Source organism: Cydia splendana, chromosome 26 (assembly GCF_910591565.1).
Source record: "Cydia splendana chromosome 26, ilCydSple1.2, whole genome shotgun sequence".
Classification (NCBI taxonomy): domain Eukaryota; kingdom Metazoa; phylum Arthropoda; class Insecta; order Lepidoptera; family Tortricidae; genus Cydia; species Cydia splendana.
The window spans coordinates 5,356,560-5,416,914 of NC_085985.1; the positions used below are offsets into that span (position 1 = coordinate 5,356,560).

A 60,355-nucleotide genomic window follows, 5' to 3' on the forward strand; every position below is an offset into this window, starting at 1 on the left:
ATAACGGCAGAGCCATCATGAGTCGTGAAATCTTTAGTGTCATGTCCGCGCTATCTAATGAGTAATGAAGCTACAATTCTGCCATAATTACGTTCGACTTCACACGTCTGAAACCATTCAATTGTGTTATTTGTGTTGTACCTTTGTATAATTTAGCTACATTGTGGTATATATTTATTTTGTTACAGAAAGAGATTACTAAATCTCAAACACCTTCAAGTTTGACCAAGCGTCCATGTACACCCACAGACACTACTGAGGGACCAAGTTCATCGAAACGCGTGCATCTTAGCTCTACAAAAACGTCTGAAACTGTTAATAATACACAATCACCAAGCAGTTCAACGTTTTCATCCCCACGTAAAAGAAAACTAAAAAATAGTTTGAAAAAAGCCGAACAAAAAATAAAGAGCCATGAAAAAAAAATTAAGCGACTCCAGGCGCAGAATCGCCGTCTTAAAAAAAAGATTAATACCCTAGCAGATGTCTTAACACCGTTAAGAGACAAATATGCATTAAGTAACGAAAGTATAACTAGTCTTGAAAATACTAATATCGAGGTAAGTTCCGTCATCCGCTTTTCATAATAGGTTATAATATATTATGACTGGTTTTCTGTGCCGTTATTTTAATTTCTAAAAAGATTCAACTAAGCATGCTTTTTGATACTTTACGTAGTTTACGTGATAATACCACATTACATAATCTTGTAGTAGGTAATCTATCGTAGCTATTATAGCTACCCTCAAGATTAATTCAGGTTTTATTGCAGGTCCAGGAATTAATAATGCGCCAAACGTGTAATGCCGACTCAGGCAGCATATCCACAAAACAATACTCACCAGCACTTCGAAGCTTCGCGTTAACGCTTCATTTTTATTCGCCCAGAGCGTATGAGTATGTCAGAAACACGTTCAGTTGCAGCTTGCCTCATCCTCGTACTCTAAAAAAATGGTACTCTAACATAGGTGGAGAACCAGGCTTTACACAGGAATCTTTCACTGCTCTAAAAATGAAAGCTGATTCCACTAGCGAGCCCATTTTAGCAACTTTAGTAATAGATGAAATGAGCATTCGACGACGAGTAGAATGGGATGGGGAGAAGCTCCATGGCTATGTGGATATGGGCACAGGGCTGGATGGCGATCACTTAAGTGAAGCTAAAGAAGCTCTTGTTTTTCTAGTAACTGCTATAAATGCCAATTTTAAGGTTCCTGTAGCTTACTTTCTCGTAGATGGAGTTACAGGGCTACAGCGTGCAGAACTGGTCAAACAATGCTTAGAAATGACTCATGAGGCTGGCATTAAAGTTGTCGCCCTAACCTTTGATGGATGTGCAGCAAATGTTTCTATGGCTGCAAATCTCGGATGTTGTTTTCAAAATAACGATATTAAATTTGAACATCCTGTCACTAAAGAAGGCGTAGTTGCGGTTTTGGACCCTTGCCACATGGTGAAACTACTGAGAAATGCCTTTGAGTCATATCAAACATTTATTGACGATGATGGGAAAACAATACAGTGGCGGTTTCTTGCGCAACTCAACGACTTGCAATATAAGGAAGGCTTTCACTTGGCTAACAAATTAAAAGACCGACATATAAATTTTAAAAATGAGAAAATGAAAGTTAAGCTCGCCACGCAATTGTTCAGCCAGAGCGTTTCTGAGGCAATGCAATACTGCAGAAGTGAATTAAAACTAAAATCTTTCGAGGGCAGTGAGGCGACGGAAAAATTTATCCTGATTATAAACAACCTCTTTGATATTTTTAATTCGAGAAACCTACACTTTTATGGCTATAAAAAAGCGTTGAATGAAAATAATGCGAGTGAAATATTTCAGTTTTTGCGACAGGCCACACTATATTTGTCTAAATTAAAAATGGAAAACGGAACTTTACTCATCAAAAGCTTAAGGAAAACCGGATTTCTGGGATTTTTAGGCTGTATAGAGGCATTAAAATACCTGTATTCCTCCCTGATAGAGACAAAAATTTTAATATGTCTGCCGTTTTATAAACTAAGTCAGGACCACTTAGAGCTTTTATTTTGCAATATCAGGGCACAAGGAGGAAGCAATAACAATCCAACTGCGCGACAATTCGTATCGGCCTATAAAAAAATACTTGTACACGTCCAATTAAAAGACTCAGACAGAGGCAACTGCTGTGCCTTGGAACAACTATCGATCTTAAATTGTTCCTCCGCAATACAGCGTATTAACAAAAGCACGGCCAAAGACGTTGATGTGGATGAGGAAACCAACGAAGAACCAGAAGAGGAGTTAGGAGATTTCTCGGATTTCAGCCAACACGCCATTGCGCACATAGCGGGATTTATAGTCAGGAGTTTGACTAAAAAAATACACTGCGGCACTTGTGTTCAGGCGCTCACAGCAAGTGAAAGGGTGCCTGATCATAACTTTACCGCGTTCAAAACCAAAGGTGGCTTAATTTTCGCTGCGCAGGACGTCATAACAATATGTCGCGTTTCGGAAACGATTTTGAGACGAGATCACTACGATTACTTTTTCAAACAAGCGAGTGTGTTTAAAAAAGAAGTAGTGGTGAGTAAAATACTGAGACATATGGTTGGTATGAAAATATTCAACAGTATTGACTACCACCAAATAGGACAATTCCCGGCAGCGAACCATATAACGGACTTGATAAAAGCAATAATTGTTAAGTATGTGAATATACGGGTACACCATATATTAAAATTAAAAGTCAAATTATCGAAGAGACAATTATTGAACAAATACGTTTTGTTCCAAGGACAATAAAATCAAATAAAGTAAATCTATCCTGGATGTGTGTTGTGCTGTGTTAATTTACATAATTGGGTATTAGACTATATTTAAAAAAACAAATTATTTTACACTATGCATGAAATAAAGCTCCAGAAGATTAATAGAATAACGTAGACAGTAGTTATTTATAGACACCATTTCTATTTTACAACCCGTATAAAACTATAAAGAGTAGGTAATTTGATTGTGAAGTTACGTGCTAGTATTTTATATAAATTCTATAGTAGCAAAATCGTTTTGACATTTCGAAAAAAGAAACTGATTTGACTAGTAGTCAAATACCCTATTGTGACTGGGCGAGAATACTTACAAGGCACTACCTAACTTACTAGATATGTAAACAGTTTTAGGTATAAATCATAACTATAGTCTAACAAACCAATTTTTCGAGTGGAAAAAAATACTTTTACTCATCCCTGTCTTGGGGTGACATTATTGGGATAAAGAAAAAGACAGGTTGATTCTCTTTGTCTATTTTTTAGTGACACACTCCCTGGATAAACATATATTTTAATGTAAATTGTTATATTTGAATCCAAAGACTTTTAACCAACATATATTACATAATTTTATTAATTTTGTCAGTAGAAAAAGTTGTTTTTTTTTTAATTTTATAGGCAGCTGCAAAGGGTCTATCTCCCAAATCTACCACAGTAATATTAAATTTCACGTATTTTTATTTAAATGAGAAATTGCTTTATGAGACTATAAAATTCACCTTTTTCTAAAGCCTAGAAAATTGTTCATTTAAGAATAATAAGGCCTGTTTAAAATCAATATTATATTAGTTGTTTATTTATTGGTTTCGTTTATACCTTACTTTAAATAATTACGAAGTGTTGCATAATCCTAAGTGTAGAATGTTAAGCAAGGAGTACTATTAAATTTATTAACTGACAACCTGTAGTATTTTATTACTTTTGCTTTTACACTTGAGTAACTAGGCACTGACTCCTAAAGGTCCAGACGGGACGATAAAATTATCAATTTGATCAGAAATTAAATAAACATACATCTCATCTAGCATCCACACGTACAAAACTTAATTAAATTTTTTTTTTCGTTACGAACTCAAAATTTAACAATTTTATTAATTTCCACTAAAATTAAAATTAAACTAAATACCTACAAACTATTCTAAAATAAAATAAAACTAAACTAATTTAATTATCAGGCTCACAAAATTAATAAAAATTGTTCCTAACCACGCAAACTAGCGTCAAATATTGTAATTTTGCAACCCCCCTTCCTGATTTGATAGGTAACAATGTTACAATCAAATCAAGTGGGATCGAAGAGCCTGTGTCCTTGTATGCTTTTACACTACACAATTAATTTGACAATTTAATCACGTTGTCCCATCTAGACTGGCCTTAAATGCTGCTACAAGTAAATATATTGTTAAAGATGAATACTTAATACATATTGCATATTTGCGATTCCAAAATAACAACAATACCGAATTAATAGACTTTAAAAAACTACCTATGATGTTATCTATTTGAGCTTAAGATATAGGTATTTAATGTTCACATTAACAACCTAGTTGCTCAATAAATAAGAAACAAATTTCTAGTTAAATACTTATTTATCTTATTGTTTGTACTATATATTATTTTTCATAAAATCACGATTATCACTACCTATATTATAATCATACATAAAATATAATCTAAATGCGTTAAAACATACGGTAATGAAATATCAATACCTAATCGAACACACGTGCAAATATCGATAAAACACTCGGATCACACTGTCCCCTCCCTATATCGATTGTGTGCGTGTGTAGGAAAAGTTCTCAACGGCTAGCTACTCGCAGGCGTGTAAAGATCTCGAACACACCAGTGTAACGTGACCGTGAGATCCATAATAAACTATGCATAACTAGACCTTACTTATACTGGTTTCTTTAGCCCTTTTCTCGCCTCTAATAAGTAAGTGATTTTAATCATTTAATATAGCGCCATCTGGTGTTAAGTAGTTGTATTAGGTGAATGTCGAACGAGCTTTTGTGCGATGAATGAGATAATTAAAGAGTCGTATGTATTATAACTTTCACATAATATTTTAGACCGTCGCTCATGTCATCTACAGTTGATATTCGTTCGAGAAATGTCAAGCGGTAATAGCCTATTGGTATGACGAGTTGCTACAAATCAAAGCATTTTTGTTATTGTGTTGATGTATTTTAACGTAGCTATGAATGTGTGAGTTTAGCGACACTGGTTTTCATACTAAAAAGCAGTCATTTCACATCCACTAGTTTATTAATTCGTGTTTGTACCACATGAATAACAAATAATCTCGCCTTTAGATGGTTTAGCCCTGCATCTCTTAAAATCATGTGCAGTGCCACCGCATTTATAACAAGTAGGAACCGTGGCAGAGTTCTGTGCATGTGTGGATTGCGTGGACGAGCGTTGGACGTTCCTAACAGCGTTACTTTGTTGCCCACTCGATTTCGCTTGCGCTGGCGACCTACTAAATGTTTGTGAACGCTTGCTACTACTAACATCTACTGCGTTCACCTGCTTGGACTTGGCTTTATATGCGAAATCACTACTAAGTGTGTGAGCCGAACCAGACTTGTTGGGCTCAACAAAATACCGCGTACGCTGTGATGCCTGCTCTAATTTCCTACAACAATCCTTCAGCTCGGCTATAGAATCAACCTTTACTAATGCCAGTTGTTGTGAGAAGCTAGGCCTAATGTTATTCATCAAAATCTGCAACTTTTCCTCCTCCGGCAATGGATTCTTCAAGCGACCAAAAAGACAAGACATAATTGCAAAATAAATGTGCACTGGCTCTTCTAAACCCTGTGTTCTTGCAAGAATCTCACACCTTAGGCGAAAATCAAAGTTTGCAGGCTCAAACTCATCTAATAAAATGGTTTTTAAGTCATTCCAAGAAGAAACTTGTTCCTTTATACCTCTGTACCAAAGCAAACCCTGATCAACAAACAATTGAGCTGCCGAGTTAAACAAAACCACATCTGACACACCATAAGCCAACTTGAGTTCATCGACACGCTCTAGGAAAGACCTCGGATCTGTGTTACCATTAAACTTGACCCCCCATTTAGCCACATTTTTGTCTCCGGAGCAGTGAACTTGCAGCTCCCTAGTAGGGACTGCCTGTGAAACCTGAGTCACTGCTGCCACACTGTCGCTAGAGCTGCTGCCTGCCTGCCCTATACTGTCCAACTGTGCTAACAAAGCGTCAAGCCTATTTGTGAATTGAATCTTCTGAGCCAACTTCCCCGGATCTTCATCCACCTGAACCCGCAGAAGCCTGAAGTACAAATGACTACCCAGAGCCTTCGACCTGTTCCCGGAGTATCTATCCTTCGACTGAACAAACTTAGCTACTAAGGATGACAAATCATTTAATTTATCAGAAATAACTTTCAATTCTGACTCCGGGTTCAAATCTGTATCCAAAATCTCATCTGGCCGACACTCACCTACCAAATTCCTCAACTGTTTCCTAAGACCCTCAACTGTTGAGTGTGGTGTCTCTGACCTGATCTTTACTTCATAAATCAATTCATCGCGCAGCAAAGAGTGAAATTGCACAGAAGTGGCCATTGTATAATAAGTTTAACTCAAAAAATAAACAAATATGATGGCAAAAGATTTACAAATCCAACTCACACTATTGTAGTCTGACAATTATATTAAACAATGTTATATCAATGTGTTTTACTATGTTTTACCTTTTATCTGTGTATGTATATTTCCTTGTCTTTATTGAACTAAATTTTCTGACCCAAAATATAACAGTGAATGCAAAACCAAAATTGTTCACAATTTAAAAAAATCGTTCAAAAATCAAGTAAAAGTGTCTGTTCATAAATGTCAAAATTTCACAATTCGTTTTTTTTTTTATACTTTCTAATAAAATATAACAATTTTTTTTGAATTAGTTTATTTGTGTGTAAAAATAACCTGTCCTATATATGTTTACTGTTATTAAAAAACTTTCGAGTCAAAATGTCTGAACTTATTTATACAAAGCTTCTCAATTTTTAAAGCAATTTCTGCACGAGCTTAAAAGCTTTCCGAACTTCGCCTTAACAAAGTGTCAACTCAATTCAATTGCAATACTCATAAAAGCTCAGCTACAATAAAATAGTGCATGAGTACTAAATTATGCACTAGAATTACACATTATTTTTTTTAATACTCAGAAAATATGTAAAATAACTTAAGTTACAGCCTCTTAAGTCTAAATCTCATGCATTAAAAGTAGCCAAATGGTACTTAAAGTTTGACACTTTACTTCCTGACAAAACGTCAGCACAATGTAACTAACTGAAAATTCGAGCACTTACTTCTAAGTTTTTACAAAATATACTGAATATCGTGCAATAATTTAGGCAAAACTCAAAGTGAAACAGCTAAAGCCTATACTTAACGTTGTCAGAGCGTACACAAGCAAAGCACAAGCTCAAAATTTCACCTAAACGTAAGTACTACTAAAACTTTTTTTTATCTATATGTGATGGCAGTGATACAAACTGATTTATGATGCAAATAGGGCTTTAAGACGGAATCTGTGGGCGCCAAATTGTCACGTAAATATTCCTAGCCCGGCTGTGGGCTTTCCCTGAGGAAACTCACGGACAATTAAAGTTACTAAATTAAATAAAAACTAAATCTTACCAAAAGCTCAAGCAGGTGCTAAACCTATTTCCATCAACTATTCAGGGCAATAAAGGACATGAATGAAAGTTAGTTTTTGTGACACATCATTTATTACTAATTCGAACACGGGCAGTTACTCTACATGTAAATCATTAAGCTAGCATAAGCACCTTATTTTAATAATGTCAGACGACAGAGCTGGGTCGTGCCAGAAATGGTTCTAAATGATTTACAAGCAGACCTATCTAAATTTGTTAGTCCCTAAATTATCATTTGCCATCACATATGATTCTACTAAATTCTTTAACTTTAAATTTGGAAATGCTTCTAGGACGGAAAGAAAGCGTACACCAACCTCATAACACTGTTCCACCAGTTCAAGCCCGACGTGTGATCCTCCGCTGTGCCGGAGCTGATTTGCTGCAGCGGGAATCTGACCCGACACCGCAGAGCAACACCAAAGGACTAAGGTCTCAGTTTGAAGGTGACGTCACCTCCATCCAGCAGAAGAGCGAAATTCTTATGGCGAACTGCTCACCAGACACAGTTGAAGTTTTAGGAATATGGACAGACTTCCATACTCTGATATGCGAAACGATTTCACATACGTAGTAACATAAAAACGAAAAACCCCAATCAGCTGAAAGAAACAATTCAAGATTAATAACTAGAAGCATGTGCTCTGCTAACCTAAGAGACATTATATGATCTAAGTTTCTCACCAGCTGGAAATTCCTAGAGTGGACTCATCTCACAGCTCTGATATTCCCTCCCACCAACATTGTTTTACCAGCAGACTGGAAACAAAGCGAAATGGTCAAACAAAGGTTCAACAAGGAGTTGCACCCGAGGACATCTATATATTATCATATTCTACTTACTGTTTGTGGCAAAATAACAACAGCATGAGCTCCCTAGCTCATGAATGCAGCGGCTACTGCATAACCAAGCCTCTGATCGATGCTACCAGAGCATGATGTACTTCGCTTCACAGTTCTATGTATAAAAGATGCCCATCCAGGGCGAAAACCAGCCAGGAAATGATCTCAAACCATTCTGTCCCTGGGATGACACAATCAAAATAACAGTAACTAATGAAATTCATGGAATAATTTTATATGCAAGTATAACCCAAAGAAATAAATCATATTCAATTATTTGAATATATTTCAACCTATTTTGTATTTATAAATTAAGTTTTTGATTTAAATATTTATTAATATTATTCCATAAATTTAGGATTTAATTTGAAGTAGCAACACCATCAGCTTCAATTTGTTTCCTATTGGCAGAGTGCCTGTCATGTATATTGTTGCTACATCAAAGACTTCCTTGCCATAGAACAAAACTACACTATATTCGAGACAATCCTAAAAACGTTAAACTGAGCTAACCATACAAAGTGCCGTGTCACACAGCGCTCAGCCGTATTATGCGCCACATGTGTTCGATTACACGTCTATTGGTTTCATAATAGTTCACTCGTTCTCCCTTATAATAAGTCAGCGCAATAAAAGCTGCTTTAGCGGTAAACATGTTCAGCGATAAGCTGTATTATGCGCCCCATGTGTTCCATTATACGTCTATTGGCTTTATAATAGTTCATTCGTGCTCCTCAAAAAGTCAGAATAATAAAAGCTGCTTAGCGGTAAACATGTTCAGCGATAAGCTGTATTATGCGCCACGTGTGTTCCATTATACGTCTATTGGCTTCATAATAGTTCATTCGTGCTTCCTTAAAAAGTCAGCGTAATAAAAGCTGCTTAGCGGTAAACACGTTCAGCGATAAGCTGTATTATGCGCCACATGTGTTCCATTATACGTCTATTGGCTTCATATTAGTTCACTCGTGCTCCCTTAAAAGTCAGTGTAATAAAAGCTGCTTAGCGGTAAACATGTTAAGCGACAAGCTGTATTATGTGCCACATGTGTTCCATTATACGTCTATTAGCTTCATAATAGTTCACTTGTGCTCCCTTAATAAGTCAACGTAATAAAAGTCCACAATTACCTCCTTATACAGCACATGGCGTAATTTTATCCACTAAACAGACCTTATAACGGTTAAAGCATTTGATAACCCTTAAAGCTGTATAGGGTCGTAGCAAATATACCTTTATATCACTCTTTGCGTATTAATGGTAGTTTTCAGAGCCGTAATGCAGCTTTTAATCAGCCCTAAGCTATATAAATATCACTGAGATCTATTATACAGCTGTAGGACCACGAGTGTGCTCTTATAAGTGTCTTAATACGCACAGAGCGTTAGATAGAACTAAAAGTGAGTAGTTATAGAGCTATCTGTGCTACTTGGGTTATGGCGGCTGGCGCTTACGTCGCATAGCGCCGCAATAATATTGGAGCGGCGTTAATAATAGCGTAAGCGCCAACCGCCATAAGGTACCTTTACCCGTGGGACGTAACATATTGCTAAATATGTCGAGAACTACTCGAGCTATCAATTGGAAATTTGGAATAGTTATGAACAACGCTAATCCAGACACATTGAGTGTTATTTTTCTTGGTCAATGTGGATAAGGATGACTCACGTTGGACCGGGCCCGGAGCTTCTGACGCATCGTTTTCTATGGAAAGCATCACGTAATTAAGCTTTCGTGAGACATATTTTAAACTTAGGCCAAGCGCGCACCACGACTTTTTGTCGCGCGATAATTTAGTCGCAGAAATGTAACGTATGTGTTTATATGGCAGTGCGCGCATATGCGACAAAAATATCGCAGCGATTTTAAAATTTGTCACATTTTTCCGCGACTGCTCGCGACGCGATTGTCGCAAAGTGAATTGCAGCATACTGAGTTGTATGGCCCCGCGCGCACTGCGATAATAAAATCGCACCCCGGACCTCAGTCGGCATTTCGCTCTCCAAGCGTCAACATATCGGAACCTGCTTCTCCAATGGAATCAGAAGATGAGACGCTAGATGTTGACCGTTTAATTATAGAAATAGAAGGAGATCACCTTTGTGGTATAAATACTCAAAGTCACACAGCGATTGCATATTGTTTCACGACAAGCGACTGGTACGAAATCCATGTCGAGAATGAACAAATCGTCGACTTTTCATCGCAGTGCGCGCAGTGAATTTTCTGCGATAAATTACAGCGCGATTCTAAAATCGTGTCGCAAAAATTAAAATCGTGGTGCGCGCTTGGCCTTACAGCTTGGCAAAAAAGAGTAGTAATTAAAAAGTGGCAACACTGTAGTGTCGTCCCTTTCAAACCAATTTATATAAGAAAACGTGACGACACTACAGTGTTGCCACTTTTTAATTTCTACTCTTTTTTGCCAAGCTGTATATCTAAAATTTACACAACTACTTTTAGGCTTAGCCACGGCTTTAGCTTAGTTAGTCGTTAGAGCACACCACCTTATTTGATCAGACGATTTAATCAAATTGGCGAAAAATTGTCCCGTCTGCACTGGCCTTAAGGGCCATAATGAACGCTTTGGTGCTTATGCTCTGGTTTCCTAGGATAGCGGTGCCGTCATATAGCGACCGTCTCCATACAAATACTACGACATCCATATTTAGCCGTATTATTTAGTATGGAGACGGCCGCTATATGACGGCACCGCTATCCTAGGAAAACCGATCTTTAGAGGATATAACCAAACGGAGACGCCATGTCTATAATTTTCGGTACAAAATAGTCTGCCGTTTTTTGCGGGGGAGGGGCACATCAAATGTATACGTAACGTTAAAATAGCCATGTCAGATAAACGTCAGTCCATACATGTGGTTGACCATTGGCCGCCTATTTTCGACAGAGGGGAACGCCTGTTAATGACCACTCCGGCTTTGGTGTGTGATGCGCTGTATACGCGCTGGCAACATACGGTAGTACTATTAATTATTCTGTGCTGGCAACATTTATACAATACTATCGGTAGTTCCCTACAAAGACGAATGGAATTTTTACGGCCTACGCAGAAGTAATAATATAAGCAGTTATACCAGTTGTATATAAGCCTTCGCAGAATAGTTATTTGTACAACAAGAGATCAAAGTTTGATATTTCTTCGAGTGCTTATTTTGAGTCCCGTGCAAGCGAAAGATTCTATAATAGATTCACGAGCGTAGCGAGTAAATCTAATTTAGAAACTTGAGCGTAGTAAGGGAATCAAAAGCGCACGAGATGTAAATAACTTTGATCTCGTGTAGTACACACAATTTTTCACCCTAAGCAGTGAGAACATACCTAGAGGGACAGAGATAATAGAACCCAAGTATATCGAACTTGTATTGGACCCCGCATGTTGAAATGACATTTGACTATAAAGGTCACTTGAATGTCATTTTGTCTCACTCAGTGAGCAAAATAGCATTTAGCTCACTGTTTTTAAGAAGCAAAGTACCCTTGTTCGAGCTGCTGAGGTGAAAAATTTATTATCGCTATTGTGATTTGCACTGACGCAGACGAACACCGGAACAACCCGGACGCCATTAAATTGCTCTGATCCTGATTGTGTTTCGGTTTCGTTATAGAGGTTATAGTACTTTAGTACCAAAATATTTTAATTGGTTGTAAAATAATTATTTCGTCGATATAATCATGAAGATGATCCGTGTTAAAACGGGTAAGGTAATTAATGTAGCAAACATACCACAATTAAAGAATCCGGGATGTGATTACGAGAATATTAGAGCAAAGTTTTACGCGAAAGCATCCGCACAGCATGCAGCGAAGGAAGACAAGCCAATAACAGTCTTCGGAACTGTGCAGCTGTATGAAAAGTGCCATCCGGAACAAGATTTGATCTTCTTCATCCATGTATTCCATAAATATGGTAATATAAGAAAGGCTTTGATGGAAGTTGATGCCACTGCCTCTCCAATTATCAGAAATAAATGCGATTTGTATGGCATCACTGATACAATCGGTACCGCAGAAGATATGACGCTATCCAGGATTATCCGAGCATTCCCCGTGCATACTGCTAAAGTGATATTGAAAGAACAGTTCCAGGGGATTTTGCCATATTCATCCTTTTTCCAACAAGACCTCCCGTTGGTAATGCAGCACAACATATTCCCCGGCTTACTTCCCCGTTTCAATTTCCCTGAGTTGAGAGAAGTAACAGAAGTTTTAAACATGGAAATATGTGTCAAACTCGCACGTCCCGCAGAAAAACAGGACTTCATGAAGAAGAGTGTTGGTGATTTTATTAAATATTCGAGGAAACACGTAGAAGCCTATTTGTATAGCAGATTAGAAGATGAACAGTCGAAGATGAAGATATTGATTGAGGCGGGGATTGTAGAAGTCAAAGCAAATGAGTTGGAACTCACGGCTGCAACTGTTGCCCTTGTGAATAAACTTGAATATATAAATGCTGTCTATTCTTTAAAATATTCAGAAGCTCTGGATAAGCTGAAAGGTAAATAAAGATGTTTTGCAGGGGCAGTGGCGGATTTGCCTTAAGGCCCAGTAGGCCCGGGCCTAAGGCAGCATATGTGGGGCAGCAGCAAGGGCAGTCTATATGATGAGTGCTGAGAAAGGGGTGGCTAGTAGTTACTACATACAGGGCACGGGGCCTAGGGCGGCCAACACTGCAAATCCGCCACTGTGCAGGGGTTGCCTCATGCCGGGGTTAATCCACTTTTTAGTGTCACTTACTTGTTGCCATGGTTATTGTCTTCTGAGCCATTAAAACCTAATTTTATCTTTATTAAATGTAAGTAAATGTGTGATGCTGATGCTTTTTAAGAATTCGAAAATGTCAATATTTCTTTATTTCCAAGTACTGCTTTATTTTATAAGAGATTAATAAAGGTTCCTAATTATTGTAGTTATTGAGTACCTATTTAATTAACATGTTTCTTGATTATAATTAAATAAAAAAATCCGACATTCTTGACTCTTATAGTTAAGGACCAAGCGCGTTGGAGGAGCAGCTTTTTGGGTTCTTGTGACTCTTAACATAGGTATAAAGATTTATTATTGTATAATGCTAAGTTCATATATAGGTATCGCTATAGGTAAAGAAACCTTTGTCAAAAATTGTGTCTTCTTTTGCTACTAAAGTGTTTGGATAATTGGATATATTATACATTCCATTAAAACTGAAATTTGTTTTAAATATATATTAAGATTGTATGATTTGCAAACACATTAATTTAATTATTCATTCACTAAACTTATTTTTTTTATTACTTTGACCAATGCTGCCCATCCCATTTATATTTTAATTGTGATAGTGAAGTACCATCGCCCACACTGTTAACTGTACATCGGTGGACCTTATGCCTTATGTAATAAGGTCCACCGATTTACAGTTAGGAGTGTTGCTGTTTGTACCCATGATCAATAAGATTAAGCATAACTAGCAAGATTAATATGAAATAGCCTAGCTAGTCTAGCCTTTACATCGGGGCCTGTTTACCTACACATATAGTGTTTAGGTATTGCATGTTCATAATATTTGCTACTTGCATTTAGTGGTAAATGTATGAACTCGCACTAAAAGCTATTTAATGTGTAAACAGTATGACGTACGAAGGCCAGTTATACTTATGCCACAGCCACACCAAGAAAATTTCAGTTTGTCAGTACATTTACTGCTATCTTTCGACACAGATGATTAACACTTTTAGAACGCCATTTGACGATGGGCCGTATGGCCAAGGGTATAGTGCCATCTTTTCCAGCGACGGCGCCATACCTTTTGCCTACTCTCGAGTAGTTGGCGATACTTTTTGACATGTAACACATATCAGTGTAAAAATAAGGATCAAAGTCAAAGGCGTTCTAAAAGTGTTAATCATCGGTGTCGAAGGATGGCAGTAAATGTACTAATGGTCTAAGAGCTAGCCACGGAAATAGGTATGCAATTTATAGAGCAACGAAATCCCTCTAGTTAGTATGCCATACTATCGTTATTAATTAATCCGGGCGCCTGGCAGCTGTTTAGCGGTAGGTGCGGGAGTGGTTGGGCAACAAAGGGGTTGTAAAATCAATCGAAGGTGTGCAATTTATAGAGCTCTGATTTTGGTGTGATATAATAGCTAAATATGTATTTAATTCAAATATAACAATGCCAGGCGTTTTAATTGCGGGAAAAGTAGTGCCAGGTGACGTACAAGATTCGCGAAAAAGTACCAAAATAGGTTTGCAATTTATAGAGAAACGAAATCTTTCTAGTTAGTGTGCAATACTATCATTATTAATTAATCCGGGCGCCTGGCAGCTGTTTAGCGGTGGGTGTGGGAGTGGTTGGGCAACAAAGGGGTTGTAAAATGAATCGAAGATGTGCAATTTATAGAGCTCTGATTTTGGTGTGATATAATAGCTAAATATGTATTTAATTCAAATATAACAATGCCAGGCGATTTAATTGGGGGAAAACTAGTGCCAGGTGACGTACAAGATTCGCGAAAAAGTACCAAAATAGGTTTGCAAATTATAGAGCGACGAAATATTTCTAGTTAGTGTGCCATACCATCATTATTAATTAATCCGGGCGCCTGGCAGCTGTTCAGCGGTGGTTGTGACAGTGGTTGGGCAACAAAGGGGTTGTAAAATCAATTGAAGGTGTGCAAGTTACAGAGCTCTGTGTTTGGTGTGATATTATAGCAAATTATATATTTAATTCAAATATAACAATGCCAGGCGTTTTGTTTGGGGGAAAAGTAATGCCATGTCCAAGATGTGCGAAAAAGTGCCAAGTCATCTCATTTACTGTGTCAAATTGTATCGTGTTTCGATACTTAGGTGGGGTTGGGCTGATTTGAAAACGTGACTCTATTACCATGTATGGCACACTAACTAGAGGGATTTCGTCGCTCTATAAATTGCATACCTATTTCCGTGGCTAGCTCTCCCTCTATAACTACATAATTTACTTTGACAATATTCCTCTGCTCTGGTCTAAATTCTCTTTGGCTACACGTACCCATATTGAACTTTAATAATTTCTTCTGTATTTGCATTTTATATACTACTGTACACTACTACATACATTAGGGGTTTTAGCTTTTTAAATTTTCACCAATGGTTTATTCTTAATTTCATTCTAATAAATATTTTTTATGAATTCTCGTCTTTTACATATCAGTGTGTGGCACAGAATGTCTATGTTGTTAAAAGAATAGTCATAGTAATCCGTAAGTTTTATATAGTTTGTCAAAAGACTGTCTCATTTCAAACATAGACAGAGATAATCATACTATCTTTGTCTTACACTAGTACTAGCAGCCAAAAGAAAAGGATGATTATAGTTTTTTGTTCTTGTTTACTGACAAATTGGTTTGACTAACTATATGATATGATATGATTTATTTATCTCACAATATACAATGACACTTAAAATTACACATGGTAAATTTTTAGGAATTTATATTGTGATTGTCAGTTTTTGTACATTATGAATAATGGAGTACGAAAAATAACACTGACAATCAAAATTTCATTCAAAATTATTAAATTACAATCGTATGTCAGCAGTTTCACAATAAATAAATTAAATACAATTATTTAAAAAATAAATTCACCAGGAATGGGTCGTTATTAAGCTATAAGTAAAATATGTTAACAAAATTGAGCACTTATGTCATAGAAATTAAGGTCACCATGACAGGGTCGTCATTATATGTACTAAAAATGAAAATAAATTACAACAACAAACCTTACAATTCAGATGTCAACAAAGTACTTAAATAAATCTAATTAGTGATTTCATAAAACTCTTTTATAGAATACAGTGGATTATCCAATAAAAAGTTTCTCAAACGACTCTTAAATTTTTTGTCAGAGGCCTCGTCTCTCAAGTCTTGGGGTAGTCGCTCATAGTAAGTAGGGCCGATGACACGCGGGTTTTTTCCTGCAAGTGCCATGCGACGTGGGACAGTTCTAAGGCGCCCTGTTGAGCGAATCACCTTACCAGAGACGTTTACTTTAGAAAATGACGACAAGTTATTTCTGACATACATCAAAACTTCAAACATATGTAGTGAGTAGTGCGTCATTATTCGGTAGTCTACGAAAATACCTCTACACGAATGTCTTGTTTTAACACCAGCCATGGCGCGCAGGGCACGCTTTTGTAGTATTAAGACTCGATTCGCATCCGTCGAGTTCCCCCACATTATAGAACCGTAAGACATTCGCGAATGAAATATGGCAAAGTAAACCGATTTTAATGCAATTTGCGATATAAGAGGTTTCAATTTTCGTAGAACATAGACGGCACTACTCAGCTTATCACACAATTTGTCGACATGGCACTTCCAGTTCAGGTTCGCGTCTATCATGAAACCAAGAAACCTGCACTCGGTACATAGCGGCATCGGGACGTCAGATATGCATGGTGGTGGTGGTAGTATAGTTGCCCTATATCACAATAGACGGCGCTTTCTAAGTTTCCTATCGGCTACTTCGCGCTAAGATTTTTCCAAAGCTCAATATAGAATTTCAAAACATAGAGTTAGACCAAGAAAAGACTGCAGCGATTTTGATAGCCCACGCAGTGCGCGTGTTATTTTAAACGTCAAACTTCTAATGAAATTATAACACATGCACTGCGTGGGCTATCAAAATCGCTGCAGACTTTTCTTGGTCTAACTCTATCAGGGGAGGCCTCAATTTCCTACAATTATATAGGTGGTGTGCTGACGTGCCCAAAATGCGCTCGAGTATTTAGCATTAAGATAGGCTACACTCTAATAACACGAGTTAAAAATTGCCTACTCCAGAGAACACAGTCGCTGTGGCCGAAATCGGTCAGGAGAGCATCATCATCATCAGGGGAAATGTTCGATAAAACCGCTTATTAGGATGTATAACTAGATTTATTGTTTAGATTTTTAAATAGTAAACAGCGGGTAGTCCAGCAAGGAGGCGTGCCCGCTGACTCTACAGTAATACTCCGCCAGCGCGATGTAGGAGAGCGTGAGCGCGCCCACCCCGGCCGCCAGCGCGGGCGCGCGGCCCCACAGGACTCCGCCCGCCACCAGCAGGCCCAGGTACGTCATGTATCTGGGGAAAAGTTGTTCTTTTTTATAACTTAGCGCTGTAAAAGATCATGGCCCCGACGGAAGACCAGCGCTAGCCTAACCAGGCTAGCACCTGCTGAGTCGGGACCATTTCGTGACCATTATGTTATTGTGTTACTTGTTATTTTATTTTTTTGTCACGAATAAACGCTCTCTATTCTCTATTCTATTCAATACACTGATTTTATCTTTCACGATGATTAAACATAATTAAATTGCACAGCGGCACAACGCCGTCCTCGAAACGTCGGAGGTAAATCTTAAAACTTAAGTACGTTGTGCAATTTAATAAAGTTGTTCAATGTTGGGTAATAGAGGGTATTACTGCAGTGTTCTGCCGTCAGAGTGCAGCACTAAAGGTTTCGTCACAAGGGCGCGTTTTCCGGGCGTGGCGTGAGCGCGGCGTGAGCGTTTTATATGTAAAAGCAGCGCGCCCCGCTCACGCGCCGCCCGCAAAACGCGCCTGTGTGACGGAGCCTTAAGCTAGCTAGTAAACCATAGAGTAACTTATAGGGACCGTGCACGTTGGAGGGACTGCCATCTTGTGGCCTGAATCGGAAACATATGTGCACATGTACATTGCCAAAGCAAGTGCTACCATCTACCGTTCTCGTCTGTACGTTTCCTTGTGCATAGTAGGTTCTGCCATCTTGTGGGCTACATCGGAAGCATAAACGACAACATTTACGCCTCGCGCCAAAAATCTGACGATCTCCTATCCTATAGTTCATGCACGGGGCCTATACATACTGTGCCTTAAACTGTTCTTTGGCAAGTTTTCACAGACAATAAAATATGACATTGATACGCGGTAAACCCCCAAATTGTGATGGAAAGTGGTAGTGGCGCCCCCTACGCAGAGTTTCGTTAATATTCCCTATTAGGAAAAAACATAATTTCTTCAGTTGGCGCAGCCTTATAGCGGCCTCTAACGTCAGAGTGGAGCGGACAGACGTGATGTCAAAATAATTAAACTTTCGTGCAATAGATGGCGCTGGGTATTGGAAGAAAGCGAATTTGTATAGACAAAGTGAGTTAGACCAAGATAAGTTTGCAACGATTTCGATAGAACACGTAGTGCAAGTGTTATTTCATAGAAGTTTGACGTTTAAAATAAAAATAACACTTGCACTGCGTGTGCTATAAAAATCGTTGCAGACTTATTTTGGTCTAAAGCCTGACAACAGTTTATTTAACCCTGAGATAGGGTCGCTGCAAACAGCTTACGTATGGCAATAATGTGCGTACGTCATGTATAGTCGGGGTAGTGGGCATTGGCTTCATGTTGATACTCGTATAATGTCAAAACATTGCTTACAGAGAATTCGGTTCTTTCAATTTACCTATTCGTCAAAATCTGATTCTAAATATTCAATATTTAAATATTCTTCGTTTTCTAACTCTGACGAAGTCTCATTTTCATCAGATGTTGTGTCGCTTTCAGGACCACCAACCTCGATTATAAAACGTTCAGTCTCCAATTCGATTATAGGATTTTTATCGTCGATCTACATAAACCTTAAATGAAATATGTGACGTCCCACGGTCAAAGGTACCTTATGGCGGGTATGGAGTTATGCATACCCCAGTAATCTACAATAAATAAGCTATCGACAACACAAAAGATCAACCTTCTAGGTTGCGTAGTTACAGAGATATGATTTTTTGAAAATAATGTTGTGAAATGAGCAACTTTACGATAGAGAAGTTTTAAGTTTAGCCGCCTAAAAAACTATGTTCCTGAAGTAAGTTACATAGTTGAGTACAAATAATAATACCTTATATATCTGAGATTAAAAAAATATTGCGACTTGTTCTGTAATGGAAATAGAAACTTTTGATATCGACTGATTTATGTGTATACTAACCAATCTCTTGAAAATAAAGGTTTATTTCATTTTCACGATTGATTGCAATGAGCTCTCAAGATTTAAATTTTATCTATTAGAAATCAACACTGACAGACAGTTTAAGCAAAAAACAATACCGATTTAGAGGTGAAAATGTATTTTCTGACTTTTTCATATAAAATCACAAAATTGAATATTTTTACTTTTAATGTGACACACAATCAATTTTTCTGAGCACATATGAAAGAAATTCTGTCATTCAAATGAAATAAATCCTAAAACCCCAACTAAATACTATATTTAACCCCTTATGCCACTTTAAACTTACATAACAATAACAGTATTTGCTCCATACATTTATGAAAAGGTACCTTATGGAAATAAATCTAATAATACATCACTACAAAATATCAATCATATTACACTTTATCTTTTATGAATAGAAAATATTAATTTACATTAAACTGCCCCAAATTTAATTAGTTCTTCGTCATACTAATCTTAAAAAGACCAATAATTTGTATGTAATGAAAAGGTACCTTGTGATTAAGTTACATGATGAGGCATGATGATGATGGAACAGTTAGGATAAACTAATAATATTTTGGGGTTAAGATGGTATAAATCGTCTATTTCTTATCAATAATATATTTCGGTTGCTATTGAAGATAAGCGGCATTGAGGTTCAATGACCTCAGATATTCCATAAGGTAATGCGTCGGGTTTTGGCATTTGGCAGCAAACCAATGGCTGATTTACTGCATGCGACCAAACCAAATGAAGATTATTCTAGTTAAGAAAGACTTGATGAGAGTAACTTTGGTATAATAGCAGGCTACTTGGATTTGTGATGTCGGTCTATGTACGGTTATAATATTTGCGAGGCGCCCCAACCAGAACTGAAATTATCAAATTAGTTTTGCAGAATGCTAATACAGTTCTCTACCAAACTTCTTTTCCCGTATTGACTAGTTTTTTTGGGAATTTTCAATCTTTTTTTCCATAAGGTACCTTTTCTACTAAACTCTGAGACGACATTACTAGGCTTATAACTAACTTATAACAAAAATAAAAACAGGTAAACAAACGTTACGCATTAAGGTTTCAGATCACATAATAAAAAAAAATTGAGCATTTTTTCACCTCTTTACAAAACATTTCATATCTCCGAAACTAGAAACCCTCATAAGGTACCTTTTCCCGTGGAACGTCACATATTAAAGTTAAAACCAAACAACTAACCAGTTCAATAAAACCGCACTATAAAATGTCAATACCGGTCATGTCAACAACCAACTTTAAAACATTGTTTATTGGAATGCTATGTAATCCTTCGTCTTTTTTAAGCTGTAAGTATTTGATTGCATTCACTACAATTTTTTTCGCATCTTTGGTAATTTTTTTTTGGCATTTTTGTAATAAAACCGTTTATATTTGAATATATTCGTAGATATTTTCCGTTTGTTTACATCGGTGACATTCGATGACATCCTACGTTCGTTGTCAAAGAGTACTTGTTGCCAGTAAAAGAAATTAGTACCATTGAAAATCCGCAAAATGGCGAGGGTCAAATAAACTGTTGTCAGGCTTTAACTCTAATAGTCGCCTTGTTATATTTTGTCCATGGTTGAAATGGAAGATTTTGAAGTTATTTATTAATGTTATTATGTAAAGATTGTTAGATTAAGATGGGAAAATACATATTTTTATACCGAATACCGACATATATGGCAAATAAAAAATATGGTAATTAAAAACCTAATGAGATTTATTGATATACATAATTTGATTTAATACTGGTACTACTGGTAGGTAGTATAAATGACTGCTTTCAGATAAATGTATATGAATACATATACCAATATTGAAAGGGTTTCTTAGTGTGCAGTATCCATCAATATACTACGATGCAAATAATTAAATATCCCACCACCAATAATAAATAACTGATTTACCAACACAGTTCATCCGTTATCAAGAAGTTTCACATCTTCATTTATTCTGAAAATAAAAACGAAATATGCAAACAATTCAAAATAAATCACAAACTTATTTCTTCAGTCAGGTAAATTAAAAATTAAAATAGCAGACAACAATTAAATGTTTAATACGGATCAGTTAATTTTGCCCTTAGTTAAACTAAACTGGTGGATATTGCCCACAGTCATGCTAACCTGGTGGGTCAATGTTGCCCATAGTCAAGCTAAACTGGTGGGTCAATATTGCCCATAGTCAAGCTAATCAGAAGGGTCCATTTTTCGTAAAGTCAAGCTAAACTGGTGGGTCAATGTTGCCCATAGTCATGCTAACCTGGTGGGTAAAGGTTGCCCATAGTCAAGCTGATCAGAAGGGTCCATTTTTCGTAAAGTTTAGCTAAACTGGTGGGTCAATATTGCCCATAGTCAAGCTATCCTGGTGGGTCTATTTTGCCCATAATAATGATAACCTGCAGGGTCAATATTACCCATACTTAAGCTAATTAAGTGAGTAAATTTTGCCCATAGTCGAGCTTACCTGGTGCGTCAATGCAAATTTGGCAAATTCTAACTAACCTGGTGGGTCAATTTTGCCCATAGTTAAGCAAATCTGGTGGGTCAATTTCACCCATAGTTAAGCACACCTGGTGGGTCAATTTATCCCATAGTAACTAATACGGTGGGTCAATTTCGCCCGTACTCTCACCTGGTGGTGGTCATCTGGTCCAGCTCCTCGTCCTCGCGGTCGCGGACGCACATGTCGCCCTTCTTCGAGTACCCTTTTGCGCACTTCCGACACATGTCCGGACTGTCGCCGTAGCAGCCCTGGGGAACAACGGGAAAATATTATGGCGTCCGTTATAAACGTCTGTTATCTGCGTCTGTCTGTTTGTATGTATGTATGTTCGCGATAAACTCACAAACTGCTGGACGGATTTTCATGCGGTATTCTAGGTGAATACCGCATGAAAATCCGTTCATAGAGTGATTCTTGAGGAAGGTTTAGGGGTATTGTGTAGCCCGTGCGAAGCCGGGGCGGGTCGCTAGTCCCTACTAATATTATAAATGTGAAAGTAAATCTCTCTGTCTGTCGCCTCTTCACGTTTAAACCGCTGGACCGATTTAGATCGAATTTGTCATGGAGATAGTTTGAGGCCCGACGAAGAATATAGGATAGTTTTATTAATCATCATCATCCTCCGACACAGACAAAATCACAGGCAGAAGCTAGTTTATAATAAGAACTTGAAAATCATTTGTGTTCCTCGTGCTTATAGTGTAGTAAATAAAGGTAGTGGACCCCGCAGTAATTCCTCAGCCAGAAAAAACTTTACAGTATGATAAAGTATCAATAAATAAAAAGTATTGTATAAATTTCCAAAGAATAATAATAATAGAATTAAAGTAAATACCTAAAGTCTTAAATCGTTAATATCTTTTTACGGAAAAATGCTCCGTTCAAACTTTCTTCACCAGACATATTCATGAAACGTATTGCAACAATATATGAAATATCAAAAAAATATCCCAGCAGAAGTACCAGTATTAATAAAATAAAATTTTTTGGCGTGTCTTGGACCGGAAAATTGCTCAGTCAAATTTTTTCACTGGAATGCCATTTTATTGCCGTTTTATACCTACAAAATGAAAATCTAAAAATTTTCCACTCTCAGTTTTTAATAGTTCTATAATACATACATTTCGATACGCATTTTTTTTGGATTTTTTTACCCACTGCGCCAAATTATATTCTAAGATCATATAAGAAGAAAAAAATGACAGAGCAATTTTCCGATGAAAATGAGCGTCAAAAAAAGGAAGTATCATAAAAAAATATTCTCATGTTTGACAAAACTTTTAGATTTTTTTCTAGTATCACATACTGATACAAATAACCGAACAGGATAGTCTTATGTATCTTTCAGTAGGAGTAGCAGCAAAAGAGCTATTATTGTCTGTCCTTGTCACAGTCTCACATTTTATTTGTTCCCCCCGTAAATTTAGTATATATATATTATGGTGGGCAACTAATAAATTCGACCAATCACAGTGTCGCATTCTCGCATTGCGTATGTTTTGGCACGCGTATACCACTTCTATAGGATCCTACCTTCTACCTTCTATGCTTAATAATGACATCTAAATAGGTACCTTGCACGCGCGGTCGCACGCCATACATTTGTATGAGCCCATGGAGTTGAGACAGAACTCGCTCCTGGCGCAGATGTCGATGTCGTTGCACTCGTTGATGTCGTGGCAGCCGACGTCCGGCTCGAAGGTGAAGCCAGGCCTGTGAAGAATAGCTATTTGTTTTACAAGGGGACAAAGTTGTTGTTTAACCGCTCATGCTAATATTTATACCCGAGCAAGCGAAAGATTTAGAAAATTTTACCACAAGCGTAGCGAGAGGTTCGAAAAATGGAACCTCGAGCGTCGCGAGAGTTTCAAGGCACGAGAGTTAAACAAAATTTGCCCCCGAGTGAAACACAAAAATTTTCACCACACCAACCCGAAGAAAATATGAACTGTAAAATATCAAACAAAAACAAACCAAATCCAAATGAATTTTATTTAATATTTATCATTCAAAATCATCATTTAAAAGTCAATTCTACCAGCAAACATAAGAAAACAACTCAAAATTTGATTAATTTGCCTCACATGTGAATAAAATGTAACTTTGCTATCAGTTTTTGAAGTGCAAAGTAAGCCTTTCCGAGCTGGTGTGGTGAAAAATAAGTTTCTAGTCAACAATTCATTTTTAGGGTTATTACTATACTCTGTATCTTTAGGTACTTAAATAAAAGTAAAACAAAAATGTGTATGTATATTTTCGGGTAGTTATAACATTTATTGATTAACCAACCAAATACAAAACCACCTGCATCGGTCACTGAACGACCTGGGGCCCGTTTCTCAAAAGCTTGTAACTCGTAATACAAGCGGATGTCACTTTTTGACAGCTTTTGTTAGAAAGGGACTTCCACTTGTACTACAAGTTACAAGCTTTTGAGAAAGGGGCCCCTGGCCCCTATTTCACCAACGTGACAGGTGCGACAATTCGACAAGTCTCATAGTTGCTGACGTCACAGGCATCCATGGGCTACGGTTATCGCTTACCATCGGGCGGGCCGTATTCCTGTTTGTCACCATCATAGTATTATTTAAAAAAACTTTATTATATTGGCAAAAAACAGGTATTTCTCTTGCGATGTTTATGATGATAATGATGACAATTGTCACAAGATTTCAAAGATTTATCGGTAATTCTTGACAGCAAATGAGTTCTGTGTCGGAATTTCGTGACAATTGTCGTATTTCTTGTGACAATTGTCATTAGCTTCGCAAAATAAATACTTATTAACTGGCGATATAGTGGAGTTTTTTTTTTTAATTAACATGTTGGTGGCAAACAACCACACCGCCCGTCTGATGGTAAGCGGTTACCGTAGCCTATGGAGGCTTCAGGTTTGTATTAACCGCTGCCTCCACCGCATTCTCGGTATATACTGGCCCGAGAAAATTTCTAATGCCAACCTGTGGAGATGCTGCAATGAGACCCCGATCGACCAGCAGATCAAGCGCCGGAAATGGAGTTGGATTGGGCATACACTCCGAAGGGATCCTGACCACATATCAAGGCAAGCCCTCGACTGGAATCCCCAAGGAAAGAGGAAACGTTGCCGCCCAAAACAGACCTGGCGCCGGACTATTGTTGCAGAGGCGAAGGCTATCGGGAAGACTTGGAGCGAACTCAAGCACGAAGCTCAAGACCGATCCAGATGGCGGCGCACTGTGGACGCCCTCTGCCCCACCTAGGGGACATAGGACAATAAGTAAGTCAAGTAAGTCATGGAGGCCTGTGACGTCAGTAACAGTGATGTCGACAATTGTCGCACCTGTCACGGTTGGTGAAATAGCTAGGGCCCTGACTTTAACCTACAGTATTTGATCATGTAATGTTTTCTTCTACCATCTACTGGCTTAAGAAGCCATTTGAGGGTAGATTTTGTCTTTTTTAAATACCTAAAGATATAGAATATAAGACTCCACTGTCCGTCTGTCTGTCACCAGGCTGTATCTCAATACCTAAGGATATAGAATATAAGACTCCACTGTCCGTCCGTCTGTCACCAGGCTGTATCTCATGAACCGTGATAGCTAGACAGTTAAAATCTTCACGGATGATGTATTTCTGTTGCCGCTTTATAGTTAGTATTAATTTTTTATCAACAAAAGCTAACTATAAAGAGAGTTCCGGACTTTTTAGTATTTGTTGATAACAACCCGGAACCCTCGGTGGGCGAGTCCGACTCGCACTTGTCCGGTTTTTGATACAAGCTTCTCAGAAATGAAAGAAAAAGCTTTTGATCCGGATTTAATCTGAAGAAGAGAACGGGACGACACTACAGTGTTGCCACTTTATAATTTCTACTCTTTTTTGCCAGGCTGAATAGCGGAAAGGGATAGTGCCATATATTAGAAAGGGACAGCATGATTCGACCCTGAACCGCTGTCAAACTTCGTTTTTGTAGGAAGTTTCCTTTCTGTACGGTAGTAGTATTAATTATTCTGTGTCTGTAACTGCGGACGTCAGAAGACGTCTTTGACGGTCAAGGGGTATGGCTTATGCTCTGGTTTCCTAGGATAGCGGTGCCGTCATATAGCGGCCGTCTCCATACAAATACTACACCATCCATATTTAGCCGTATTATTTAGTATGGAGACGGCCGCTATATGACGGCACCGCTATCCTAGGAATACCGATCTTTACCGGCAAGCTACGCAGTCCAGTGGCGCCCCGCCGCGGCAGCCACCCGAGCACGAGTAGTGGCAACGCTTGCATTCCGGTCCGGAGTCTTCCGTAGCCTTGTAAAAGCCTGTAAAACACGATTATGATACTATTCTCGCCAGTGACAGGCCACCAATAAGATAATTACTTGAATTTTGACAACCTTAATTAGCGGAAAGGGATATAGTGCCTTATATTAGAAATGGACAGCATGATTCGTCCCTGAATCGTTGTCAAGCGGACCCCAGGCTCAAATGAGCCGTGGCAAAAAAGCCGGGATAACACGAGGAAAAAGACATACCAGTGACACAGCTTCCTGGCACAGGTCGCCCTTGTGCCCCGCGTCGCAGTGGCAGGTCCCGTTGCCGAGCCTGGTGCCGCCCCCGCGCCCCCAACACTCACCAGTGACACAGTCCTGGCACAGCTCGCCCTTGTGCCCCGCGTCGCAGTGGCAGGTCCCGTTGCCGAGCCTGGTGCCGCCCCCGCGCCCCCAACACTCACCAGTGACACAGTCCTGGCACAGCTCGCCCTTGTGCCCCGCGTCGCAGTGGCAGGTCCCGTTGCCGAGCCTGGTGCCGCCCCCGCGCCCCCAACACTCACCAGTGACACAGTCCTGGCACAGCTCGCCCTTGTGCCCCGCGTCGCAGTGGCAGGTCCCGTTGCCGAGCCTGGTGCCGCCCCCGCGCCCCCAACACTCACCAGTGACACAGTCCTGGCACAGCTCGCCCTTGTGCCCCGCGTCGCAGTGGCAGGTCCCGTTGCCGAGCCTGGTGCCGCCCCCGCGCCCCCAACACTCACCAGTGACACAGTCCTGGCACAGCTCGCCCTTGTGCCCCGCGTCGCAGTGGCAGGTCCCGTTGCCGAGCCTGGTGCCGCCCCCGCGCCCCCAACACTCACCAGTGACACAGTCCTGGCACAGCTCGCCCTTGTGCCCCGCGTCGCAGTGGCAGGTCCCGTTGCCGAGCCTGGTGCCGCCCCCGCGCCCCCAACACTCACCAGTGACACAGTCCTGGCACAGCTCGCCCTTGTGCCCCGCGTCGCAGTGGCAGGTCCCGTTGCCGAGCCTGGTGCCGCCCCCGCGCCCCCAACACTCACCAGTGACACAGTCCTGGCACATCTCGCCCTTGTGTCCCGCGTCGCAGTGGCAGGTCCCGTTGCCGAGCCTGGTGCCGCCCCCGCGCCCCCAACACTCACCAGTGACACAGTCCTGGCACAGCTCGCCCTTGTGCCCCGCGTCGCAGTGGCAGGTCCCGTTGCCGAGCCTGGTGCCGCCCCCGCGCCCCCAACACTCACCAGTGACACAGTCCTGGCACAGCTCGCCCTTGTGCCCCGCGTCGCAGTGGCAGGTCCCGTTGCCGAGCCTGGTGCCGCCCCCGCGCCCCCAACACTCACCAGTGACACAGTCCTGGCACAGCTCGCCCTTGTGCCCCGCGTCGCAGTGGCAGGTCCCGTTGCCGAGCCTGGTGCCGCCCCCGCGCCCCCAACACTCACCAGTGACACAGTCCTGGCACAGCTCGCCCTTGTGCCCCGCGTCGCAGTGGCAGGTCCCGTTGCCGAGCCTGGTGCCGCCCCCGCGCCCCCAACACTCACCAGTGACACAGTCCTGGCACAGCTCGCCCTTGTGCCCCGCGTCGCAGTGGCAGGTCCCGTTGCCGAGCCTGGTGCCGCCCCCGCGCCCCCAACACTCACCAGTGACACAGTCCTGGCACAGCTCGCCCTTGTGCCCCGCGTCGCAGTGGCAGGTCCCGTTGCCGAGCCTGGTGCCGCCCCCGCGCCCCCAACACTCACCAGTGACACAGTCCTGGCACAGCTCGCCCTTGTGCCCCGCGTCGCAGTGGCAGGTCCCGTTGCCGAGCCTGGTGCCGCCCCCGCGCCCCCAACACTCACCAGTGACACAGTCCTGGCACAGCTCGCCCTTGTGCCCCGCGTCGCAGTGGCAGGTCCCGTTGCCGAGCCTGGTGCCGCCCCCGCGCCCCCAACACTCACCAGTGACACAGTCCTGGCACAGCTCGCCCTTGTGCCCCGCGTCGCAGTGGCAGGTCCCGTTGCCGAGCCTGGTGCCGCCCCCGCGCCCCCAACACTCACCAGTGACACAGTCCTGGCACAGCTCGCCCTTGTGCCCCGCGTCGCAGTGGCAGGTCCCGTTGCCGAGCCTGGTGCCGCCCCCGCGCCCCCTACACTCACCAGTGACACAGTCCTGGCACAGCTCGCCCTTGTGCCCCGCGTCGCAGTGGCAGGTCCCGTTGCCGAGCCTGGTGCCGCCCCCGCGCCCCCAACACTCACCAGTGACACAGTCCTGGCACAGCTCGCCCTTGTGCCCCGCGTCGCAGTGGCAGGTCCCGTTGCCGAGCCTGGTGCCGCCCCCGCGCCCCCAACACTCACCAGTGACACAGTCCTGGCACAGCTCGCCCTTGTGCCCCGCGTCGCAGTGGCAGGTCCCGTTGCCGAGCCTGGTGCCGCCCCCGCGCCCCCTACACTCACCAGTGACACAGTCCTGGCACAGCTCGCCCTTGTGCCCCGCGTCGCAGTGGCAGGTCCCGTTGCCGAGCCTGGTGCCGCCCCCGCGCCCCCAACACTCACCAGTGACACACTCCTGGCACAGCTCGCCCTTGTGCCCCGCGTCGCAGTGGCAGGTCCCGTTGCCGAGCCTGGTGCCGCCCCCGCGCCCCCAACACTCACCAGTGACACACTCCTGGCACAGCTCGCCCTTGTGCCCCGCGTCGCAGTGGCAGGTCCCGTTGCCGAGCCTGGTGCCGCCCCCGCGCCCCCAACACTCACCAGTGACACACTCCTGGCACAGCTCGCCCTTGTGCCCCGCGTCGCAGTGGCAGGTCCCGTTGCCGAGCCTGGTGCCGCCCCCGCGCCCCCAACACTCACCAGTGACACACTCCTGGCACAGCTCGCCCTTGTGCCCCGCGTCGCAGTGGCAGGTCCCGTTGCCGAGCCTGGTGCCGCCCCCGCGCCCCCAACACTCACCAGTGACACACTCCTGGCACAGCTCGCCCTTGTGCCCCGCGTCGCAGTGGCAGGTCCCGTTGCCGAGCCTGGTGCCGCCGCCGCGGCAGCGCCCGCGCCCCCCGCACACCGCGCCGCCCAAGTCGCGAGGGCACGGCTGGCAGGAGCGCCCGTACGCGTGCTTCGGGCAGCATACCTGGTTGGAAATAGAGATGCGCAAAACGCTTCACTGAGGTGAAATTGTTATTTTCACCACACCATCTCGGAAAGGCTTACTTTGCACTTCAAAAACTGATAGCAAAGTTGCATTTTATTCACATGTGAGGCAAACAAGTTATTTTTATGTATAATTCCAAAATTGAACCACGAGCGTAGCGAGTGGTTCGAACAATGGAATCTTGAGCGTTGCGAGGGTTTCAAAGAACGAGGGTTAAACAAAACTTGCGCCCGAGTGAAACACAAAAATTATCACCACACCAACCCGAAGCAAATATTAAATGTAAAATATCAAACAAAATCAAATTCAAATGAATGTTTTTAAATATATATATGATATCATCCAAAATCATCATTTTAAAATCAATTCTACCAGCAAATATAAGAAAACAACTCAAAATGCGAATGTGAATAACATGTGAATAAAATGCAACTTTGCTATCAGTTATTGAAGTGTAAAGTAAGCCTTTCCGAGCTGGTGTGGTGAAAAGATTGATTCATATCTTTCGAAAGATATATATCACTCATTTCGCTCAGTGGATCTGTAGACTATATTGTTCACGAGTGAGTAGAGAGAGATGTCAATCAATCAGATACACACAGCCATAAGTGCAACCAAGATGGCGAATCACACGACATGATCCCGCCATGTTTTCCCGACACCCTCCGAATTCTTCCGAACTAGACATGTGCGCCGCGCCGCGGCGCCGTCGCCGCCGACGTTTTTTCCACGCCGCCGCCGCCGATAAATTTGACCGGCGTATAATCGGCATGGATAATTTTGATACATATCGTGTCTTATTGCATGTTGCGTAGTGAGTAGATAGTATCAGAGGGATAATTTAAATATCCTTATGCTTTTTCGCTTATTATTTTCTAGTGAAACAAATTAGCATCTTATTTGTCGTTGTGGTGCTAACCGTGATAACGATTAAGCGTTAATTTAAACAAGATCTAGTTTCTGGATCACGTCACAGGTTAATTATTTGATATATTTTTATCGCACAGCTTTTTTATAAACACATTTGGTTTTATATTAATAGTCTCTTGATTGTCAATTTAATCAGTGAACTAAATACAAGAAAACAGCAGGTTTGGCCTGAAATTATTTATTTCAGACCAAATGCGATCCATATTTTGATAGTAAGACAAACCTGCTATTTTCTTCTTAGAATCTCCTGCCAGCTGTCACCTCGATTATATTTGTATATTTTATTATTTTTCGTGTGATGCTGGTGGTGACACGCATAAGGGTCATCATATGATTTGATTTATTTATCACAATATACAATTATACTTAAAATTACACAAGATCAATTTCTTACACCCTTATTCATAAACGCGCTACAAACCTCAATGATGACATTTTTATTCTAGTTAATATACATTTCTGATAAACTTCAGTTCAGTCAGACAAATGTAAAGTAGTTCATCACTATTTCGTAACAAATCATAGGTGAGGCGACAGCGGCTGGGAAAAGTAAATATAGATTTTCTTTTTAGCTTACGACTTATTATTGTGTTTTATTTATATTACGCTTACAAAATCATTATACTGCCTAAAATGTAGCGTTTTAAAGTGTCCTTTTTATGTTAATATTTAAACATACCGGTGGTAACCGTTAGGTTGGTAAGAAATGGTTGCCAAGTGACATGATGGGATATATTTTCGGCAATAATTTAGAAAACACACATAATATATTTTGGATATAGTCTGTTCGGAAAGAGAAGAGTCGTGGAATGTATTGGGCCCCATACATTCCACGACTCTTCTCTTTCCGCACAGACTCTAGCCTAGTAAATACTCAAAATGCTTTAATGTAGAGTTTCTACAGCCGTGTTCTGAGGCAGTGTCAAAAATTATGCCACGCCGATTTCACGCCGATCACGCCGCCGCCGCCGGTCAAAAAATCATCGGACGCCGCCGCCGATGATTTTGCCATCGGCGCACATGTCTATTCCGAACCGCTCCGAAACTTATTCCCATAGTCTCACTCGCTCCACACGCTCGGCCGGCTCATTCAAATCATGAGTGGGAAAGAAGTCTTTCAAAGAACCGCTCCGAATAGTCTCCCATAGTCTCACTCGCTCCTCACGCTCGGCCGGCTCATTCGAATCATGAGTGGGAAAGAAGTCTTTCAAAGAACCGCTCCGAATAGTCTCCCATAGTCTCACTCGCTCCTCACGCTCGGCCGGCTCATTCGAATCATGAGTGGGAAAGAAGTCTTTCAAAGAACCGCTCCGAATAGTCTCCCATAGTCTCACTCGCTCCTCACGCTCGGCCGGCTCATTCGAATCATGAGTGGGAAAGAAGTCTTTCAAAGAACCGCTCCGAATAGTCTCCCATAGTCTCACTCGCTCCTCACGCTCGGCCGGCTCATTCGAATCATGAGTGGGAAAGAAGTCTTTCAAAGAACCGCTCCGAATAGTCTCCCATAGTCTCACTCGCTCCTCACGCTCGGCCGGCTCATTCGAATCATGAGTGGGAAAGAAGTCTTTCAAAGAACCGCTCCGAATAGTCTCCCATAGTCTCACTCGCTCCTCACGCTCGGCCGGCTCATTCGAATCATGAGTGGGAAAGAAGTCTTTCAAAGAACCGCTCCGAATAGTCTCCCATAGTCTCACTTGCTCCTCACGCTCGGCCGGCTCATTCGAATCATGAGTGGGAAAGAAGTCTTTCAAAGAACCGCTCCGAATAGTCTCACTCGCTCCTCACGCTCGGCCGGCTCATTCGAATCATGAGTGGGAAAGAGCGCTCAAGGAACACTGAGCGACCGAGTTAATTGAGGTATAGGATATTTTTGTTTCGTTTTACAAAAAAAAATAACTGAACGAACTGTGATTACTGTGAAATTTTGGTTGAATAGACTCTGCACTGCATTATTTCTCTTCCTTTATCTGAGTGTTGTGACCAAATATGATGGTTGTACGTTAAAAGATCTTTTAAATCAGCGGTCGCAACAGACGGCCTGCGGGACCCCCTGGCTATTTTGTATGTAACATTGTCTAACAACAATGTCTGATAAAGTAAATAAAGTGCGGCCCGCATCAACTTCCTTAACTACTATGTGGCTTTTGGTTGCTAAAAGGTTGCCGACCGATCGGATTTCAATGCAATATTGAGAATTATCCGATACTGGATGACATCATCCATTTACTTCTTGAAACCTACCTCAAGTTTATCAATACATATATAGTGGAAGAACTCCGGAGGCTCATGCTGCAGCCACCACTGTTCAACATGGGACCGGGCCACACCAGCAGTCTCCAGGCACTTGCTCTTGTAGCGGGGCTCCTCGCATACCACCTGCAGGATGTTTGTCAGGCGTTCTTGGCTCCGGGTCTCAAAGATTGGGGCTGTGCGGTGTAGGCCTGAAATGGAGCATGCTGTGTTAATGTGTACAAACTTTTAAGACATACTTTTATAAGGCAAAAACTTTGCCATTTCGATGGCTCAATATTACAAGGTTCTATGTTTCACTTTTATCGAACTGAAATTTGAACATTGTAATAGTGACATTAAGTTGAATTTCAACTATCTTGAAAATGTAACATAGAACCCTGTAATATTGGGCCAGCGATTTGCATATATATTATGTATCTTGCACAGACATAATTGGAATACACCTTCGCATGTGGAGTATGTGTACTAACGCAGGAATTAAAAGCGACAAAAGGTTATAGATCATATTCACCCATTGACATATATCTAGAACGAGCCTTACGGGCACTAAGAATGGTACTAGGTCAGTGGTGTCACTCACGAATTCTAGCCAATCGTGAAGTCTAACGCAACTAGTTGCGACCAATCACGCGCGTGATGCGGACTCATCAATCGCATTGTAGCAGTGGCACACCGCTGTACTGGCCCCATTCTTATTGCCCGTAAGGCCCATCCTTAGATATATGTCAATGTATTCAGCACATTGAACTTGTAATATAAACTATTAAGAACTTGTTAATCTCCGTCTGTCCTGCTTCTGAGAAAGTTACTCGTAAATACTGTACAAGGTTTTTATGCTTAAATTATTCAAATTCTGACTTTCAATCAATCATTTATTTCAGACATAAAAGGCCATATCATTTGTTAGTAATACAATAGAAATTAATCTTTATATGCAAATGTTAGTAAGTACACTTTAACACATTATTATTATTAAAGCCTTTATTTTATGAACTGTTAACATTTTATTTTACAATTATATGTGTATGTCCATTTCTGTATGCATGTTCGTAAGGTCTTTTTGACCTAGGCCTCTTCCGAGTCGCCTTTTTCTATTATTTAAGTATTTGTCCAACATTTTCACTTTAACACATAGAAGAAGTAAATAAATGAGAGCATACCCTTTTCGAAGGACTCCGCGAAGACTTTACAAGTATTACACGGGCCTGGTTCGTCGTTTCTAGTCCGGTGCTCGTCGGTCGCTCTCACAACTTTGCTCACGACAAACAGCCAAAACACGACACAAAACATCATAAAGCACCGCGCCATATCACCGCATGGACTCCTCAGACCTTTAATAAAGAAAAAACAAAACGAATACGCTATAAATGTTGACTTTTCTATGTTAAATCACTGAAAGAAATGCGTATAAAAATGCGAGTATTATGATGTTAAATGAGTGCTAACTCACTATCTCATATAATTGACGCTGCGTTCGGCGCCTACTTATAGTAAAAGGCTTAAATAGTCATGGAATTGAGCACTAGTTTCCTGTACTTATAGATAATATTCATGATCATAATAGCATAAAATCAATAATGTGAACTCAAAGTATTCAAACTACATTTTGACATCTCGTTTCATGACAGTTATGACAGTCATGCAGTTTAAGACATCAAAAAACACGCCGTTTTTGCTTTAAATTTAAAACTTTATTGCACATAAAACCTCTTCACACCAACACATATTAAGATCGTCAAAAGAGATAAACAAAAAAAATAAAAATAATAAACATCAAAAAACAAAAATAAGACAAATCAATTGCAAATATTTCAGTGTAATAAAAACCCTAATCCAAACCTTCGAGCAACACCGGCTTCCATGAATCTAGGATATACCTGGATCTGGCATGAGTGGTGGGGGTAACTGACAGAACGGGATAGTCTTATGTATCTCTCAGTAGGAGTAGCAGCGAAAGACCTATTATTGTTTGTCCTTGTCACAGTCTCACATTTTATTTGTTCCCCACCTTTTTTTTTGTATGGATAATGGTGGGCAACAAATGAATTCGACCAATCACAGTGTCGCATTTGCGTATGTTTTGTCCCTCACGGAGGCACGCGTATACCACTTCTATACAATCCTACCTTCTATGCCGGCTTCCGACACATTTTAAATTCTTGTTTAAAATTTATTCGTGGAACACAGGTACATTTAAGGTCTTATACTTACATAAAATAATAAATAGAGTTCTGTGTTTTGCCTGTTGGCAAATATTAAAAATTAAAAATAATGGTGACTCATTATGTTAATAATAAATTACTACGGTTAAACAAGCTAACCTATTAGTAATATCACGGGATCTCGGAAACGGCTCTAACGATTCTGATAAAAAGGGTTTTCGGGAGCGATAAATCGATCTAGCTTTGTCTTATCTCTGAAGAAACGCGCAGCTTACCCACAAGAAAAATAGTATAGTCAGGTACGGTAGAATAACAAGAAGAAAATGGAAATAATACCGAAATATAGTTGGTCAAACCAATTTGTCAGTCAGTAAGACCCAGGAAAACTATACTCATCCTTTTCTTTTGGGTGCTAGTTCTAGTGCAAGATAAAGATACGAGTAGTATGATTGTCTCTGTCTATGATTGAAATAAGACAGTCCCTTGACAAACTATGTATAATAATAATGTCTTTATCTATGTGATGCCGAGATGTGATGTCAAAATGCTATCATTATCATCATCATATCAGCCCTTTATCGCCCACTGCTGAGCATAGGCCTCTCTTCTAGTGCGCCACTTGTCCTGGTCCTGAGCTAATCTCATCCAGAAGTGACCCGCAATTTTCCGGATGTCGTCCACCCAACGAGCCACCCAAAAGATAAAGATAAAGACAAAATGATATATCTGTATATGTATATAGTTGGTCAAGCAGATCTTGTCAGTAGAATAAGGCGGCAAATTTGAAAAATGTAGTCGTGAAGGGATATCGTCTCATAGAAAATTTGAATTTTGCGCCTTTTCTACTGACAACATTTGCTTGACCATCTATATTCAAAATTGCACGGTTCGTTTCGTATCTTAGCGGGAAAATGTTCGTAGTTGTAGGACCAAATGATGAGAGGGTTTTTTTTTTTCAGATATTGAACTATTTCATCGCGGTGATGGTACCCAATAAGGAAGAAAGAAAGAGCGCGCCGCGCTCTGCCGTGGTACCGGTGTCAATTATGGCGATGCTGATGGTCGCGGCGATGGCGAAGGTCGGGGCCGTGGCCGCAGCGATGGAGACGGTCCAGACCGTGGCCGCAGCGATGGCGACGGTCGTGGCCGCAGCGATGGCGATGGTCGTGGCGGTGGGAATAGCGTGTGCGTGTCTTATGTATATGGGTTATGCATTGGGTTATTGTGCATTGGGTTGTGCCTGGGGATTGTAGTGTAGAGTATGCTTATGCTCTCCGGATCCGTTCCCGTTCCCGTCCCTGTTCCCGGCGGCGATCCGGAGAGCATAATACGGAACACTTCCCAGGCACAACCCATGTAAGTAAAGCACACGCTATCGCCACTGCCACGACTATCGGCATCGCCGCGGCCACGACCATCGCCATCGCTGCGGCCACGGCCGCGACCGTCTCCATCGCTGCGGCAACGAACGCGGCCATCGCCCTCGCCGCGGCCACGGCCATACTCTGCATCAGGGCTCTCCAAACCCCGGCCCGCGACGCGTTCCAATCCGGCCCGCCCGACAACCAAAGCGTCCGGCCCGTGGGAGACAGGCTTCAGGGCAAAGAATATACATAATACTCACTAGGAGAAGAACTGTAACTACATACAAAAAATGTCCCCAACCGTTTATACGTTTATACTAGTGGCGCCGTCGTTGTGTACCAATGGAACTAAAGTTGACAACCGGTTTAGCCTGGCGCGTATTGGTAGGTAGTAATTCAGTTGATGAACATATTTGTTATCTTCATATCACGAAATATATGAAAGATGCAAAATATTACCCCTTGTTTGTGGTATTATCAATTGATTTAAATAAAAGGCATTATGTTTATAACATTGTATTATTTTATTTATTAAAAAAATGTTTTACATATAGAAATATACACTGAAAATTAAATTACGTAATAAAAAAAAAACCGGACAAGTGCGAGTCGGACTCGCCCACCGAGGGTTCCGTACTTTTTAGTATTTGTTGTTATAGCGGCAACAGAAATACATCATCTGTGAAAATTTCAACTGTCTAGCTATCACGGTTCGTGAGATACAGCCTGGTGACAGATGGACGGACGGACAGCGGAGTCTTAGTAATAGGGTCCCGTTTTACCCTTTGGGTACGGAACCCTAAAAAAAACCGGCCAAGTGCGAGTCGGACTCGCAAACAAAGGGTTCCGTACCATTATGTATAAAAACGGTCACCCATCCAAGTACTGACCCCGCCCGACGTTGCTTAACTTCGGTCTAAAATCACGTTTGTTGTATGGGAGCCCCACTTAAATCTTTATTTTATTCTGTTTTTAGTATTTGTTGTTATAGCGGCAACAGAAATACATCATCTGTGAAAATTTCAACTGTCTAGCTATCACAGATCACGAGATACAGCCTGGTGACAGACGGACGGACGGACGGACAGCGGAGTCTTAGTAATAGGGTCCCGTTTTTACCCTTTGGGTACGGAACCCTAAAAATTGACATTATTAAGCGCATTCACAAAGTTTTCAGTATAATACAAATAACTTTAGGCATGCCTACCTATTACACTTTACACACACAGATACACTAGGTACACTTTACACACGGCATTTTACACAGATTTGCAACTTGTATTCATACATTTCTTCACGGTTAATTAATACGCTTTCCAGATGCGTTATGACGCGGTTCCTTCTGAACCCACTAAAGCTGTGAATTTCAGTCAAATATGTATCTTCAAGAGCCGTTGCTCCGCATTTAGCACATTTTCTATGTGCATTGCTGTAATCCATGTAGGTACAGACTTATATACAGAGTCTTTTAAGTGGTAGTACCGCTACGTTGTATTTATTATTTAAAGATTTAATAAATAAAATTTTCGTTATGAACTTTAACCACAGCAGTTGCATGGTATAATAATATACTCCGCCTGGTACTCCATTCCGAGATTCGCGTATGACCTAACTGACACGCGCCTACGTCATCATGCTGTTTACAGGTTCTCAAACTTTGAAATGTGGGAGAATTTTAACCAACGGTGAAAATTATTTTAACGGCATTAATTTTAAGTTATTCATGTAGAAACATAGTAAAATAAAACAAATCTAATGTATTAAATTAAACTTTATTTATCTATACAAGACAAACGTTTGAAAAACTAATTCACAGTTAATCAATAAACGGTGTTCGACACTTTAAGCAATTTTCGTTTTAATTTCTTAGGGGGGCTGCTTGCGTTAACAAGCAAACATAGTACATAAAATTTTATCATTAATAGTAATTATTGTCGATAATTACGTATACATACCATTTTTACATATTGTTTTCAGTCCACAATAGCGAAGCCATTCATTGGCTACGGATTCATTATTCGGAAACGTATAAAATCTGATTATACTGCCCTTTTTACTCCTACTCTTACAGTTCCGAATAGAACAGCCAACCATTTTCGTAACAAAACATTAATTACCAAGCTTACGACGTGAAAAGTTTGGAAAACTCTGCGACTGCTGACACTGAGCGAGAAGGAAATAACAATTAACACGCGTTCGACAAGGATGACGGTCAGGGCATGAAGTTATCTAGATCCGAATTGTCAAATGTCCTCAGCGCTATCCTGTGTTGCCAGTAGTATAAACAGAATTACCCGAAAGTCTGAAATTTCTTTCGTGAATCGGAAGATATTGCTAACGAGTAATTAAAAATGACGTGTTATTGTAAAATTTAAGCTAAAATACATATAAATGAAAATTATAAAATTATAACGAAATATTTTAACTTATTAACCATAGGTATAATGTACCCATGTAACATGTTATGTTGAAATAAAGTGGCAATGTTATTGTGACGTAATCGCGTGTCACTCTGGGAATGGAAGACCATGTTTTATTAGACCATGAGCAGTTGGACAGAGTCATTGACAAATATATTTTTTTATTATGGTGGGATAGACGTACCTTCCCTCCATATATTTTATGAACATTGATAAAGCGCATTCACAAAGACAGTTGGGAGCAAATATTCATTATAAACTTAATCGCGTGTAATTAAGTTTTCATATCTCATGCTCTGAAAGTGGGTCGTTGTTGTTCTAAAAGGTGCGCAGAAAGTGATACGTTTATGCTCTAGCGCAGAAAAGTGGTGTACTCCTCTGCGTCCCCGTCCCACGAACAACTGGTCGGAAACAAAATGGAAAAATAGTGTCTTTATTTCCTCGCCTGGTACAATTGGTAATTGTTTATTAATTTTCACGTTGATCCTTTTTTTTATAAAAATTGATGTAAGTAAATTGTTAAAAACTAATTATTCTTGATTTCTTTCGTTGAATTCTATTTACTCGATTTCATAAGGCGGGTACCAAAAGGAATACACCAAAAATATTTTTTTGAACCTTACACTTGCGTAAATGAGCAAAGGCAGAATCTTATACAGCCACAGTTAAACGTTTGTACGATATTAAATTGGTTTTTAAAGTTATTTAGCACTATATTCATGAAAATCAAATAAAATACAAGATAAAAAAATCCTATATTATGAATTAAAATGTTATTTAATATTAAAAATCCTTTTATTATGTTATTATATTACCTCTGGTACGGCGCACCAAGCTCGCGGTGCGGTCCGGTAGTCTGTTGCGGCTTTTAGAACGAAAAAGTATAAAATTAAAAAGTAAGAGGCAATCCCGCTGATTTTCATACTATAATGAACAAATAATTAAAAAAATTACTGCAGTTTGTTAAAAAATGTGTATTTTCGTAAATATTGCAATCTAAATAATATTCGCTAGGGGTTCTTAATCTTCACACATGTAAAGTCTCCGATTGCAAGTAAGTCCTAAGGAAAAAATCATGGCTGTAGGTCTATTAGGTACTTCAATTATTGATTTTGCAAAATTGTCTTGTCTTGTTTGGTTTCCTCGCATTCGATATGAAAAGTAGAGTGTTTAACTCGGGTGAAAGGCACCATTTCCGTCTCGGACTATTGGCGCTCTCACTGCGTTCGAGCGCCAAACTACCTCGACAGAAATGGGTGCCTTTCAACCCTTGGTTAACAATCTACTATTTACGTTTAAGTCCCCACACGACACCTCCCAGGCACAACATCTATTTTAAACTACAGTATATTTTAAATATTTTTATAATTATTTTGGACATTTTTATTTTTTAAGTATATTCTTAATTATTTTGACTGATTTTTAACAGACTTCAATTTCATAGTTACTGTTTACTCTTTCTCTTTTCTATTTTAAAGAAAATGTATAATTTATATTATATTACTGTTTTATTTTTTAGATTATTATTCTATTCCTTTATTCAACTCCCTAAACTCTAAATCATAATTAGATTCCAAAAAAAGTAAGACAATGTTGCCACTTTTTACTAGCGCGTCTTGTATTTATTTTATACTTGACAAATAAGAAATCCTTATCACAGTTATAAACCCTGGCAGGGTTGAATACATAATAATGTCGGTATTTAACTAAACATAAGACAAACTCTATTTCATTTACGCGAGCGGAGCTGCGGGCCCGTCTAGTTTATTTATAAAAAGGATTTTACTATTTTACAAACAAATTATTGCAGTGGCAACATTTTTTGGAATCTAATTATGATTTAGAGTTTAGTTGAATAGGTCTTAGGTTAGGATTTTACAATGTGAGTATAAAAGTAAAATATAAAAACACAAAACATTCAAAAAAATATATAAACACATTATAAAAAACCTAACCTAGGCTAGCCCTAGGCTAGGGCCCAAGCTGTCGGTGGTCAGGGCCGCAGAGTGAGGAACCGACGTACAGTCAGCAGCAGAAGTAGCTAAGCGGGCCAGGTGTTCAAAATTATCTTGACACGCTCTTATTCTCTTAACAATAGAGTCGCGTCAAGATCATTTTGAGCACCTGGCCCGCTTAGCAACTTCTGCTGCTGACCGTACTATACGCGCCGTGTCCAAAATTACCGCCTTCTGCATCTGACTTATTCTATTAATAATTATTATTGATATTGCGTTGTGACGATCTTATTGTGAATGCATTTTATTTTGACATGTGAAATGTAATGTACATTTTCAATAAGAAATAAATGAAACTAAACTAAACTAAACATCTACTATTTATAATAAATCCATTCAGTCGAAATACCCATGCAATAGCAAAGACAAAAATGAAGATCCACGAAGCTGAAAAGGTAAAAAAATAATAGAAAAACTCTAAAATTATAAAATATTTATTACCTGTTTAAATTAAAACAGAATAAAACTGCCAGTAACTATTTATTGCACGATTGAATATTTTATACTTTTACTGTACAAGTACCTATTTATGAGACAAAAGTTATAGTCTGTTCGAGAAACGGAAAACGGTGAAAAATAGAGATAATACTCCTAAAAATACGTGTGATACCTCATTAGATTCGTAATGATGTCTAGAAAAATCTATTCGAAGCGTGTATTAGCACACAAAAAATTACAAAAGTTATTAACAAAAAAGGGAGAAAAAAGTAGATGTTTCTTATTTCCCAAATATCTCAAAAAGTATTAATACTTAAGAAACTAAAATTAATATTATAAAAGAGGAGGATATTTCCAATCAAACATTTCATACTTCCAGAACTGTATCTCCATTATTTATACTTTTTATTCAACGCTGAACACAGCCCTCTGCGCCTCATTTTCGGGAAACGCGCGCGGCGTGAAAAAGCGGTTACGTAACATTAAATATAATTTTACAGGTATTAAATATTCATTTAAAAATTTAAAAAAATATGGTTTATTTAAAACATGTCAACAAATGTAATACTTGTAGAAATTTATCTTAAAGGTATTTTTTCAACAAGTTAGGCAATTGTTAATGAACAATATTTTCTCGAAATTACTTCTTTCTTGAAAACGAAAAAAAAAATGTATAAATAACTATTGTAAAATTTCCTCGCTTTCTAGAGCCCTTCTCATATACACGATTTTTAAGATCACGTTATAAAAGTTTTGAAAAAAAAAATAGTTTGGTTATAATATTGTTTTATCTTTTACAATTTTACGTTGATTTTTCGTTTTTCGTCAATTTTCTATGTTATTCTGAAACTTATTTTAAGCAAAGTATTAACTTTATTAAAACTTTTATAATGTGATCTTATTAAGCATGTATATGAGAAGGGCTCTAGAAAGCGAGGAAATTTTACAATAGTTATTTATACATTTTTTTTTTCGTTTTCAATAAAGAAGAAATTTCGAGAAAATATTGTTCATTAACAATTGCCTAACTTGTTGAAAAAATAACTTTAAGATAAATTGATACAAGTAGTACATTTGTTAACATGTCTTAAATACACCATATTTTTTTAAAATTTTTCAATCGATATTTAATATCTTTAACATTATATTTACTGTTACGTAATTGTTCTTTCACGCCGCGCGCGTTTCTCGAAAATGAGGCGCCGAGGGCTGTGTTCAGCGTTGAATAAAAAGTATAAATAATGGAGATACAGTTCTGCAAGTGTAGAATGTTTGATTGGAAATATCCTCCTCTTTTACGAGTATAATATTAATTTTGGTTTCTTAAATATTAATACTTTTTGAGATATTTGGGAAATAAGAAACATCAACTTTTTTCTCCCTTTTTTTGTTAATAACTTTTGTATTTTTTTGTGTGGTAATTAATACACGCTTCGAATATATTTTTCTAGACATCATTACGAATCTATTGAGGTATCACGCGTATTTTTAGGAGTATTATCTCTATTTTTCACCGTTTTCCGTTTCTCGAACAGACTATTAGAACCTATCGAAATCATTAATTTCATAGGTCTAGTTTTAGGCCCAACCGCGAACATCGAAACATGAAATTTTGTCTGCCTTTCACTCTTCTCTCACTGCATAATACCAAAGAGAATAGATAGTATAGATAGAGGGGTCCTGTCATAGTAAATTTTGTAGTCACAGTAAATTTACTGCCGTCTATCGACACACGACTAAAACTCAAAATGAAAACGTATAAAACTATCGAAAAAATAAGGAGTTACATATGTCTTTGATAATACTGCCACTGATAGAGAGGCAATAGACAAACGAATCACCGACTTACTCGTAGCTCACGGCAGGGTTGTTGCGAATATCCGCATCCGCGGATGTGAGCCTTAAATATCCGCATCCGCGGATGTGAGCCTTTAAATTTTCCGCATCCGCATCCGCGGATGTCAAAAAATCTGCATCTGCAACATTGCTGGTTCGCGGTAGGCGATCTTATTGCCGTCACCCACGATATCAAAGAAAAAAATAACGTTAATGTTAGTAGAATTGCCGGTCTTTCCCATAATTTTATATAAAATATGAAGGAGTCTATTTGGGTCTTAATAATTTTAATTGTAACTCATTTTCATTATGTGCTTTAAGTCAAATTGATACGCGCTTTATTTTATGAAATTGCTGCAGAGAAAATGTACCACCCGGTGGATCGATTCCGCAAAGTTATTTTTGGGCAGCGGTGAGTGCTAACCACTAACCACCTCCAGGACATTAGTAATTCTAGTCGAGGTAAGTGTAAACTGTCTGGTCGTATCCGTGCCCGCGGACCTTGTCGTCAATCCACGCCCGGAGGTGCCCGACGTCGACGTACGCCGCCGGCGTCTGCTCGTCGCAACCAATGCCCCACGCCACGATCCCGTGCTGGATGTAACGGTCCTGCTCGTACTGGAATAAAATAATTCAATATAGGACATTCTTATACTTACACAAATTTCGGCTTCACGCCGCGATTCGCGCACGAGTGCGGAGCGAGCTTCTGACAAATCGTACATAATTGTAAAGAGATTAGGTCCACCGATGACTCAAGGGCCACTTGCACCAATCACTAACCCAGGGTTAAACCTGGATGGTTACCAGTACAATTTGACACTGGGTTAACGGCGGTTTAGCAAGTGGCGCTAAGAGTGTTAGTAGGTACCTACTTGAGCAGGACATACGAGGGGAGATCTGTCGACTGCACGTGTCGGCGCCGGTCTCGCCACCAGCACACATGAAGGAGCTGTGCAGCTCGGAGGTGTCGTCGAGGCGGTCTCCACCGATGATCAGCTAAGTGTTAGTACCTGAGCAGGACAGACTAGAGGCGCGCCAGAGTCGACCCTGCACGTGTCGGCGCCGGCCTCGCCACCAGCACACATGAACGAACTGTGCAGCTCAAAGATGTCGCCGAGGCGTGTTTTGCGTAACTCCTGTTGGCAGCGAGCTCGGTCTACCACTGGAACCTCCGCCTACCAAAGGTAGAAGAAGAATTATTTTTTGCCAAACATTATACTATTGTAAGGGCGTTTCTCAGAGATGACCTTTGGTGCCTGACTTCGGTGCCAAATTTTTTTTTTAACTTATTTGATATGCGACTTTATTTCCTAAAATCTAGCCTTAATATAAAAAATATTGGCAGTGGAGGCCTCCATTAGAACCTTATAGTTTTTAAGATATTTGAGATTTAAAAAACACCGAAATCATGTGCAGGCACTGAAATCAATTGGCGTCACCGAATTCAATAATGCATACACAAAAATCACATTTCAATTTTATATCTCAACCATATTACATTTTAATCATATTTTTCATCCTTATTTAATTATAAGCGATGTAACAAGGCTAATGATGTCGAAAGCTTACATAAATGTAATAGATATAGACCCAAGATTTTAAAGTAATCTAATTACGGCTTGTAAAACAACATCTCTAGAAGATATCCCACACTATTTGACTGTCCTCATATAATAGGGTGATGGGCGATGTATGGTCCTGGAACGAGTTTCAGACATGTCGACCACAAATTCGCACATTAGTGCCATAAAGGAGAAGGTGTTTGTTTCACACAATCCGACCGCACACGCATCAAAAAGAAACTTATGTTACCTACACCCGATAAACAAGAAACTTTTGATCAATGCTCAAAAAATATATAAAGCAATGTGATGCAATACGGAAAACAAGTATTTTTGAATAACAGAGTTTTAAAGCGTGAACTCCATCAATTTAAAACTATTTGAAGTGGTCGACTAATGCCTGAAGATCGAATTACCCGTTAATTATTTGAGGGTGCTGGAGATCTCCAGCACCCTCAAACACTTGAGCTAATTTGTAACTCCTATACTTATTTAGACATAAAGACATAAGACATTGAGGATTGATAAAACATTTGCTATGTTCAATTTGGGTCTATGTCTAGGTCTAATTGCCTTTGAAGCGATCTCGACATTAGAAGGCCACTTTATTTTTAATCCCTTGTTCTGAACATCCTGTCCCTTGGGTGTGCATAGTACTTACATACACAAGTTATTATAAAAGAAGTGGGATCTAATTGACTGCATTCATTTAACATGCCTGACACGTTTAAAGGTATCGAGGTGTAGGGCCTCAGGTGATACAGAGGACAATTAACATAATTTACTTCATTGGTTTGAAGAGAATATCAAGACAGAGAAAGAAACATTGGGTCTTCAAGTTTCAACACACGTCTGGTTTAAAAAACTACTCATAGTAAACTAGTGATCTTTTGTACCTATTATGACTTAATTTATTTACAAACATAATTTTACGTTTATACTACGTATCTTGCACTTTTTAAGTGTGATAAATTAGTACAACAAACTAGGTTACAAAGCAGGATTTGAATTCAGTGATCACTTTTTTGATATCGGTGGTCAAAAAATCCACCGAATCCAAGGAAATCAACACCAGCGATGTCAAAGTTAATCGCTTTTTAGCAATTACAGAAATAGCATGAGTGATACAGAGGAGATGTAATAATGATGGATTTACGTACTTTCGAGGATTTCTTAATCACTTGCATAACGATAAATGCACTAAAACTTTCGGAGTAAATTGCAAAAGGCAGCAGCGATATGTCATCAAAGATTTAAACGCCTGTGGGTTAGCGGAAACCGATGTCTCTTAGGATAGAGGGAAGTGGAAGGACGAAAAGCAGGAAAGCGGACCCCGTCACAGAACCTACCTACGGGACAAACACTAGGAGGATGAAAGGATGATGATGAGCACGTTAGCATTACTTTATCATTGAGACTTCCAATAATGCTTGATATCCTTACATATACTATAATATTCATTGTAATGTTATATAACATTATTAATAATATGAAAACTCACCCGTTTCATTACAGGTCGGTACGTCCCCTTTCCAAAATCCTTGCCCCACCCACTGGCCAGGCAACGCGTGCCAGCGGCGGCGCGCGCTCCGGCGCCGGCGTTAGGCAGGCACGCCACGCCTACGTTCGGCGCTAGATCCACAGGCGATGTCAGAAAGAGGAGCGCAATGTCATAGAACAGATTGCCTGTAACAGAGATCAGCATGAAACACATTAAGACCATAAGTATTATGTCTCTTTTACGCGATGTCATTACCAAAATACCACGAGGATCAGTAGAAAAATGCGACCGAAGCACGCGAATCTGGCAATCAAGGCAACCACGTACCTTTGTTAAAGTCCTTGTGCACGATCACCTCCTTGACATCGCGGTCCTGGTGTGGATACAGCTCGTTTGTGGTCTGCGTGTCCCATTCGCCAGCACGCACGCGAAACTGGCTGCTGGACACGTGGTGTGCCGCGGTCAGAACCACGCTAGGGTGGATGAGAGAGCCGCTGCCAACGTACACGTTGAGCTTTTCACTGTTCGACTTGTTGTTCAGTGGTTCTATCCTGAGAAAATGTCGGTATAAGTCAACGGTTTTCTAATTAACATTGTGACTGGAGCATCCATGGACGTTGGGCTAATCCGTACGATTAGCTTAGTGCTTAACCTTACCCCCTACTCTCTCATAACTCTTGATCCATAACAAGAGTTACCTACGAGCAATGGAAATTGTTTTTTGCTCCTAACTTTTATGTTGAAACTGGCTATCAGACACATGCTTTTTTAGGGTTCCGTACCCAAAGGGTAAAACGGGACCCTATTACTAAGACTTCGCTGTCCGTCCGTCCGTCCGTCCGTCCGTCTGTCTGTCACCAGGCTGTATCTCACGAACCGTGATAGCTAGACAGTTGAAATTTTCACAGATGATGTCTTTCTGTTGCCGCTGTAACAACAAATACTAAAAACAGAATAAAATAAAGATTTAAGTGGGGCTCCCATACAGCAAACGTGATTTTTGACCAAAGTTAAGCAACGTCGGGCGTGGTCAGTACTTGGATTCGTGACCGTTTTCTTTTTGCATTTTTTTTCGTTTTTTTTTTTGCATTATGGTACGGAACCCTTCGTGCGCGAGTCCGACTCGCACTTGTATATATAACCGCTGTATTTTCAAATGTAGGTATATTTGGCAGACTTCATTAAAATTGTCCTTGAGGAATATCGGGTTTATTAAGGTTATTGGCCCAGCACGAATTAAAGGGAAGACACCTTATGAGCTCCTGGACATTCCTGGTATAACAAGACAGCTTATATTGACCATCTACGTATTTTCGGCACAAAATCTTTTGTACATAACAAGCAAATAATCGAAAATAAGTCAATCGAAAGTGCAAAGCTATTGTTAAAACCCAACAAACAAAATATCCTTATAAAATTAAATCTATAAGGGCTAAACACTCATAGTTGTTTTAAAATAGCATTCATTATGTCAAGGTACCTTTTAACGGCTCATTATAAGAAGATTTGGCTAATATTACCTTTATTCTTATAACTTGGCCATGTACACGTTAATAAATCCAATTAATATGGCTACAATAAGGGTTCAAAATGTTTTGTTCTTATAGAGGCTCATTATAAGAAGATTTGGCTAATATTACCTTTATTCTTATAATTTGGCCATGTACACGTTAATAAATCCAATTAATATGGCTACAATAAGGGTTCAAAATATTTTGTTCTTTTAGAGGCTCATTATAAGAAGATTTGGCTAATATTACTTTTATTCTTATAATTTGGCCATGTACACGTTAATAAATCCAATTAATATGGCTACAATAAGGGTTCAAAATGTTTTGTTCTTATAGAGGCTGGTTACATTGCTTTTTAGCTGTATAATATTCAAAGCAGTGTAAAGGCTTTTAATGTGGCCAATTATTCTTATAAAGGTAATGCACAAGATAACTATGACGCTTTTTGACTCATAGGAGCATGTTATTAGATACCTATCCGACAAAAAAAATATTCAAGAACAATCTGATACCAAATTATCAGCAGTGGTTCCGTAGAGGATCATTTTATGAAACATGAGTATTTTGTTTCTCTTTACGATTTTGACAGAATATGAAAGTTAGTTAAATATAAATATATTAGGGACATTTTACACAGATTAACCTAGCCCCAAACTAAGCATAGCTTATACCCATACCCATAGCTAGCTATGGGTACTAGGCGACGATATAAACATACTTATACATAGAAAACAACCATGACTCAGAAACAAATATCTGTGTTCTTCACACAAATAAATGCCCTTAGCGGGATTCGAACCCGGACCATTGGCTTCGCAGGCAGGGTCACTACCCACTAGGAAAGACCGGTCGTCTTGTTGCAATTGTTGCTAAATTTTTATGTATTCACGACCAATCACAACGTGTAATGGTAAATTTGGATGAGTCGGATGTCTACAATTATAACATTTTTTTTAGTATAAAATGTGTCCAGTTCCATGGCCATCTCATGTTATGTAAATTGAGATCTTTTGATTTTAAAAATTTGACAACATCCGCGAAATACTACCATTGTATAATCTGCAGACATGGAAAATTTATATGAGTACATAGATAGGCATGGGATTTCACTTGTGAGAAAGGAACCCTAACTATATGTAAAATGGCGAATCATAAGCAACACCTGTTGTTATTATAAAGTTTTAACTCTCATAGAGTATTTGTAGACGATGTGCTAATTCCTTTTGCTCTTATAATGGCCTTGCTCAAAACATGACAAAATAATTAACCACATTTTTAGCACAAAACCGCATAAATACAAGGGCGCGTTGATAATACAACACACTGCATATCACATTTTATCATGAAATTGAATTCCCACACAGTTTTCATAGTAAATATGCAAATATTCGGGTAATATAGGTATATACTTATAAAAATTCAATTTCATTTCAGCAAAATGGATGACACTTGTTAATTTATTGTCAAACTGTTACAAAAAAGTAAATCACTAAGAAAAAAGACCTATTGCAGAGTCATAAACACACAGTTATAAATCCCAAAGACTTTTTAAGAGCCTCTGTTTTGCCGTTATGAGTTTCACTCCCTTAAATCTGACGATAACAAAACGTGTAAAAGGGCTTATGCCCTTATTAATGCTTTCAATATGATTCTTATAAGTATATTAGCTTTTTAAGAGCACTTTCTTTGCCATTGTAAGTTTGATTTCCTTGTTGCGTGTCATAATAAAGCACGTACAAGATTAAGAAAGCTCACAATAAAGCAACTACAAGGGGGATATAAGGTAATCGTCCTTATAATTTGTGCCCAAATGCACCCTTATTAGCGATAATATGGCTCATATAAGAATATTATTTTTGGCAATATAAGCCAATACAAGAGGAATTTTTGTTTGTTGGGAATACACCAAATTACTAAACTATTGTTCATAATATCAATATCCAGAGAGGAAAATGAGGACGTTTGTATGAAGAAGCTCTCGTCCCCTTTCCTCTTCACTATACTCACTTGAAGATGGCAACCGTCCAGGGGAACTCGCCAAACTTGGCCTGTCCGTCGTCGGCGGCGCCGGTGATATGGAACCCGAGCCCGTCGGGGTTGCGCCAGCCGCAGCCTTTGCGAATCTGTAATAGAGATGCACCGGATATTCGCTTACTATCCCGTATCCGGCCTATCCGGCCATTATTTTAACATCCGGCCGGATATCGGATATTGACCTACTATCCGGCCGGATACCGGATAGTAACATTGCTTGATTTCGGAGTAAACAAAAATGGAATAAGAAACAGTCATGTTTATAATCGTACTCGTTTATTTTTGTAAAACAATTTAAACGTTCCACATTCCACATTTCGAACCTAGAAATGAGTCCGCGCGAACGTTCACTACGAATAAAAACTTTTTACAAAAAAAGGAAACCGACTTCAAAAAGGATGAAATAAAATATTATCCTTTTTTAAGTCTATGCGTACCAACTGATATGTTTGAAGTCGGTGCCAAGCCAAATTTAGAAGCATAACATGATTTTGGTGCGATTCGATAAGATGTAGGTACCTACGTTAGATTGCCTTACACGACGACAATGAACGTACTTTCTGTAGGTACAGGCGACGTTAAAAATATGTTTACAAAGGAGTAAGGTGCAAAAGTGTAAACATAACATTGACGTCTACTGTACCTAAGAACACACCTCAGAACAAACGATCAAACCTTGGCGCAGTCCGGTACCATGTTTGTCGGCACATTAGTGTAAATCCAATGCATTTTTTTGCCGTCGTATTTTTTAACGAGCATTTCTTACTAATGCTCGAACAGTCTATAGCACGCAAGTGTGGGATTGGGACTGAGTTATTTCCCGTCTCTTATCCAGAGGACTACATTTCACAATATAAAACAATTCAAGGAATTTACCTTCTTGCCAAACTTCACCTAAAGCGGTTCAGTTGTTTAGCCATGAAAAGGCAACAAAGAGGCAGACAGAATTACTTACACATTTATAATAGTTATTAGTGCAGTTCTTATGGGATTTATAGCCATAAAGCTGATTATTTTTGACTGGTATTGTTACTACTTGGCTTGGCACCGACTTCAAACATATCAGTTGGTAACGCATAGACTTAAAAAAGGATAATATTTTATTTCATCCTTTTTGAAGTCGGTTTCCTTTTTTTTTTTTTTAAGTTTTTATTTTTCATTTTTTAGTTTTAACGCATAGTTTTAGCGCGACGCATGAATGAAAAACAAGATCATGTTTACCACTAAATCAGTGTACCTATTACTTTAATAAATATGTAATCAGGAATTTTCACGAGTCCGTCTGGGAAATTATAATTCCTGTCACTACACTAAATCCATCCGCCGCCCCGTCACTGACCCAATCCCTCAACCCCCCGATCACTCAACCTCACAGCGCATCAACCCCTGATCCAGGAACTCCTCGGCCCTGAACCAGCAACCCTTTAACCGCCATTCCCCGACCCCTTAACTCCTAACCCTAACCCCCGATCAGTAGCCTTACCAGCTTACCACGAGTTTGACATTGATATATTCGCTAGCGTGTGTGTAACTTACTTTCTATGCATCTCGCTCGTACTAACATATTATTGCGAGCGAGATGCATAAAAAGTAAGTTACGAAGACGTTAGCGAATATGTCAATGTCAAGCTCGTGGTAAGGCTACAGTTGCACTACATCAAATTGGTGGTTTTCGGAAGCAAATGCTCGAGTTACTTTAGAAAACACCGAAATCCCATTACACGTGCCTTTAAAAATTGAGGAGTTCCCGCAATTCCTCATGGATTCCATCATCAGACCAGAACCAAAAATAATACGGAAACACCTTAGAGGTAACCTCTTCCAAACATAAAAAGAATTACTCAAATCGGATCACAGGTGCCGGAGTAATCACTGAACATACTACATATAAAAAACTTTTTAACAAAAAAAATAACCGCCGAAAAAAACTAAAAGGAAATAAAAAAACCGGCACTAACACGAAACGAGTCGACCAACAAAAACAATAGCACACTGAAAAGAAAAAAATAATTATTTTGTCTTCAATAACGCGAGTGAATACCTATGAACTATGTATATACATACTTCTGAAATCAATCACACAAATCTGCGTATTTATTAGGGCTTCCAAATACCGGACTTCTTTCAATACCGGTATTAATACCGAAACTGTCTTCATAAATACCGGGATCCCGGGATCCCGGTATTGACTATGAATCGCTTAAATTTTTTGAGTTTTATTAAAAAAATGCTCACTGTAACACCAGATATGTATGTCCTTCAATTAGGATATGAAACAATAATCGCCATCTGCAATAATTATCATTTCACTCTCCAGGTTGGCAATCAATTTATCCGCCTTGTTGACTTCACCAGTCACATTTTTAGATCAACCTAATAAACCAGCCAACTATATTCAAATTTGACGCCAAAAATTCGTTTGCCATACTACAATTCCTTGGTCATTTCTTTCTACTTTTTGATATAATTTTAAGAACGAATTATATTAATATCATATCCTGAACATCAGAATTCATCACCAAATATTTATCTAACGCAAAATTCAATTAAATGTGGTCATGATGCCAGTTAAATACGTCTGACGTGTAGTAATCTTCTTGATACAGCAGAATTTAATCATTTTAATGGATATTACACGGTATAATCGGCACATTTTCCTTGTTTTTGAAAATACCGGGATCCCGGTATTGCAGTAAAAAATACCGGTATTAAAAATGCGTTTAAATAGGCGGGATCCCGGTATTGCGGCATCCCGGGATCCCGGTATTGGAAGCCCTAGTATTTATATATTTACAATCTGTTATTTTTGGAGTCGGTGCAGGTGCTTCACTAAGGTGCTCAAGTTTGTTTGAGGCTGGCACCGACTCCAAAAATAACAGATTGTAAATATATAAATACGCAGATTTGTGTGATTGATTTCAGAAGTATGTATATACATAGTTCATAGGTATTCACTTGCGTTATTGAAGACAAAATAATTATTTTTTTCTTTTCAGTGTGCTATTGTTTTTGTTGGTCGACTCGTTTCGTGTTAGTGCCGGTTTTTTTATTTCCTTTTAGTTTTTTTCGGCGGTTATTTTTTTTGTTAAAAAGTTTTTATTTTATAATTTTATGTGGCTATAATTTATACAAATTATTACATGCTTAATTTTTGATTACTTTTAAAATAGCTACCTACCTTGCTTTAGCTATTAACTGTTATATTAATAATCCTACTTTAACTATTATTTTGTTCTGTAATATAAATAAATTACCCCTATTTTCCCACCCTTAGGGTAGGATTTTTTCCAATTTTTTATTATTATTACGACTACTCTGTAAAAGGTTATGCGTGGTCATACGTTACAATCGGTGAGTGAAAAAATCAATCATCCCCTATTTTCCTACCCTTAAGGTTGGATTTTTTTTTCCAAATTTATATGGGACCAACTTCGGGGTATACCCTTTCCAATAAAAAAATAATTATCAAAATCGAACATCTCTGTAAAAAGTTATCGTGGTCATACATAAAAAAAAAAAAAAAAAAATATACGCGTCGACTTGAGAACCTCCTCCGTTTTTTTTTTTCGTCGGTTGAAAATCATCACCATTATCATCAAAACAATCATCATCATCAGGTCTACTTCATCAAATTGGTGGTTTTCGGGAGAAAATGCTCGAGTTGCTTAAGAAAACACCCAAATCACCATGCATGTGCCTTTAAAAATTGAGGAGTTCCCTCAATTCCTCATGGATCTCATCATCAGAACAAAACCAAATTAATATGGGACCAACTTGGAGGTAACTCCTTTCGAACAAAAAAAGAATTACTCAAATCGGACTACGGATGTCGGAGTAATCGGTGAACGTACATAAAAAAAAAAGATAGCCACAACCGAATACAGAACCTCCTCCTTCTATGAAATTGAAGTCGGTTAAAAAGGTCAAAACCTGCATAATGCAATGCACACCTGAAAAACCGAAATGTAGGTATTGTTCCGCCGGCCGGATACCGGATATTCGGCCGATGGTCAGGCCAAATATCCGGTATCCAGTATCCGGCCAAACAACTATCCGTTGCATCTCTAATCTGTAACACATGCAACATCATGCAGCTCAGGAAGATCACACTGGATCACACGAACCTGACCCCTCTCATAGCTGAAATAACATGAAATTTGACATTAAACATTCAAGTGACATTATTATTTTTGAAGTCGGCTTTACATGGACGGCAGCAGATTTCCGATAAGTATATCAAATTAAAATTATTTTCTAACGCGAAGTGCGAGGCAGACGCGATCGTGAGTGTTGCGGGTTCATTAGTGAATAGCCCCCTCCAGACTGTGCGCGTGAATCGCGGGCGAAGCCGCGAACGCGAGTGTGGCGTCGATTTCGCAGATTGTTCACGCCTTCGCGCCTTGTTCTCCGTTTTTTGTCGGTATTTCAGCCCGCGTCAAAGGAGACGCGAAGCGCGAACTTGCAAGACTCCACATTACACACTATTTTGGCTCTTCTGTGGCAAGATAAATATTCATTATATTATGATTATATTATATTAAGCAGCTATATTTTACAGATTCACAAGAAAACAAAATGGAAAAAGAGCTAAATCACGTATGATGCCAGAGATAACTAACAGTTAAACTCGATCAGCTGATGCTTTTCCGCCATCTTGCCGCAAACCAAACTGCGAAATCGCCGTGAATTGTGCGAGTGTGGAGTCATACGTCAACTTCGCGATATGTTCGCTTCGCGACGTCGCGCCGCGATTCACGCACATAGTCTGGAGGGGGCTATAGAGAGAGATAACTACGCTACGCTACGGAGCGTTAGCTCCCATTCCCACGGGCGCTTTTACAACGCGTATACATGTGTATTTATTCACACGACAGCGGTGGCGCTTTTTATCAAGCGTTGTTGGATTTTCGACTTTAAGCCTTGGTCGTTAAATCGAATTTAGAGTGCGGACAGATTTAAGCGCTTTTTTAACGCGCGTTGAAAAAGCTCCCGTACGAATGGGGGCTTAACGAATGGCATGTGGTCTACGCACCCGGTCAGTAGAGCAGCGTGCCATATGCTATTGGGGCGTATCGCACTACCAGTGGCCTATTTTATAAAGCTACAAGTTACAATTTACAAGCGGAAGTCTCTTTCTAACCCTATGTGCTAGAACGAGACTTCCGCTTGTAAATTGTAACTTGTAGCTTTATAAAATAGGCCACTGGTTTTTACCAAAGAGAATATAATCACTACGTTTTAAGAGACGGGACTTCCATACTAGCGATTTGATTAGTCTGTGCATGATGTGTATGTTTGGTTATCCAATCATTACCAACATGTATGACAAACAACTGTCAAAGAGCAATAGTAGCAACATAACAGACTTAAATAGTGTAGTATGCTCAAGGCCTGTTCACTTCCTAAGAAAGTTATGTCCCCAAATAATTGCGCATGTATGCGCCTGAAGCTTCTATGTGTGCTTTGGCCTCCTAGAAAAAGTTGCCAGTAATCAAAATAAAAACATTTTTCTACAGCAACATTTCTCCCAATTAAGATTTAAATTTTCACGAATTGTTTACATTATTAATCGTAAAACGGGACTTAAAATACTTAAAACTTAACTACACGCGATTAAGTTTTATAATGAATATTTGCTTCCAACTGTCTTTATCAATGTTCATAAAATATTTGGAGGGTAGGTACGTCTACCCACCATAATAAAAAAATATATTTGTGAATGACTCTGTCCAACTGCTGTGGTTAAAGTTCATAACGAAAATTTTATTTATTAAATCTTTAAATAATAAATACAACGTAGCGGTACTACCACTTAAGACTCTGGTAAGTCTGTGCCTACATGGATTACAGCAATGCACATAGAAAATGTGCTAAATGCGGAGCAACGGCTGTTGAAGATACATATTTGAGTGAAATTCATAGCTTTAGTGGGTTCAGAAGGAACCGCGTCATAAGTCATAACGCATCTGGAAAGCGTATTAATTAACCGTGAAGAAATGTATGAATACAAGTTGGAAATATGTGTAAAATGCCGTGTGTAAAGTGTAGTGTATCTGTGTGTGTAAAGTGTAATAGGTAGGCATGCCTAAAGATATTTGTATTATACTGAAAACTTTGTGAATGTGCTTTATTAATGTCTATTTTTTTATTAAGTTGTCAGGGTTTAATTTTCAGTGTATATTTCTATATGTAAAACATTTTTTTAATAAATAAAATAATACAATGTTATAAACATAAATATGCCTTTTATTTAAATCAATTGATAATACCACAAACAAGGGGTAATATTTGCATCTTTCTCTTTTTTAGCTTACATTAACAATGTGTATGAACTAGATCTAAATGGCCACATCACTCTTTACGCCGATGACACCTGTCTATTCTATTTTGGTTCATCTATACATGATATCATTGCTAGAGCTCAACATGATCTAGATATCCTTTACGAATGGTTGCAATGTAATTTGTTGACTATTAATGTTTCCAAAACTTGCTACGTAATATTTAAAGCCAAAAACAAACCCATTCCTACACACGCACCTCTAACAATAAATGACATTCCCTTAAAACAAAAAACCCATGAAAAATATCTCGGCCTTTACATGGATACACACCTAACCTGGAACAATCATATAGAACAAATAAAAAAGAAATTGGTAACCCTGCGAGGTTCTCTTCATAACACTATTAAGTATATACCTAAAAACCAAAAAGTTACTATTTACAATGCGCTTGTAAAACCACACCTGCTATACCTTATTGAAATTTGGGGCAGTGCTGCAAAAACAAGATTGGCTGAACTACAAATTTTACAGAATAAAATAATTAAAATGCTGTTTAATTATCACTACCTAACACCTACAAAAAAAATTTTCGCTGAAACAAAAGTAATGAGTATTAAACAATTATATGTCTACAACAGTTGCATTTTTATACGTAAAACTTTAAATAAAAAAATACACACGAACTTGTCATTTAAAAGTAGAAGAAATGTTCCGAACCCCTGTACTCGCCATAGCCGCCGCGCTAGTTTTCTTATCTTACCGAAGATTCGTACTAACTACGGCAAATCAATGATTACTTTTGAGGGTGCGCGCATGTATAACAACCTACCCTCACATATTAAACATATCGACGCGTTTAACTCGTTTAAAAAGGAACTTGCTAAACATGTCATTGCAGACAAACCTATAATATAAAACGAGTTGAACGTGTTAGTTAATTTATGTTTTTCAGATCATCCTAATAAAATTAAATATGTATTTGTCTTATTTTTGTTATGTTGCGACGACGAAAATAGATGTAAATATGTATTTTTAAATATGTTCTCATGTCAGTGATGTATTGTCTTTATGAGAATAAATGTCTTTAAACCTAAACCTATCTTTCATATATTTCGTGATATGAAGATAACTAATATGTTTATCAACAGAATTACTACCTATACCTACCAATACCCGCCAGGCTAAACCGGTTGTCAACTTTAGTTCCATTGGTACACAACGACGGCGCCACTAGTATAAACGTATAAACGGTTGGGGACATTTTTTTGTATGGAGTTACCGTTCTTCTCCTAGTGAGTATTATATTCTTTGAGTATGCTACACGCTTGCGTATTTTATCGATATCGATAAATTGAGGAGGGTTGAAACATGGGCCCCTGTCAACAAATTTCGTACTCGATCAGGTTAGAATCGAGTCCATATTTAAATCGTATGTTATATATAGTGTTCTTTGAGTGGATTAATACATGGTTGGACTTAAATGTGAACACGATATTTATTTGTTAAAATAAAAATATGTAAAATGATTTTTTTAAAGAATTTAAAATACACCCCGAAGGTTCGACGGTCCACAGGTAACAGAACAGAGAAAAATGTGTGTTCACCTGATTAAATGTTTTTTTTTCTATGTATTATATTCTTGAATAATAAAATTAAGTCTTCCTTTACAACTTATTTGACCCAAATTGACCCAATGCCTGCATCTGAAAACATTTAATGATTAAAACAGACACACATACATTTTCTTATATTTTAAGTTAAAATCTTAAATAATAAGGAATATTACGCAAAACTGCGTAGCCGTAGCGCCACTACCACTATCTGTCACAATCTCCCGGTCTACCGCGAAACAAGAAAAATCGAAATTTCGTTATATGCATCTTCTCGGGGATCTTAAGATAGTATTAGGTCATTACCTATGAAATTGGCGTTTTGTTCGGAGAATTTCAACGAAACACGAATTTCCATACAATTAATTTTGCGGATATTTTTTTGATGGCTAATTCAAATCAAACAAAATTTTTCCAGTAATTTTTGACACCTTTAAGGTATGTTTTCAATAACTCCATTTCTTGAAAATTGGTACCATTAGAAAAATATAAGTAATTTTAATACTCGAACCGACAGCACATGAAAAGACCTATTTTCAAGGCTTAATTCTGAACACTTAACAATAAAAAATAACAATTAATTGTATGTAAAATCGTTGTTTATTGAGTGCACTGTAGTTTTATTGTAATTGTGTATGTACTTTTGTAAAAAAAAAAAAACTACGATCAGACTTATATCTATGAACAAAAACGCCAATTTCATAGGTAAGGACCTAATACTAAGATCTTAACAATTGATTTATCATGATCAACCTCTTTATCACTCTTGCATATTCGAGCGATAAAGAGATAACTAAATTTCGATTTTCGCGTTTACCGGTAGGCCCTAGTTAAAACGGTATCCAGACGGGACTGACGAAATCAGTCGATTTGTTCAGGAATATAATTGGTCAATCTCATCTAGCGTCCACACGTACACAAATTAAATCACCAATTTGCATTCTACTATGAAAATTGGCATTTTTGTGTCCGCACCTGCTGATGTGATCGAGGAATCAAATTGGTATTTGCGTCCGCCCGGCCCTGTTCGATCTAAGAATTTCATCAGACTGGCGAAAAATTGTCTCGTCTGGATACAACTTTACAAACCGCCTTGATGCATCAACGTCATAATTTATTGTCTGTGAAAACTTCTCAAAAAACAATTTAAGGCAGAGTATGTATAAGTTAGTCTATGAATTTACTAGAGTCGGTAGTGCTGCACTCTGGCGGCAGAACATTGCAGTAATATCCCCTATTACTAGATTCCAAAAATATATAATATAATGTCCATTCCATTAATGCACAGATGATAGATCATTTTCCACTAAAAATATTCGGAGAAATAATTATACTCAGGTTGTATGCAAGTTACCAGGAAATTCACTCATTTTATTTTATTTACTATTTACATTGATAAAAAATTAGGCTGCAGTCGATATCGATACTTCGTATCTTATACTTGTAGTACATCCCTAGTTCACACTGAAAGTGGATATGAAATATCTAATTTTCGATGTGTTTATAGCCTGCTACACCAAAATAAGGCTAAAAGTATCTAAAGCAATACTTACCGGTCTTCATCTAATGGAAATTTCGCCATAAACTTCCTTTTTTGCGATTTTCGCGAGCGTATCAATTGCCACATATTTCGCACTGAAACAACTTAGTTTTCGGTGGCATTTAAATAAAATCTATTGACTCACTGTATGTTCGTATCACATTTGACTGTTTTGGAAAATAACAAAGGCTTTTAAAAAAGAAATTGCAAGAAATACGTAAGTAAAACCTACGAACCGCCATGACAAGCAACAAAGCAATGTGGCTGACAGTTGACATGACAGATGAATAGCACTGACGTTTTATTTTGTTTTTTGGCTATGGCTAGGTTACTAAAGTCCATACAAAACCTTTTTTTGTTCCTAGTTGCGTCAGCCTGGCTTTTACCTTGGAGGAGTAGGGGCCCACTGATTAACAGTCCGCCGGACGGTATCGGCCTGTCAGTTGTTCGGAACTGACAGGCCTAAACCGTCCGGCGGACTGTTAATCAGTGGGCCTCTTTAATTTTATTTAATCCAATTTTGAAATCTGACCCTAATTGTATCTAATTAATTATTAAAATGCATCTTAATTATTAAAACAAAATGTCCTCCACCTGTCCATTGTCGGTCTGATTCAACTGTTTGGTGTTGGAGTCCAAGCCGCCGCCTTGCGCGGATGACGATGCCAGAAGACCCAGAAACACGAGGGTTGATAGGAATTTGTACATCTGGAAAAGTACACAAATAAAGGATTTCTGAAATGAAATGAAATGAAATGAAAATGAAATGAAATTTATTATTAATAACACATCGTTATAAGTCAGTAAGTATACAATAGTATATAAGTATAAGTACATAGGTATCATAATTGCATTTTCTTGCATATTATTATATTATATTCTATAGTTACATATTATTAAATCATTAAAGGTAATTGGAAAAATTCATTGTAGTCATAAAATAGTTCTTGCAAGAGCCACTTTTTTAACCTAACCTTGAACGCCGCGGTAGTAGCTGCATCTCTGATATTGTCAGGCAAGCGGTTGTAAACAGCGGGTCCTAAATAAGAAATATGTTTTTCAGTCTTCGCGAGTCTATGTTTTTCGGCGACTAGTCTGTTGTGGTGTTTGTTGCTGCGGAGATTATAGTTGGTATTGGTACCCTTTCGCTCAAATGATTCGAGGTTCGTTCGTGTAAATACCGCTGCCTGGTTTATAAATAAGCAAGGCAGGGGTAAGATCTCGAGGTCACGAAAAAGGGGTCGTGCCGGAGCATCCGCAGGCGTGCCGGCCATAGCGCGGACCGCACGCTTTTGCATTACGAACGCACGGTTCCAGTCGGAGGCGCGCGCCCATAGTTCGACACCGTAGGTAAGGAGTGAGTGCACTGTTGCGAAATAGCACTCTCGCACTGCGTCTCCTCCCGCTGTTTGTGCCAGGCGCCGAAGCGCGAAGCACGCGCGCCCCAACCTACCGCAGAGTCCGTCTATGTGCGGCTCCCACGTTAGCGCGTCATCAAGCTGGAAACCGAGAAGGCGCGTGCAGGACAGGTGCTGTATAGGGGTACCGCCTGCACACACCCTCAGGGCTTTGCTTGTGTGACCATTTAGTTTAAAGGTCATAAAACACGTTTTATCTTTATTGAGT

At 39.3% G+C, this 60,355-nt stretch overlaps 2 protein-coding genes across 2 annotated transcripts; both read right to left on the minus strand.

Annotated features, from left to right (window-relative positions):
* Positions 1-17,275: 17,275 nt before the first annotated feature.
* On the minus strand, positions 17,276-34,140 carry LOC134803115 (cysteine-rich with EGF-like domain protein 2). Its single transcript, XM_063775823.1, has 8 exons — positions 33,900-34,140; positions 33,610-33,780; positions 32,438-32,637; positions 29,071-29,245; positions 26,077-26,182; positions 23,454-23,592; positions 22,009-22,127; positions 17,276-17,459 (listed from the first exon to the last, which is right to left on the minus strand). Exons 2-8 carry the CDS (start codon positions 33,755-33,757, stop codon positions 17,288-17,290), a joined length of 1,059 nt encoding a protein of 352 aa, XP_063631893.1. The 5' UTR covers positions 33,758-33,780; positions 33,900-34,140; the 3' UTR covers positions 17,276-17,287.
* An 8,947-nt stretch (positions 34,141-43,087) lies between these two features.
* Positions 43,088-49,991, minus strand: LOC134803555 (phenoloxidase-activating factor 2-like). The gene is made up of 6 exons (XM_063776354.1): positions 49,971-49,991; positions 49,269-49,384; positions 46,078-46,301; positions 45,751-45,935; positions 43,698-43,862; positions 43,088-43,302 (listed from the first exon to the last, which is right to left on the minus strand). Exons 1-6 carry the CDS (start codon positions 49,989-49,991, stop codon positions 43,138-43,140), a joined length of 876 nt encoding a protein of 291 aa, XP_063632424.1. The 3' UTR covers positions 43,088-43,137.
* Between the last annotated feature and the right edge of the window lie 10,364 nt (positions 49,992-60,355).

What these genes read in the sequence shown, in the direction of transcription:
- LOC134803115 (XM_063775823.1), bottom strand. Translation starts at nt 33,757, where the DNA reads ATGGCGCGGTGCTTTATGATGTTTTGTGTCGTGTTTTGGCTGTTTGTC. An exon ending in CGCGGAGTCCTTCGAAAAGG is followed by an intron (nt 32,638 to 33,609) that starts GTATGCTCTCAT and finishes GCTCCATTTCAG; the next exon opens with GCCTACACCGCACAGCCCCA. An exon ending in TATGTATTGATAAACTTGAG is followed by an intron (nt 29,246 to 32,437) that starts GTAGGTTTCAAG and finishes ATTTCCAACCAG; the next exon opens with GTATGCTGCCCGAAGCACGC.
- LOC134803555 (XM_063776354.1), bottom strand. Translation starts at nt 49,991, where the DNA reads ATGGTACCGGACTGCGCCAAG. An exon ending in TGGACGGTTGCCATCTTCAA is followed by an intron (nt 46,302 to 49,268) that starts GTGAGTATAGTG and finishes ACATTTTCTCAG; the next exon opens with GATAGAACCACTGAACAACA. An exon ending in GCACAAGGACTTTAACAAAG is followed by an intron (nt 45,936 to 46,077) that starts GTACGTGGTTGC and finishes TCTCTGTTACAG; the next exon opens with GCAATCTGTTCTATGACATT.